Source organism: Acinonyx jubatus, chromosome X (assembly GCF_027475565.1).
Source record: "Acinonyx jubatus isolate Ajub_Pintada_27869175 chromosome X, VMU_Ajub_asm_v1.0, whole genome shotgun sequence".
NCBI classification, from domain to species: Eukaryota; Metazoa; Chordata; class Mammalia; order Carnivora; family Felidae; genus Acinonyx; species Acinonyx jubatus.
In genome coordinates, this window is record NC_069389.1 from 88521975 (window position 1) to 88594063 (window position 72089).

Genomic DNA, 72089 nt, shown 5'->3' on the forward strand with positions numbered 1-72089 from the left:
GATGAATTAACTCATATAGAGTGCTTGGAAGCATGCCTGACACAGCATTCAGTAAGTGTCACTCATCATTACAGTATCATATAGAAGCACTTTAAGGCCCTACCCCTAGTGACATTTACAAACAGATACTTGTGATGTTGCCTCCAGATGCTTGGTTTGCATGATTTGAGTAAGTCAAGCATTTGCTTGGAGTTGGAAGGACTACCCTCTGCAAACTAGACTGCAATGGAAATTCACGCAAAATAAGCTGGAGTCTACAATTTTCCTGGCTGGATATATGAATAGATAATGGCTTTTAAAATGCATTTGACATCGTGCAAAGTAAAGCCATTCTTAGTTATCAGAACACATGCAGATTGCTTGGGATAATGGTTCCGTGGAAAACCAGTGCGATGATATTGCATCATTTTCTTTTGTAGGAGTCTCTTTCTCTCCACTTCTAGGTTTAGCCTATTAGAAACAGCTAGGGGAGACAGTCAGAGCTGTACTTGTACATCCATGCTGTGCCTGTCTCCGTGCCCTCGCACACAGTATGATCCCTGATGGCATCTGGTTCTAGCGAGGTTGCATTGGATTGCTTGCTGGTAAAGTATTCTGCCTGCTTTCCAGTCCTCTTGAAGCTTGAGATCAGGGAAATCATTTCTGAAATTGCTGCAGTCAGGAGCAGACTGGGAATCGGGGCATCCAATCCCAAAACAATAGCCTGAAAAGGAAACAGCGAAATTTCTCTGAGAACCAGAAGACCAGAGGGCTTAAAAGGGCCCTCTAGAGGCCATCTGTATCCTAATTCACCCCTCGGCTTCTAGGAAGGCCTATAGGAAAATCATGTGGAAAAAACTGGTGTGTGGCCCCCACTCCTGCACTCTCTGATACTTCGTCTCCTTCTCAACTGAGGGGAGATGGACTTTGGGATACTGGGGCCTTTAAATGGAGTTTAAGGGATAAAGCCCTAGCTAGGAAATCTTTCCTTCTCAAATCCCTCAATTCCCCAGCATGGAAAGCCCAAGAAACAAAAGAGCAAGGGAGAAAAAGGCCAAATAGCAACAGATCCCTTGTGCCGGCCAAGTGTTGCTTAGCAAAGCAACCTGGGTATTGGATGTGGGTACAGCCTTATGGAAGCAGTAGAATGAATAAGTCAAAGGCAGGGAAGACCAGCAGGAGCCTTATAATCTAACCTTACAGGAAGGCTCTGATGCTCTTACAAATATTTGAGACGTTCTAATGAAATGATTCCCTCTGTTTGCTGCTGACAATAATTCAAAATAACTTAATGCAGCACAAGGCTAGTAGGTACTGGTGAGAGTCTAATGTGAGCCCTGAGAAGAATTGCATTCGTTTCTTTTAAAACCTAGGATTGTGCTCTCAATCTCCTTGTTCTCTTCTCCCAAATCCTGTTTTCTATTTGGCCCCTGTTGCATTCATCACCACCAAAAAGCTCTTGCATTCCCCATGTTTTCAAATTAGGCTTCCATTCTCCCTGCTCATCGTTAAGATTCGTGGTCTTTCTAGTACAGATACAACTAAATACAAGGTAGAAAGAAATCTGATTGAATGTATTCAGTCTAAGAGATGATTGAAAGCTCTTGAATGATCTCAGGACTGCATTTAAAAAGAAGATCAGGTTCATCCAAATTAATTTCTGATCCTGGAAACATTGAAATTAAGTGTTTTGATGATTTTTTCTAAAGGGAAGAGAAAGGGGCTTCTTGTCGGACCACACACGACTTTGCCCACACTGCTTTCACTATATTCTAATTGTAAATGCATCCATAACAGGGAATGTGGTCACAACCTCCAAAAGCTCACCGACTCAGAGCATAAGGACTTGGGGGCACCTGGGTGACTCAGTTGGTTGAGTGTCAGACTTTCGATTTCAGCTCAGGTCATGATCTCATGGTTCGTAAGATCAAGCCCGGTGTCGAGTTCCACACTGACGGCACAGAGCCTGCTTGGGAATTCTCTCCCTCTCTCTCTGCCCCTCCCCTATTCATGCTCCTTCTCCCTCTCTCTCTTAAAATAAATAAACAAACTTTAAAAAATCAAATCAAATCAATTTTTTTTTCAACGTTTATTTATTTTTGGGACAGAGAGAGACAGAGCATGAACGGGGGAGGGGCAGAGAGAGAGGGAGACACAGAATCGGAAACAGGCTCCAGGCTCTGAGCCATCAGCCCAGAGCCCAACGCGGGGCTCGAACTCACGGACCGTGAGATCGTGACCTGGCTGAAGTCGGACGCTTAACCGACTGTGCCACCCAGGCACCCTCAAATCAATTTTTAAAAAAAGAAGCACAAGGCCTTGACGCATTAGCTTTTAAATGAAAGTGAGAATCAGAGCTTTGGACGTTGTTTATTGAGTCTCTGTAAAACTTCCCAGATGGTGTCTCCCTGGAGGAAGCCTCCTTTCTCTGTTTTACATCTACACAGCAGTCTGACCAAGACTAATGATTGCTCTGTCTTGGAGTGTCCTTGCTGAGAGGGCAGTAGGTAAGAGATGAAGGAGAAGATAGGCATCAAGATGGAGTTTAGAATTTCAGACGCTCTAATGGGGAAAGAGAGAGCCCTTGGTGTATGTCAGCCTTAGCCAACTGGGTTGATGATGTGTTTCTTGCCCTTTCAATTTGACAGTTGGTGGAATTCAGTATGGGACTGAAACACAATTGTGAAACAGGCATGCATTGTTCCACAGGCCAACTCACTAGAGACAACAAGGGAGACATTCTGCGGTGAGATTCCACCTGACTGGCCTGTGACTGATTTGCAGATGCATGGCTGCGCTCGAGCTTTGGAAACACACTCTACCCTAAGCTTTTTCCCTTGGAGTTTCCATCTAATCGTCAGGACCACCCTCCTCCCCCCGCACAAAGACACATTATGCAGTTTGCAGCTGTGGTAACTGTACCTGTGGTGAAGTAACACCATCGCTCTGAATGACGGAACAGCCAAACAAGACCCAAGAGAAAGGGAAAGCTAATGAGCTGAAAGATTGCAAAACTTTCAAAGCAGGCTGCCTGGAAACGTTGAAAAGGTCTTTAATGCTGATGGATTTAGCTGCTTAATACCTTTAAGAGAAACAGTGATGGGTGCCTGGGTGGCTCAGTCTGTTGAGTGTCCAATTCAGTTTCTGCTTAGGTCATGATCTTGCAGTTTGTGGGACTGAGCCCCACCTCAGGCTCTACACTGATAACATGGTGGTCTCTCGGGATCCTCTCTCTGCCCCTTCTCTCTCTCTTTCTCTCAAAATAAATAAAAAACATTAAAAATCGTTTAAAAGAAACAAGCAGTGATATTTAATGTTTATTAAGAATTGCTATTTTTATCTCGTCATTGACACTTTGATCTTTAACCTGTCCAAAACACCTTTCCAAGTGGCTCTTTTTTTTAATTTTTTTTCAATATTTATTTATTTTGAGAGAGAGGCAGACAGACAGAGTGTGAGTGGGGGAGAGTCAGAGAGAGAGGGAGACACAGAATCTGAAGCAGGATCCAGGCTCCGAGCTGTCAGCATAGAGCCCAACGCGGGGCTCAAACTCCTGAACCGTGAGATCGTGACCTGAGCCAAAGTCGGACGCTTAACCAACTGAGCCACCCAGGCACCCTTTCAAGTGGTTTTCAATCATGATTGTGAATCAGAACTACTAACAAAATGTTTTTGTTTTTTTTTTAATCTAGATGACCTAGTCCCACCCCATAGCTACTAAACAAGAGTCCTTGGAAACAGGGCTTAAGGATTCACATTCAAAAGAAAGTTTTCCATGTGATTTTTGGGGCATGGCCAAAGTTGCAGATCACTGCCTCAGCACCAGATGGATTAATTTTATCTTTGCAACAACTCTTTGAGGTAACAAGGGCTCGTGAAAGTTTAATGATTGGCCAAGACGACAGAGCTAGAAATGCACTAAGCAAAGATTCAAAGCCAGGCCCATGGCTCAAAAGGACATCCATATCTTTCCATTCTATCACACTAATGAGCCATGCATAATGTTTCTCAGTACTCTGAAATTGACCTCTTTTCAACCAGATGCCCTGACCTTTAGAGTAGAGTAGCTACATTCTCTAGTAGTTCCTAGCCCTTTCTTGGTTTCTAATTCTATCATATCTACTTTTTTAAATCTAACCATCATTTTCCTGGAAACTGAGCAATTCTGTATTCTCCTTATATTTATTATATTTATATTTATATTACATTATTGCTCTCAAGCCTCCATCATATCCTCTCCTTCTTTGGTGGTATGGAGAGGTTGTTCTTAATGGTTTCTAAAATCATTGAGTCCTTCTGGGTATTGGCTTTCCTGGCCCTGTTATTGCAGGATCATGCCACTCATTTATATTTGTGTTTGAACCAGTGTCCATTCATTCATCTTTTGTCAATGTATTTTGTAAATATTTGCACATGTATGGGTTATATGTACATGTGTATATAGGTCCTTCAATGTTATGAATCATAAGATACTTTTTTTCTGGAAAGAATTTTAGAAATCTTATTTGTTCCAATGGTTTTCAAATTTTTCTAACCACAGAACTCTTTCTCCGAGCAAACTTCCATTCAGAATCCCAGTGTATAAAACAAATATCAGTAGAACCTGGTAGAGCAAGAAAGGATTCATCTCTTCGGACCTTGAAGCAACTGCACAGCACAATTTGAAAAACACAGTTCTTGTCCACTCCCCCAATTTCCTGATGAAGAAATTAAGGTCCAGAGAAGTAAATCAGCATTCCCAAGGTCACATAGCATGCAATAAATCAAGATTAAAAATCAAATTTCCTAATTTGATGTCCAATGTCCTTTCTAAGACACTTGATATGGTAAAGATGGAAACCAGAACCATGTGGATAATGTCCTGGAGAACACTCCAGGTATAGGTTAGAGGAATCATATTTAGAGTTAATACACCTGGGGACACCTGAGTGGCTCAGTCAGTTAAGCATCTGACTCTTGATTTCCGCTCAGGTCATAATTTCATGGCTTGTGAGTTCGAGCCCCGTGTCGGGCTCCGTGCTGACAGTGTGGAGCCTGCTTGGGATTCTCTCTCTCTCCCTCTCTCTCTGCCCCTCCCTGCTTTCTCTGTCTCTCTCTCTGCCCCCCCCCCACTTTCTATAAATAAATAAATAAATAAATAAATAAATAAATAAATACTTTTAAAAAACAGTTAATATAGCTTGAACTCTTATTATTGCCAAGCACTTTTACTGCCATCCTCGGACTGTTTTAGAGAGCCTTCGTCTGAATTACAGGACCCTGACTGCTTCATTTACATGTCTCTGAATGTCTTTTGAACGCATCCACCATCTTTTTCTCTCCATTCCCATGACTAGTGTCTTAATTCAGGCCCACATTGTCCCTCTTTTAAAAAAAAAAATGGCAGCTTTATCGGGATATAATTCACAGGCCATAAAATTCACCTACTTAAACGTTACACAACACAGTGGTTTCTAGTATATTCATAGGAGTCATCCAACCATCCCCACAATGTAATTTTAGAACATTTTTATTACTCCCCAAAGAAACCCCGTACCCATTAGCAGTCACTCCCCATTCTCCCCTTCCTGAAGCCCTGGCTACCACGAATCTGCTTTCTCTCTCTATGAATTTACCTATTCTGGACATTTCATATGAATGGAATCATACAATATGTGGTCTTTTATAGCTGACTTTTTTTTTTTTTTTACTCAGCATGAGTTTTTTGAAGCTCATCCATGTTGCAGCATGAATTAGTGCTTCATTCTTTTTTATGACTGACATCTATTTCATTACATGGATATACTACAATTTGTTTATCCATTCTTCAGTTGGTAGACCTCTTATCTCTTGTTCTAATGACTGAAACAGCCTCTAACCTGTATTCTTATCTCCATTCTTCCCTCCATTCTTCCCATTGCTATCAGAAACATTTTGTAGAAGTATCTATTTGCCATTACTACCTCAGTGGTTCCCCATTTTTTTTAAGCTTATTTATTTTGAGCGGGGGAGGGGCAGGGAGAGGAGAGGAAGAATCCCAAGCAGGATCCCCACTATCAGTGTGGCGCCCAGTAAGGGGCTCAAACCCCACAAACCGTGAGATCATGACCTGAGCTCAAGTCAAGAGTGGGATGCTTAACTGACTGAGCCACCCAGGTGCCCCAGGGGTTCACCCTTCTGAGCAGGAAATCACAAACCTAACTGCCTCTGGAGGCGAGACAGGTCGTGCAAAAATGCGACGTTATGAGACGCAAGACAATTTTGAGTGGTAAGTTCAGTGGTCAGTCACGAGTGAAGCCTTGCTTAAAGCCATTCAAATTTGAATTTAAAAAAACACTCTGCTCATATAACAAATAATCAGGCTCCTTTTCTCCATGCCTCGTCTGCAGAACAAAGGCCAAACCACTCAAGAAGGCTCTTTATCATTACTGGACCCTAGTTTTATTTCCCTGTTCCTATCCTGCTTCTCTTCCTCCTCCCTTCCATTCCCTCCTACTCCATGCTCTAGGAAGGAAATGTTATAGGAAGGGCCCACATTAACCCTTCACAATTTGAGGACTTTCTGCCTTGTTGTTCCCTCTGCCTTGAATGCCCTTCTTTTATTTCTCTTCCTAGAGAGTTGATTCCCCATCCTTTAAGATCCTGCTTGGGGTGCCTGGGTGGCTCAGTCGGTTGAGCATCTGACTTCGACTCAGGTCATGATCTCGCGGTCTGTGAGTTTGAGCCCCGAGTCAGGCTCTGTGTTGACGGCTCAGCACCTGGAGCCTGCTTCGGATTCTGTGTCTCCCTCTCTCTCTGCCCCTCCCCCTCTCATGCTCTGGCTCTCTCTCTCTGTCAAAAATAAATAAACATAATAAAAACATTTAAGATCCTGCTTGAATTAAACATCACCTATTCTAGCACCCTTCGTAGTATACATCTACTGTCATGCCTACCTCACTGCAATGAAACATCCTTTGTACATGTCTATCTCCCCTCCACACTGTGAACTTCTCCAAGGCAAACATGTTGTTCTAGTCAATGTGGTATTTTTAGAACCCCATCAAAATGCTATCGAAACTCTCGCAGTAGGTTGTTGGTTTTCTTATCCCACAGAGCGTGTGTTTCCAGCTACCAATGTTCTCCAGCTAGTTATTGTCTGGGTATAGATAATCCTCTGTGCCCAGTAGTCCACAAAGAGGAGACTCCTACTACCCTATTTGGCCAAGAACAAGGGAAATGCTACCTTCCCTGCCTTTCCCTGGAGCAACCACTCAATGGACCTCAAGGAAGGCTTAAGCAGGCTCTGGGAAGGCTCTGGGTCCAAAGCCATCTGAAGTGTCTCACACCTCATAGAGGACGAACCTCTTTGTCAAGGCTTGGGAAGTGGAGTAGGATGTTCCCAACCACGTGATCCCTGGGTCTCTGGAGAGTTGTCTACATGAACTTAACTCATTCTCCAGCTTGCCCCTTTCCATGTCCTTTCCCACAGTCCCCAGCCCTTTCTCTCATCTTTGTCCCAGCCTCTCCCAACTCACCTAACCTCTTTTCTCAGTCACTTCTCCCAACAGCAATAATCAAGCCTCAAGACCCATCAACCTTCCCTCTGACTTGCAAATTGTGCAGCCTCAGAGGAAGCACTGGATGTCAATTACTTTTTCTTCTTTTCTCAGTTCCTGCTGGGCTGCAGGACCAGAGGTGAGTATTGGTCACAAAGGAGATAGGGTACACTGCTGATTTTCTACTCAAGTCTGTGGGCTTGTTCACCCTCCAAGATGTGTGTGATTAAACACTTCTTAGTTATGAGAAATTCACTGTCCTCTTTAACATAACTAAGACTCTTATTTCTTATGAACTAGTACTTTTGTCTTATGCTAAGAAAACATTTGCTATTTTCCCTTCTTTTTTCCCTTCCTTCTTTCCCTTCTTTTTTTCCCTTCCTTCCTTCCTTCCTTCCTTCCTTCCTTCCTCTCTCTCTCTCTCTCTCTCTCTCTCTCTCTCCCTCTGCAGAAGCAGTGGAAGGGGGAGGGCAAGAAGATAGTTAAACATAGCTTGTTACATATTTTATTTGTCCAAAGCAAAGGTCTCAAGAAGGATAATTTCCATTAGTGAAATACAATTGCACACACTTTTATTAAATGTCTTCTATGTGTCAAGCAATGTCCTGATTGTGATTTGTTTCAATGAGCCAGTATTATAAAATTCCTCCAGACCTGGCCAAATCCAGGAACCTAGGACTTGATGCCAAACCCCAGGATTTGCTCTAGTGGATAAGTTTTCATACAAGGTCAATTGCATTTAACACAGCCAAAAGGGTTGGTTATTTTGGTAGCAACCTAGAAGTACTGCTCCCAGTGTTCTCTGCACCAGTGTTCATTCAATAAACAAGTATGGATTTATCACCTACTATGTTCCAGACACCGTATTAATAGTCACGGATACCATGATGAAAAAGATGTCTCTGTCTCATAGAGAAGGCAAATACATATACTACTAAATGCATTACAGTGTGTTGAGCGATATCATCAAAGTACGAACAAAGTGATTTAGTGCAGAGGTTTGCAAACTGCCCACCACCTGTTTTTGTGAATAAAGTTTTATTGGCACACAGATACACCATTCATTTACTTATTGTCTATGGCTGCTTTGTGCTACAATGGCAGAGTTGTGAAATATTGCCCACTCCTTCCTTAGAGAAACTAAGTCTGTTTGGAGTAAACTAAAAAGCCTCAAATTGTAAGATTCAATTGGAATTTAAGCTGGAACTTCTAGAATTAGTCTTCCATTTTTAGGTAGATAAGAGAGGAAAAAAATATTACAGACAGAAAAATCATAAGTGCAAAGAAGTTGAGCAGAGATATGGAGATATTAAAAAAAACATAGCCTTCACTAAAGACCATTGAATTTTGGGGACACGTGGGAGGCTCAGTCAGTTGAGCGTCTGACTCTTGGTTTTGGTTCGGGTCATGTTCTGGCAGTTCATGGGATCTAGCCCCCTGTCGAGTCCCGTGTCAGGCTCCACACTGATAGTTGACAGTGTGGCTCCTGCTTGGGATTCTCTCTCCTTCTCTCTCTGCTCCTGCCCCACTCGTGTGTGCGCACTCTCTCTCAAAATAAATAAACATTTTTAAAAAACATCGAATTCTACGGGGCGCCTGGGTGGCTCAGTTGGTTGGGCGACCGACTTCAGCTCAGGTCATGATCTCACAGTTTGTGAGGTCGAGCCCCACGTTGGGCTCTGTGCTGACAGCTCAGAGCCTGGAGCCTGCTTCAGATTCTGTGTCTGCCCCTCTCTCTGCCCCTCCCCTGCTCACGCTCTGTGTCTCTCTGTCTCTCAATAATAAATAAACGTTAAAAAAATTTTTTTAATAAAAAAAATCGAATTCTATATTTTCTTGTTTTGAATTCTATATTTTAAATGGGTGAATTATACAGTATGTGAATTATATATGAATAAGGTCTTTTTTTAAACGCATTACCTACCTGTGAACTGGTCCCATCTGTTTCAATGGAGCACTCCATCGAGCGGGACAGTTCCATGCGGTGCTTATAGTGACAAGAAGTTTAACCTCTCTGGTTCCCAGGCTCTATGGCAACCAAAATCACTACCACACATTTCCAAACATCCATAAGAAGGTAGTAACAGGCTCACTGAGAGCCATTAATAGTTCAGTGTGACTTGAGTATAGGGCGCATGGAAAGAGCAGCAGGAAGTGGCAGGCTAGGGAGTTTACATGTTAACCAGCAGTCGGTCCTCCTCTCCATCTATAGCTCAGGGACTAAGATCTCTCATTTGGAAAAAGCCAATCTCTCCCTCTAAAGAAGGCCTTTCTGTAATATCCCAAGATCAGCCTGAGACAGAAAGTCCAGAAAAATCAGATGGCTTCCATGATTCCATCTCCTGACATTGCCTCTTCAGCAGAACGCTGGCCATCCTACCAAACCGTGGTCAATTGAAGTGAACAAATCAGCTATAATCGCAGACACAGCTGAAATATGCAGCCCCATATTGAACAAACTGGGTCATTAGGCACGCATTACCAACTGGGAACCTTCCCCTTAAAGCTGCTATTAACATGCTGATAAGACATTTTAAACACTCAATAAATAAAAGGCACCTTAAGAATGGTGTAAATGTATTCATATGTTCCAAAGCCCCACAAAGTGACCATGATTTATTTTCATCGTTCCTTTTAAGCCTTGCAACTCCTTTCTTTTCCACACTTATTCAACACTCATTTGAGAGCAGGCACGAAGAGGCGTTCTCAGGAGGAAATGGGTTAACCGTACTCAAATAATAAGCATTTCAACATGCAAAGGGTATTGGGAGGTAGAAATTAAAGATCTCTCTTCTCCCTGACTCTTCAGGTCAGCCAACTCTAAGCAGCAGTAATGTTTCCTGGACCTTGATGAGAAGGGAATATGTGGATTTTGAACAAAATGACAGCCACGCTGATACATTGGTTAGGTTAGGTGTCCAAGAGCACTCGAGGGCAGAGTTCATTTTCCCAGTATATTGGTGAGGGAGGACTACGGGGGTTTGTAACTGCTTCGACTTTAAAGACCCTTTCCTGAATATGTTGCAGATTAGACTCCAATCAGCCTACCTTCACTTTGTGCCTCCATCTCATTCACAAATTAAAACAACATTTTATGGGGTCCAGTTTACTCAAAATTGTTGTAATTATTGCTTCATTGATTGCAAACCAGGAACCACCCACTTCTCTTAAATACAGACAGCTGGGCCATCTGTTCCCTATGAATCATGTAAACAGAGAAGACTTGAGAGAAGGATTTAAACACTTTCCAACATGGTTCTGCCTTATTTCAAAACTGCAATCAACTGTCCAGAGACTTAACAGATGCAATGCTTAGGATCTGACCTGCCAACTTGATCCTCTTGTGTAACATAGAAAGTTCTGGTTAGAAAACGAGGTCAAAGCCTCCAACCTAGTCACATTTTTTGTCTTGTTCATTTATTTATTTTATTTTATTTTATTATTTTATTGTATTTTTTGCTGTATCACATCTCTGTACTTTTATTTTTTTATTTTATTTATTTATTGTTTTAATATAATTTATTGTCAAGTTGGCTAACATACAGTGTGTAAAGCATGCTCTTGGTTTTGGGGGTAGATTCCCATGGTTCATCGCTTACACACAACACCCAGTGCTCATCTGTTCATTTAATTAAGGTTTTATTTTATTATCTAGGAAAATACATAAACGTGAAATAAAAATTCAAGCAGTACAGAATAGTACAAATGAAAAATAAAATGTTCCTTTTTTGCCCCTTGCTCCCAGGCAAATCCCTTCAGACCTTTGACTTTTCTGTGTTTGGTACTTTTGATGTTAATTCCATCATTCTGGTTCCTGATTTACCAACTTTAATCTGTATCTACTGAGCTTGGCTTCCTCATCTTCTCTTTTAATGCAGGCAGGAGCCTACTCATTAATCCTACCTCTCTTTCTCTCTCCCTTGAAATTTCTGTTATAGTCTTTAGTTTTAGCTTTTATACAAGTGAACTTTAAAATTTAAATAATACACTAAAGCCTTGACTTCTTAATCCAGCCACTTGGGTTTTATTTTATTATATTTTAATGCAGTGAAACTTAATCTCTTCCTTTTGATGGTTTACATTGTTTGTCTTGTTGAAGAAATCCTTCCCTGCCACAAGGTCATGAAAATATTCTCCTATATTTTATCCTAAAGTTTTGTCTTTTACACTTAAATCCCTAAACCATCTGGAATTGATTGTTCTATATAGTGTGAAGTAGAGATCCAATTTCATTTTTTTCCATATGGATAATTACGTGTTTCAGCACCATTTATTAAATAGTCCAAGCTTGCCTCACTATTTTGTAGTGCTATTTCTGTTATATATTCAGGTGTTATGTAACACTTTCAGTGTAAGTGTTGGTCCGTCTGGGATCTCTATTCTGTTTTGTTGATCAATTTGTCTGAATTGACCTGCATGCCTTGGTCACCAAGCTTTCTGAGCATTGGTTTCCTCATCTTGAAATAGAAGATAACAATATTTTGCCTTAACTACCTCAGAAAGCTGTTGGGAAATCAAATGGAATATGCATGTAGACACTTTGACAAATGGGAAGTGTTATTCAAATTATGGAATAAAAACACACTGGCATCAAAGTGACTATCGGTATCATTTAATTAAACCCTTTATATTTATAGAGGAGGAAAGTGAGATTTATAGCAGACAATCCATCTGCCCACATAGAAGGTATCTTTATTATGCTCCTAGAGTATGCTTCTTGAGGCTTCAGCATAATGCAAAGGGCATTGTACTTCATCCTCCTATAAAATCAAGTCAAGGACTTAATCTGCTAGGACTGACTGTTGGACATTGTTCATGTTTTTCCCAAATGTGATGTAATTTCTGAAGTTTGACATATTACTTCCGTAGGAGTCTGTGCCTTATGGCCAATTTCAAGGTTGAATGGCACAAATGCAATTTTGCATAGGCCACCTCTGATTTAACACCAGAGATTGATACACATCACAACCACTTAAAGAATGGCATTTATCCAGTTGGTGCCAGTCACGCAGCTATTATGTGTTAAAATAAAAGGCACAGTTAGGTGATTTGTATTGCTGCTTTATGCAAAACAAGAACATCTATTTATAGAAACTGGCCCATTGGCAAATTGGCGGACACACCTGAACAAGAAGACAAAAGTTTGATCTAAACATTAAATGGCAATAAATATAATTAAGACTTTCATTTTCATTACGTTTGAAAAAAGCACGTCTTGGTCAAAGATTGAACTTGGGCAGATAGTCTATAAACAGTATATAACTATTATCATATGATAAAGTGGGATTATAAAAGCATTATTTTTCATTTGTACTGTGAAATATGCTTTTCACACAAAATAGAATATTGTATATTCTGTTTTATATATTAAATATACCTACAGTTTAAAATTAATAATAAAAAATAAAACAACCAATGAATCAACCAAGAAATTCTTGGGTCAACCAAGAAATCAAAGAGAAAATTTAAAAATATGGGGACAAATGAAAATGAAAACACACTGGTCCAAAATCTTTGGGATGCAGCAAAAGCTGTTTTAAGAGGGAAGGTTATAGCAATACAAGCCTACCTCAAGGAACAAGAAAATTTTCAGACAAACAACTTAACCTTACACTTAAGAGAGCTAAAAAAAGAAGAACAAACAAATCCAAAGCCAGTTGAAGGAAGGAAATAAGGAATATTAGAGCAGAAATAAGTGAAATGGAGACTAAAAAACAATAGAACAGATCAATAAAACCAGCTTCTGACTCTTGGAAAAGATAAACAAAATCGATAAACCTTTAGCCAGACTCAAAGAGAGATAACTCCAATAAATAAAATCAGAAATGAAGGAGGAAAAATAACCACTAACACCACAGAAATACAAAGGATTATAAGAGAATGTTATGAAAAATTATATGCCAACAACTTGGACAACCTAGAAGAAATGGCTAAATTCCTAGAAACATATAACCATCTAAAACTTAATCAGAAAGAGAAAATTTGAACCGACCAAATACTAGCAATGAAATTGAATCAGTAATAAAAAATAAACTTCCAACAAACAATAGTGCAGGACCAGATGGCTTCACAGGTGAATTCTACCAAATTAAAGAATAGTGAATACCTATTCTTCCCAAACAAATTTCAAAAAAATAGAAGAGGAATGAAAACTTCCAAATTCATTCTATGAGGCCAGCATCACCATATACCAAAACCAAAGACAGTACAAAAAAAGAGAACTACAGGCCAATATCTCTGATGAACATAGATGCAAAAATCCTCAACAAAATATTAGCAACCCAAATCCAACAATTCACTAAAAAATCACTCACCACCATCAAGTGGGATTTATTTCAACGATGGGAAGGTGGTTCAATATTGATATTGCAAATCAATCAGCATGATGTATCTCATTAACAAGAGGAAGAATGAAAACCATATGACCATCTTGATGGATACAGAAAAAGCATGTGACAAAGTACAACACCCATTCATGATAAAAATTCTGAAAGTAGATTTGGAGGGAACATATCTCAACATAATAAAGACCATATATAAAAAACCCACAGCTAACACCATACTCAATGGTGAAAATCTGATAGCTTTCCCTCTAAGATCTGGAACAAGGCGAGGATGTCTACTCTCACCACTTTTATTCAGCACAGTATTGGAAGTCTTAGCCCCAGCAGTCAGACAAGAAAAGAAATGAAAGGCATCCAAATTGGTAAAGAAGTAAAATTTTCACTATCATCAGATGACATGATACCACATATAGAAAACCCTAAAGAATACACCAAAAAACTACTAAAACTGATAAATGAATTCAGTAAAGTCACAGGATACAAAATTAATATACAGAAATCTGTTCCATTTCTATACCCTAATAATGAAGTAGCAGAAAGAGAAATTAAGAAAACAATTCTATTTACCATTGCCCCCAAAAATAAAATACCTAGGAATAAACTTAACCAAGGAGGTAAATAAATTAACACATTTAAAAAATAAAACAACTACTCCTGTATCTATGACTTACATTAAAATACAGTACATTTCCAATACCTTAGTAGCTCTTAGTGTATGTTCTATAGCACCTCCCCACACCCAGGGGTGATCCCAATCCTGGATCTTATACTATTTCCTTGATTTTGTTTATAACTTTGCCACCTAATGTATGATCCCTTAGAAATGCATTGCTTAATTTTTGTTTTAAAACTTACATAAGGGGCACCTGGGTGGCTCAGTCAGTTAAGCATCAGACTCTTGATTTCAGCTCAGGTCATGATCTCATGGTTGGTGGCATAGAACTCCGTGTCAGGCTCTGTGCTGACAGCGTGGAACCTGCCTGCAATTTTCTCTCTCTCTCTCTCTCTTTCTCTCTCTGCCCCTCCTCCCCACCTCAAAATAAATAAATAAACATTTTTTAAAAAAATGTTTTTAATTACATAAAAAGGAATCATACTGTTTGTATTCTTCCCTCATTTTTTGTTCTCGTTGACTGAGCCTTAGATACATTTGTAACTTATACAAATTCAACTGTATAATAGGAACAGGAAAGAGGAAAAAAGAAAGAGCAGAAATAGTACAAGAATGATTACTTACATAATGTTAGCAATTCTGTCCCCCATCTAGAGTTGTCAAATAAAATATAGGACACCAGGTTACATTTGAATTTCAGATAAAAAACAAGAAAATTGGTTGTATATCTATTGCCTAGGACATACTCATACTAAAAAAAATTAGTTTATCTAATATTCAAATTTAACTTGGCCTCGTGTTTCATTTTATTTGCTAAATCTGACAACCTCTCCCGTCTCATTCAATGACCCTGTATCTAGAGTGAATGGGTCATTAAAAAAAAAGTGACTCTGATTTCTTTAAGCCTTTTCGAATATCGTGTGACTTTTATAGTGTGACAATTTCACAATGTTATGTGTAAATCCAGTGCTCAACCATGGGAATAGTAATGTGCTCCAGGGCTGGAGGTAAAACTGGCTTGCTGGAAGATACGTTGTTCTTGAACATGGCACCTTTCCGGGTCATTTTTGAAGGTAATTTTGATGATACACAATTTTACAGAAAGTACACACAGCCTCCAATAACAGAGATTCAACTATGGCATTTAAAAAAAAAAAGAAATTACTTACTCACATGAACGTAGTCTAGACATAGGCAGTGCAGAGATGATATGAAGGACTCAAGTGTCATCAGGGACTCAGACTCCTATCTTTCTGCTCCACCATTCTTACTGCTGACTTCTATCCTTAAGGTTACTTCATGGTTCAAAATGGCTACTAAAGCTCCAGCCATCAAGTACAAATTCCAGTCAGGAAATATGAGAAGTAGAGGGCAGTATGGGCATGCACCAGAATTCTGTCCAATCTTAAATAGCTTTCCTGCAAGTTCCTCCTAATAAGGTCCACACTGATCTCATTAACAACCCCCCCCCCCGCCCCACCTGAACTGGAAGCTGAGAAATCTAGTTTTGGGTAAGCACATTACCATCCAGGGAAATCTCTTTAACTAAGGAAGAAAGGGAAAATGGATATTGGGTAGGCAATTAGTAGTCTTTTTCACCATTTTTTGCCCATATACTGAATTAAGAACCTACCCCTGAATAAGATAGGACTCCACTGTAACTATTTTCAGAGGAAATTGCCTAAACTCTTACTCATTGCTGTTTTGGTGATAATCATTCCAATTATATTAGCACGTTTGAAAAACAATGTATAGGGGCACCTCACTGGCTCAGTTCATAGAGCCTGTGACTCCTGATCTCAGAGTTGTAAGTTCGAACCCCACATTGGGTGTAGAGATTACTTTAAAATAAAATCTTTGTGGGGGCACCTGCGTGGCTCAGTTGGTTAAGCGACCAACTTCTGCTCAGGCCATGATCTCACAGTCTGTCAGTTCGAGCCCCGCATCGGGCTCTGTGCTGACAGCTCAGAGCCTGGAACCTGCTTCGGATTCTGTGTCTCCCCGTCTCTCTGCCCCTCCCTCACTCACACTCTGTCTCTGTCTGTCTCTGTCTCGAGAATAAATACCCATTAAAAACAATTTTAAATAAAATCTTTTTTAAAAAAAGAAAACAATGTATAAATCTTTCTATAAATTTGCCATAAACTTTAATCCAAACTACTACCACGCTGCCATAAATAAGTAGCCCCTTCATTTAAATTCTCACTTCATAAACAACATCCCATACTTTGTAGCACTTAAGTATTAATGGTTGTACTAATAAAAGCAGTCAATCCTTCTAAAGGAACACTTCAGCTTTACTAACAAACCTAACACCAATTTTTATACCAATAATCCAGAATTTTTAAATTTTTTTTTAATGTTTATTTGTTTTTGAGAAAGAGAGAGAGAGAGCAGGGGAAGGGCAGAGAGAGAGGGAGACACAGAATCCGAAGCAGGCTCCGAGCTCCGAGCTGTCAACACAGAGCCTGACGTGGGGCTCAAACCCATGAACTGTGAGATCATGACCTGAGCTGAAGTCGGATGTTCAACCAACTGAGCCACCCAGGCACCCCTATACCAATAATCCACATTTAAAGGATCTTGCAAATAAGTCATGTACAAGGAAAATCATCATGTTTCCTAAACTCTCTGGAGGGTGATCAGACACACTATTGAACCATGGTTCTGATCTGACACACCAATTCCCTGAAATGTATCAGCACACCATCATATCCAGTTTGTGGGTTTCCAGAATCCTTGTTTCCCCCTCTGGCCCACCATTTGAAAGGGATAGGAGGGTGCAGTGTAAACAACAGGAAACAAATGAATTTTTCTTTTAAGAAGTACAGAAAAAGTCAGGTAAGGAACGAGTTTGAAATAATGAGATAAAATTTAATGCTAGAGCTATTTATATGGTCTATTTACTAACAATTTGATGCATCATCAAGAATTCATTTATGGCAAAACTCCACTATGCTCTATAGGATTCCTGCTGGCTCCCTAATCCTCAACTTTTCCATGTGTGAGAACCAGTTCTAGGAACAGAAGTTGTCTTAGCTCAGGCTGCTATAAGAAAACACAACTTTTTGGAGTGCCTGGGTGAGTCAGTTAAACGTCCGACTGGAGCCTGCTTCGGATTCTGCATCTCCCTCTCTCTCTGCCCCTCTTCTGCTCATGCTCTCTCTCTCTCTCTCTCTCTCTCTCTCTCAAAAGTAAATAAACATTAAAAAAATACAACTTTTCATTGTACTCTCATGTGGTGGAGAGCAGAGACAGGAAGAAAGCTCTCTCATGTTCTTACAAGGGGACTCAGCCCCTTCCTGAGGTCTCTATCCCCAAGACCTAATTAACTCTCGAAGGCCCCACCTCCTGATACCATTACACTGAGGGGTTAGGATTTCAACGTATGAATTTTGGGGGACACAAAAATGCAGTCCATAATGGATGGGCTGTGAGCTCCCCCATCATATTCTCCCCCATTAGCCTCCAAAGTAAAATCCAGGAATAGAGTGATGAATGTCACTGCATTTCGTCACTTGGCTCCCATCTCCAGACTTAGACTTACTAGCCTCCATAGATAGCTACACACCATAGATGGCTGCACTCAGACTACATAGCTATACAGCTTACTGGGTGGCTTAGCTGGTTAAGCATCCGACTCTTGATTTCAGCTCAGGTCATGAGCCCAGGGAGATAGGATCAAGCCCCACATCGGGCTCCATGATGAGTGTGGAGCCTGCTTAATACTCTGTTTCTGTCCCTCACCCCCACCCCACGCACGTGCTGTCTCTCTCTCTGGCTGTCTGTTAAAAAAAAAAAAAAAAGAGGAAAGAAACCAAAAAAATGTTGTTTGCTTTCATGTGTTTGTGCCTTTGATCACAGGATTTCCTCAGCTTGGAATATCCTTTTCTGCATCTTCTTTATCAAATCTCAACTCATTTTTCAAGGCCAAGGTCAAGGGATAACTCTTCTGTGAAGCCATCCCTAATCTCCTTAGGCAGAACTAATTTAACCTTCCTCCATCCTCGCAGGTCCCTTTGCTTAGCGCTGGTAAATCTGCCTAACATGCACTTTATTCTGCCTTGTATTAAGCACATTGACATGTTTGTCTCTTCCACTAGATTGTGAGCAACTTATGATCTGGGAACAGATGTTAATTCCTCTTTGCTCGTGACACGGAATCCCTTGGTCCTCGTGGCTCTCCATTCAAAGTGGTCGTCATCCCATGGTATTATTTGGGGAAAAGATAAACAGTCTTTTGTTTATTCACCACCAACGAAGCATGCATTGAAATGGAGTCACAAAGTTCTCCCAAGACACAGCGCACTATGAGCCGGTATTTAACAAAGGACCGTCTCGCGCTGCATGCAAAGGAGTGTTTGTATTGCAGCGCATATTTTGGAAAGTCTCCACTGTGCTCTTTGGAAAACACGAGCCAATCACCACTGAAATCTATGCCTGTGTCTATTACCTATTCCTCGGCATCTGTTCTTGCTGTCTCCATGGGAAAGAGGTTTTCTTTAAGGCACAAACCAGAACTTCCCTTATCTTATCAGCCAGCTTCACAATCAATTGGTGTCTAACCGCAATCCCAGAGGGAAGTTAGAGGAGTAGCCGCATATTTCCAACACCCAGATATTGGTTGGGAGGGGCCCTGTGCTGATCTGGCTCTTATTCTGGTCCAGTGGGACACTCGAGGGAGGAACAGTCTACCCGCTCATCAGTTGGGTTTTCTTCGTTCATTATTGCAGACACATTCATGCAAATACCAAACCTCTAAAGGAAGCACTTTGAATCACAATTCAGTCGACAGCCTGGGCTCCGTTTGAACTCTGGGAACACACATTTCAAAATGAATATCAGGGTTTTTGCCACTGCAGTCCTTCTGGCTGGATAGAGCAAGAGCTTGGCAAGGGAGGTGCAGTAATAAGAAAAATGATCAGCAGCCTCTTTGCTTCTTCAGCCAGGCTACCAGACAAACCTGAATCCCCAAAGTGATTTGCACCCAGTGATGCTGCCTTCTGAGAGCAAAAAAACTCTGTAAATGTGGGTAGAGTAGAAACAGCAGGGATTAGTGGAATGCATAAGCTGAGATCATGGCTCGGCACCCAGAAAGCGTTCACCCAGCTGGGGGGTAATAGGAAGCCCCTTCCATTGATGCGCACTATTTTTGGATTTTTCCATGTATTCGTGGCTCATGTTTTTCTCACAATAACTATGGAATACTAAATTGGACCTATCGGGTTGATTCTCTAGAGGTGTGATTGCCTCCCCAAAGCCCCACAGCATTTACTCACCCTCAATCTGAAGTCCGAAATTTCCTTTAGTTCCGGCTTACAGCCCTGCTAAATTGCAAAGCCTTCAGGACAACTAAACTTGTAGGCAGCATTTTGAAAGGACCTGAAAGCAGGTTTTGATAAAGATGAAACATAATAAAGATACTAGGCCTTAGAAGGTGGCTGACATCAGAGGGTAGAGAATATAAGCACGGCCTACATCAGGGCTCTCGGATGAAAATAATACTTCATTGTTGAACACCAGCCATGTGTCAGGCACAGCTCTAAGCCCCTTTCACGGAATGTTTCACGTAATACTTGCACTAACCCTCTGAGGACATAAAACTATTATCCCCATTTTGCAGATGGAAATACTGAGGCACAAAGAGGTTAAGTAATGTTCTTTGTTTTTTGTTTTGTTTTGTTTTGGTTGGCTTGTTTGTTTTTAGAGAGAGAGCACCCGAGCAGGGGAGAGTGGCAAAGGGAGAGAGAAAATCTTAAGTGGGCTCAATATGGAGCCCAACATGGGGCTCGATCCCATGAACCCTGGGATCATGACCTGAGCCAAAATCAAGAGTCAGATACCCAACCAACTGAGCCGCCCACGCGCCCCAGAGGTTGTTTTACAAGGTAATTTACTGGCAGAGCCAGAATTTGGATATGGTAGAAGCTGACATTGGTAAATGTTGATGGTAACATGTGTGAGATATAGTGCTAAGCACTTCCCATGAATTATCTCATAACAAATCCTCCAAAAACCCTTGATAGCCAGTGCCATTATTAACCCCATTTGACAGATTAAGAAAGTGTGGTTCAGAGAGTTAAGTTATTTCACCATGGTCACATAGCAAATAACTGACAAATAAGCCAATATTCCAACGTAAGCACTTTGGTTCTGTGGCCTGCACTCTTTTTTTTTTTTTTTTAATGTTTATTGATTCTTAAGAGAGAGAGGCAGAGCATGAGCAGGGGAGGGGCAGACAGAGAGGGAGACACAGAATCTGAAGCAGGCTCCAGGCTCCGAGCTGTCGGCATGGAGTCCCACATGGGGCTCGAACTCACTAACTGCAAGATCATAACCTGAGCCGAAGTCAGATGCTTAATCCACTGAGCCACCCAGGTGCTCCCTGCGGGCCGCACTCTTGACAACTATCTTATACTGGTGTGCGGTGGCCACCTGACCACTTCCCACAGAGATGCCCTACGGCTTGGGATTTAGTGGCCAAGGCCTCTACCGGTCCTGCCTCTGTCAAATAAGTAGCTCGAAGGCAGCTTCTTAGGTTTTGGTTATTGCACAACAGTTTGGTGAATTCGTTGCTGTTTTCTTGAGGTATTCTGAAGCTGCGAATTCCTAAAGATCTGATCTAAGAACACTATAAAGAATAAATAACCCCAGAATGTCCCCTCCTAATCCGTTCCCTCTCCGTCTTCAGGTCTTACAGGAAGTACATTGGCAATTATCACAAGAAAACCAATCATTCAGCCAGCACTACCTAACAAATCGCCCTGAAACTATTTTAGAAGTGACAGATGAGGATAAGGTCCCGGAAGGCACATGTTCCTGCTGCCTTAATTGCTGCCTGACTAAAAACATGAGGCAAACAATATTGAGAATCTTATCTCTGACATGCACTACCTCAGACAGCAGAAGAAGCTGTACATGTACCTATCAAATAGGCCTACCGAAACCTTGTTTGCTCAATATTAAGAGATGTTAATATAACCCAGCATCTGTGAACAAGCCGAGAAGACATCTGTGGATGACTGAGACAAGTACTTCGTATCTTTATAACCCTTTTAATAGATTAAGTAGCTCAAGGTGCTTTTTTTAAAATTTTGTTTAATGTTTTTATTTAGTTTTGAGACAGAGGGAGACAGGGCATGAGCACGGAAGGAGCAGAGAGAGAGGGAGACACAGAATCTGAAGCAGGCTCCAGGCTCTGAGCTGTCAGCACAGACGAGGGGCTTGAACTCGCAGACCGCGAGATCATGACCTGAGCCGAAGTCGGAGGTTCAACCGACTGAGCCACCCAGGCGCCCCTCAAGGTGCTTTTATAAACACTGGAATTTAACCTTCTAATACCTCTAGGATATAAAAGGGTGAAGGTTTAGTCCTCCCTATTTGATAACAAGAGAGAGAGAAACAAAGATATTAAACAAAGCAGGTCTCCAGATTTGGATTTCACTGCTATGTTTTTATTTTTTTATTTTTTTCATGTTTATTTATAGTTTGAGAGAGAGAGACAGAGTGCGAGCCAGGGAGGGACGGAGAGAGACAGAGACCCGGAATCCAAAGCAGGCTCCAGGCTCTGAGCTGTCAGCACAGAGCCCAACACGGGGCTTGAACCCACGAACCGTGAGATCAGGACCTGAGTCAGAGTCGGACGCTTAACTGACGGAGCGACCGAGGCACCCCAGTAATTCACTGCTATGATTTCAAACAAGAGGTTCTACCCTGGCAGGACTCATTCTAGGCAAAAAATATGAGGGCAAAATTTGGTTTTTGAGTCCTTCTAGATTTTCCTTTATCCATTCAGCAATCTTCACGCCCTTTCTGTGATTCTCCCTTCCCCCTACTCAAAGAGCCTAATGCTAAAAGACTTTTATTATGGCTTCTAATATGGATTAGAACTATGCTCTGTGACCTGCTCTCCACATTGCCACTCAAGGAATTTCCCTTTTCTAAAGGGACTTCCTACAAAGTGCCATGTATGAAAGGAATCAGGTGACTTGACAGTCCCAGTTCTGGGACAGTATGTGACAAACAAAAGCACCAGTAGGTAAGAATAGATGTAGGGTGGGGTGAAAACTGTCCCAGCTGCACAGGACTGAAGTTTCCTGGGATGCAGGACGTTCAGTGCTAAACCCAGAAAAGTCCCAGATGGACTGAAAGTTGATGACATGAGGAGTACTGTAAGCAAATGACTCGCGGGGAGCAACCTTAAATGTTTATCGATAGGATAATGGTTGGGTAAATTACGGGATACTATTTTGTAGAATATTACCCAGCTATTAAAAAGAGTGAGGTAGGGGCACCTGGGTGGCTCTGTCAGTTCAGAGTCCAATTTCGGCTCAGGTCATGATCTCGCGGTTCGTGGGTTCGAGCCCCGCGTCGAGCTCTGTGCTGACAGCTCAGAGCCTGGAGCCTGCTTCAGATTTTGTGTCTCCCTCTCTCTCTGCCCCTCCCCTGCTTGTGCTCTCTGTCTCTCTCTCTCTCTCTCTCTCAAAAACATTGAAAAATTTTTTAAAAGAATGAGGTAAATCTGTATGTATTGAATAGAAAACATTTCTACAAGGAAGTGTTATATGAAAAATCAAAATACACAGTAATATGTGTAGTGTGGTCCCATTTTTGTGAAAATTTAAGAAAAAGACACCTAGGGGCACCTAGTGGTTCAGTCGAGTGACTGTCCGACTCTTGATTTCGGCTCAGGTCATGATCCCAGGATCGTCGGATCGAGCCCCGCGTCTCTCTCCCCCTCTGCCCCAATGCATGCTCTCTCTCTCTCAAATAAAAAATTTTAAATGTGGAAAAGAAAAAGACACCTAAAATAGAAAAGTGGTGTGACCAGCTTTGCCCATTAGACCCAATCCTTAAAATGAAAAGAAAATGGCTTGGCATTTTAAAAATTCACTTTTGTACTGGATCACACAAGAATGACCCATACATTTGGAGAGGTCATTAATAGTCATTATCACCTCAGGCCTAGGAATTTTGAAAAATGTATCCTAATACATGAAAGAAGAGAGCAATCTGGAATAATGTAGAATTACAGTGTCATACCAGAACACATGAGCATTCAAGGAGAAATGAATAGAAAAAAAGAATGATAGAATGAAACCCAAAAGGCATTATTTTCAATTTCTTTAAAGTGGCCTAAAAAGAGAAGCCGGATGTAATTTCTGGTGATGGAAGATCATGTTCAGCCAGTAAATAGAAATTTTATTTTATTTTATTTTATTTATTTTATTTTATTATTATTTTTTTAATTTTTTTGAGATAGCATGGGTGCACAATTGGGGAAGGGGTAGAGGCAGCGGGAGGGGGAGAGAGAGAGAGAGAGAGAGAGAGAGAGAGAGAGAGAGAGAATCTTAAGCAGGCTCCACACTCATCCCAGAGCTCAATGTGGGGCTCAATCCCATGACCCTGGGATCATGACCTGAGCCAATATCAAGAGTCAGAAGCATAACCCACTGAGCCACCCAGGCACCCCTAAAAGGAAAACTTTTATTTTATTTAAAAAAAAACTTTTTTTAATGTTTATTTATTTTTGATATAGAGTGTGAGCAGGGGAGGGGCAGAAAGAGAGCACAGAGCCTGACTCAGGGCTCTAACCCATGAACCACAAGATCATGACCTGAGCTGAAGTCAGATGCTTAACCGACTGAGGCACCCAAGTGCCCCTAAAAGGAAAACTTTCAAAAGAACAAGGTGAATGTGTAACTAATGACATGGAAGTCTGTCCATAGTGCATGGCCAAATGAAAACAAATTGCAGAACAATGTGTGTATAATCTTATTCCTTATATGTGTACATACACGTAGACACACATATTTGCACACATATTTCTGTCTAGAGATACAGAAACTAGAGTGTTAACAGGGTTAGTCCCATAAAGGTGAGGAGGAAGAGTGGACATGACTTTCACTTTACATATTTACAAATTGTTCCACGTTCTTTTTAAATTATAAGCATATATTGATGTCCTGTAAAGAAAGGGTTTTCATCCAAAGTAACCATTGTGACCGCAGAATGGAGACATTTTGGTTTATCTACACAAAAATATTTAGGCAGGGAGGCACCTGGGTGTCTCAGTCAGTCAAGTGTCCGACTCTTGATTTTGGCTCAGGTCATGATCTCACAATTTGTGAGATTGAGCCCCGCATCAGGCTCTGCACTGACAGATTCTGGGATTCTGTTTCTCTCTCTCTCCCCCCACTCTCAAAATAAATAAATAAACTTAAAAAAAATGTAGTAAAGGGCGCCTGGCTGGCTCAGTTGGTTTAAGTGTCTGACTTCAGCTCAGGTCATGATCTCATGGTTTGTGAGTTCCAGCCCCGCGTCAGGTTCCATGCTGACAGTTCAGAGCCTGGATCCTGCTTCGGATTCTGTGTCTTCCTCTCTCTCTCTTGCTCCCCCCGACCTTTCTCCCTCCCTCCCTCTCTCTCTCTCTTTCTCTCTGTCTCTCTCAAAAATAAAGATGAAAAAAAATGTAGTAAAAATGAATCAACATGGGTGAATCCCACAAACATAATATTGAGCAAAAAAAAAAAAGTTTCAGAAAAATATACCCAGATACCCAGTGTGAGTCTATGAATATAAAGATCCAAACCATGCATAAAATGCAAAAAACATTGTTTGGAGATACATAAAGAAGAGCAAGGGGATGACAAACACAAAATTCAGAACCTCAGTTAATTCTGGAGAGAAGGAAGGAGTACCCAAGGTACTTCAAAGATTTTGTTTATATCCTGTTTCTTAGGCTGAATAGTGGGTAGATGGATGCTCATTTTATTATTATTACTTAAACCCTATGCATATGTTATACATACTCTCCTATATATTGGATAGATTTCATACATATAAATTACAGTGTTTTTTAATAATTAAAAACTTAAGCAGAAGAAAAAAAGCAGTATCAATGTTATCCTGAAAAAAAATTACACACACACACACACACACACACACGCGCACGCACACACACACACACGCGCACGCACACACACGCACACAATTAGATTAACTCATTCACATTGAAGGGTTAGAAGCTGAGTGGAGCCATAAACGTCTGACCTGAGGGGCAAATGCAATTTAGCTGATGGTCTCTAGAGATTTGAAATCCTACCACCAAGGAATGAATGAATGGCATAGATTTGAGGCAGTACAAAGAAGAGGGGAGTAGTTTGGGGTGATTTGGAGACAAGGGGTATTCCTGATGTTCCCACATTACATCATAACATTTGGGGAACAGCTAATATCTTCTCCAAAAGAGTTCAGGGAGTCAATGGCTATACTATAAAATATATCTCCTGGGCTAGTACCGGGAAACCCCTCTAAAGTCTGATACACTGACTGCAGCCATGTCTATGAAGGGCTCCCAGGATGACCAGTAGAGTCTAATCACTTGGCTAAAATTTTCACTGACCTGAACCCAAATATTTGAATTGGTAACCCTAGAACAACATGATTTTTGACATGTTCATTCTTCATGGGACATTCTGCTGTGAGTACCTATCAATGAAATTGAACCAAAACAACTCTAATCGCCCCACCACATCCACTCTCCCCCACCCAGGAAAAGAAAATGGAAAAAAAAAGAAGGTCGTAATTTGCTCAGGCATCCTGGTTTTGTTGAAATGATTTTAATTCCTTTGTTTCTTAATTGATACTTTTTCCCCTAGTAATTAAAATATGGCCATAAATAAGGACGAAGCCTTTTATATTACTTGACAATGACGGGGTCAGGCTCTCAGTCTCATATGCATCAGGCTGAGATGGGAAACAGCAGCATGATGGGGGAAACCATCTGTCTTTATTAAGACTTGGCACCAAAGGAGGACAGAATAGAGAAGAGCTCATTTAGTAAATGGCAGTTCCCATTCCTGCAAAAGCGACAGAAAATTTACTGCACTGTCAGCAAGAAAAAAATAATCCACTCAAAGAGAGTTGTATTAGGGAGATTTAAAGAGAAAGAGCTTTTTTAGTGATATGAGAGAGGATAAAAATTTCTACCTAATACTACATAACTAAGCAGAAAAAAAAAATCTGCTCGAGCCATGGTTCACGTTGCCTCCTCTAAGACCCTTTCCTTCTAGACCTATTTCTATCTTTTCCATTATTTCAGGCCAGAAACAAGCTCCAGTTCTACCTGAAGCCTACCCTAATTTCGGTCTAAACTGATTTCATCTTCCCACTGCCGTATTTCCTAATGGGCATGATTTAGCGTGGTAATAATTCAGCATTTTTCTAGGTATTGTCATTCTGATTGTTTGATGTACTGGACTGCAAGTTTCTTACGGACACAGACTGTGTCCTAAATACTCTCAGAGCTCCTTTTAGCACCTGGCAGGGTGCTGGGCACAACATAATTTTTCAACAAATACTCGTTAATAGATTTTTCTCTTCTGATCTAAATCCCATTATCTGTGGCGGCCATCTTCACGAAACAAACACCTGAAAAAGAGAGCTTAATTTCTTAAATAACTAAAAGGTATTTCTCAGAGTAATACACAAACAGGGTCAAAACCTAATTAACAGAAGGGTGCCTGGTTGGCTCAGTCGGTTAAGCGTGTGACTCTTGGTTTCTGCTCAGGTCATGATCTCACGGTTCATGAGTTCGAGCCCTGCCTCGTGCTCTGTGCTGATAATGGGGAGTCTGCTTGGGATTCTCTCCCTGTGTCTCTCTCTTTCTGCTCCTTCCTCTGCTCATGCTCTCTCTCTCCCTCTTTCTCAAAATAAATAAACTTAAAAAAAAACTAATACTTGTTTTGTTGTTAGCACCTCTTCTTACCTCTACATAAAATGCCTCTCCCACTCGGTCTCATTTATATCATTCTCTCTTCCCTCCCCCATTCATTTAATATAATTATATAATCGCTTTGATTCTTCTATCAGTGACTTTGAATTTTACATATTCTGGATGTGGTGCTTTTACCACATGTGTCTTCAGTTCTTCTCCTTTTACCTCCCCAATTTTTTCATCCGTTACAGGCATACCTCGGACATCTTGTAGGTTCCGTTCCAGGCCATGGCAATAAAGCAAATATCAAAATAAAGCGAGTCACAATAAAGTAAGTTTGGCTTCCCCGTGCATATGAACGTTATGTTTAAGGTATACCATCTTCTATTAAGCGTGCAATAGCATTTTGCCTGGGAAAAATGTACATACCTTCATTAAAATAATACTTTGTTGGGGTGCCTGGGTGGCTCAGTCAGTTGGGCGTCCAACTTCGGCTCAGGTCATGATCTCACAGTCCGTGAGTTCGAGCCCCGCGTCGGGCTCTGTGCTGACGGCTCGGAGCCTGCAGCCCGCTTCGAATTCCGTGTCTCCCTCTCTCTGCCCCTCCCATGCTGATGCTCTGTCTCTCTGTCTCTCAAAAATGGATAAATGTTAAAAAAAATACTTTGTTGCTAAAAGAAATACTAAACATCATTGGAGGGTACAGGAAACCATCATCATTTTGCTGGTGGAGGGTCTTGCCTCGATATTCACGGCTGCTGACCGTTCAGGGTAGTGGCTGTTGAAGGTTGGGCTGCCCATGGCAATTTCTTAAAATAAGACAACAATGAGGTTTGCTGAATCCACTGACTCTCCCATTCACTTGAACACTTAAGGCCATTGTAGTGTTATTGATTGGCCTAATTTCAATATTGTTGTGTTTCAGGAAATAGGGAGGCCCAAGGAGAGAGAGAGAGAGAGAGAGAGAGAGAGAGAGAGAGAGAGAGACTGGGGAACAGCAAGTCAGTGGAACAGTCAGAACACACACAACATTTAAGTTCCTGGTCTTACATGCGCACTGTTCATGGCGGCCCAAACCAGTCATAATTGTAGCATCAGAGAGCGCTAATCACAGACCACCCTAACAAATATAATAATAATGAAAATGTCTAAAAGATTGTGAGAATTACAATGTAAATATATTTAATCCGCCTAACCAGATTTTCTCCAGCATATTGAAAAGTTGGGTGGTGGGGGCCCCTGGGTGGCTCAGTTAAGTCACTCCGTTAAGCATCCGACTTCAGCTCAGGTCATGATCTCATGGTCCATGTGTTCAAGTCCCATGTTGGGCTCTGTGCTGACAGCTCGGAGCCGGGAACCTGCTTCGGATTCTGCATCTTCCTCCCTCTCTGCCCCTCCCCTGCTCTCGCTTTGTCTCTCTCTCAAAAATAAACACTTAAAAAAAAAAAAGAAAAGAAAAGTTGGGTGGCATTCATATGATTTTGCTAAACAGGAGTTGTGTTCAAATTTGCACCTGTTTGCCCACGCTTTAGCAATCTTTGCTAAACCACTGTCCCACATCTGAAAGAGAAAAATAATTTAAATTGAATCGTGCGGGCACCTGGGTGGCTCACTTATTTAAATGTCTGACACTTGGTATTCGGCTCAGGTCATGATCTCACGATTTGGATCAAGCCCCAGGTCAGGCTCTATGCTGACAGCAAGGAGCCTGCTTGGGATTCTGTCTCTGCCTCTCCCCAGCTCTCATGTGTTCTTTCTCAAAAACAAAATAAACATTAAAAAATAAAAAATAAAAAAAATAAATTGAATTGTGCATATTTATTTGGATTACAGTCATTCCAATGATTGTCATCAATTAAATTTGTTTAACGTTATTGTGTTACTGAAATATAGTTATTATGTTACTGAAATATAGTTTTCTTTGGTACTAAAAAAATATAGCCAGAATTATCAAAATGTGACATAGAGACAAGTAGTGAGCAAATACTGTTGGAAAAATGGTGCTGATAGTATTGTTCATTGCAGGGTTGCCACAAGCCTTCAATCTGTAAAAACCGCAATATTTACGAAGCACAATAAAGCAAGGTATGCCTGTACATTTCTTTTGCATTCTTTCTATAATCATAATTAAGTCTTCTGCACTTCGTCTGTAGGTTAATCTGAACATTAAAATCAGTCATCAGTGTTTGCATTATCATGTCTATATACATAGCAATCACCTCAGGGCCAATTATTGGGTTATATTTCCTTTCTTATCCAGCGTTTTCATTTTTTTTCTGGAGCTTCTACTAGCTTTTTTCCCCACAAATATGTTATTTGCCCATATCACATTCTCAGTTTGGTTGTTGATTTCTTTTCAAAGTCTCCATCACAAGCAATGAATGGAAACTTTTTTCTGGAAACTTCCCTCCCACAGGCCTTCAACTACGGGTTCCACTGTGGGCCAGTTACTCTCTAGATTTACTTCACAGCTACCATCCTGGAACTTCATTGCTTCCTGGGTTGGATCCACTCTTTTCAAGAATTTATGTCTTCCTCTTTCTTGGTTTATTTCCTCTTTTTTGCTGGACTAAATCCTCAACTTCCTTTGAAAGTATTTGACGCAGATTAATTTCAGAAGACATCTGTATCTGAAAATGCTTTTATTCTATTCTCACACTTGACTGATAGTTTAACTGGTTATAGCAGGCTGTGGTGAAGAAAGTCATTTTCTTTTTTTAAAGATTTCATTTTTAAGTAATCTCAGCACCCAACGTGGGGCTCAAAGTCACAACCCCAAGATCAAGAGTCGCATGCTCTACCAACTGAGCCAGCCAGGTGCCCCCAAATTCATTTTCCTTTACAACTTAGAAGGCAATCGTCCAATATTGTCTCATCTGTGTGATTCCTGATAAAAGAAGACCAATGTCAATACCATTCTCATTTCTTTGTAGGTTACCTGTTTTCCTCTCTGGAAGCGTTGAGGATGTCTTCTATACTTTGTATTCTGAAACTCCACAAAAATACACTCTGAAAAATTCTCTTGTATTGTTTCTTTGATGATTCTATTATGTTCTCTCTTGAATTCCTATTAGTCAAATGCTGTATTTCCCAGGTTTACTGTCTATGGATAATTGTTTTTCTACCTCATTTTCCTTCTTTTATTCTTTTTTGTGTTACTTTATTTGATATTTCCTCAACTCTATCTTCCAACTCTTCCCTTGAATTTTATCTCAGAAATGATATTTTTACTTCAAGAGATCTTTCTTTCCTCTCTTTCCTCTTATTTGTTTTCTTTTATTTAATTTTTTAACATTTATTTATTTATTTTTGAGCAACAGAGAGGGACAGAGTGTGAGCAGGGGAGGGGCAGAGAGAGAGGGAGACACAGAATCCGAAGCAGGCTCCAGGCTCTGAGCTGTAAGCACAGAGCCCAGTGCGGGGCTCAAACTCACAAAACATGAGATCATGAGTTGAAGTCAGATCATGATCTGAGTTGAAGTCAGATGCTCAACCGACTGAGCCACCCAGGTGCCCCTCTTATTACTTATTTTCAAATATCCTATTCCTCTTATATAAATGCAATGTTTTCTTGAATCCTTCTGAGTATACTAGAGTGCTTTGCCTGTCTTTTCTTGTGTTCCTCTATCAGGGATCCTTTATTATTTTTTGTCTATTTGTTTATCATTCTCTCTCATGTTGAAAGTTTTCCTCAAAGATCTAGTGGTCATTGATTTTTTTTTAAGTTTATTTATTTATTTTGAGAGAGAGAGAGAAAACGCAAGTGGGAGAGGGGCAGGGAGAGAGAGAGAGGATCCCAAGCAGGCTCCATGCTGTCAGCACAGAGCCCAATGTGGGGCTCGATCCCACAAACCGTGAGATCATGACCTGAGCCGAAATCAAGAGTTGGAGGCTTAACCGACTGAGGCACCCAGGTGCCTCTGGTGGTCATTAATTTTTTTTGCTCACATGGACAAATGAGGCAATAAAAAAGTGATTGGGGCAGCGCCTGGGTGGCTCAGTCGGTTGAGCATCCAACTTCAGCTCAGGTCATGATCTCACAACTTGTGGGTTCAAGCCTGGCATCGGGCTCTGTGCTGACAGCTCAGAGCCTGGAGCCTGCTTCAGATTCTGTGTCCCCCTCTCTCTCTCTCTGTGCCTCCTCCACGTGTTCTCTCTCTCTCTCTCTCTCTCTCTCAAAAAAAATAATAAACATTAAAAAAAAATTTTAGTGATTGGGAGCTTCATATAATGAGTAGAGAGCTAGCTATTTTGTTGGGGGGATTCCTAAGGGCAAAAATATCGAAGACTTTTCTCTTGGACCTCTCAGTACCTTTAAAGGATAACACTCCAACTTTTTGGAGCTCATGAAGGATATAACCTGCCTACAGAGCATTCTGTCCACCAGATTGGGGAGGGTACGGGGAGAATCAATTCTATACAAAAATGAGTTAATTCATTCTCCCCGCTTCTGCCTCATATCTTATTCATTCTTTGTCAAACCCAGCCTTTATGCAGGGAAGAGTGACTTTCTCTTTCACTGTCTAGTCCCATTAAAATTTTTTTTAATGGTTATTATTTTTTTTTGAGAGAGAGAGAGAGAGAGAGAGAGAGAGAGAGAGAGAACACGCAGGGGAGGCACAGAGAGAGAGAGGGGGACACAGAATCTGAAGCAGGCTCCAGGCTCCGAGCTGTCAGCACAGAGCCTGATGCCGGGCTTGAACCCACAAGTTGTGAGATCATGACCTGAGCTGAAGTTGGACGCTGCAAGTATTCTAAGCTGTGGTTTCTTCCATACTGTTTCATCAGTTACCACTCTTTCAGCTGCTTTCCAGGATTCATCCATGAATGGCCTCCTTTCCCATCCTCTTTATCATCACGAATTTATATCTTTTGTATTCTTCTGCTACTTTGGGATGTACAGGCAATATATGCATGTAATCTTCTATGCAGAAGCTTTCTGGTTTGATGTAGTCTCACTTGTTTATTTCTGCTTTTATTTTATTGCTTGCACATTCTGTGTCATATCCAAAAAGTCTTTGCCAAGACCAATGTGATGGAGCTTTTTCCCTACGCTTTCTTGCAGGAGTTTTTAGGTCTTACATTTAAACGTTTAATCCGTTTCGAGTTAATTTTTGTGAATGGTGTATAAAAGGGGTCCAGTTTTATTCTTGGGCCTGTGAATATCGCTTTCGCAACAACATTTATTGAAGAGACTGTCTTTTCTCCATTGCATATTTCTTGGCTCCCTTGTCAAGTATTAGTTGACCATATACGCACAAATTTATTTCTAGGCTCTTGATTTATTTCTAGGCTTTGGTCTATGTGTCTGTTTTTATGCCAGTACCATACTGCTTTGATTACTATAGTTTTGTAATATAGTTTGAAATCAGGAAGAGTGATGCTATCCACCTTTGTTCTTCTTTCTCAAGACTGCTTGGCTATTCATGGTGTTTTGTGGTTGTATATGAATTTGAGGATATTTTTTCTATTGCTATACAAAATAAGACTTTCTATGCATAGACCAAAGGTGTCTGATAAAGTTTTTAGTGCAATCAGTTCATTAGGCACCTACCTGTCTTTTCCCCCAAGGCAGTGGTTCTTAATATAAGGAGCTTATTAAAAATACATAATCTCAGTTCTAAGCCCTGCAGGAGATCTGGGGTAGAGCCAACATTCTGTATTTTCAAAGAGCTTGCTAGGTAATAAAGCATGGCCCTGGTTAAGAACCACTGACCATGGAAAGGCCAGCAACAGCAAGGCTGAACCACTCTCATTGTCTTTTCTTCCTTGTTCAACCCCTATTATTACTGACTCTAGGGTTACGTGGGAGGCTTTAAGGTGAGTATTTTCAGAGAATACCTGCTGTATGGCTACCTCAATACATTTTTTTTAATGTTTATTCACTTTTTTGAGAGAGAGAGAGCATGCATGGGGGAGCGGCAGGGAGAGAGGGAGACAGAATCTGAAGCAGGCTCCAGGCTCTAAGCTGTCAGCACAGAGCCTGATGCAGGGCTCAAACCCAGGACTGCAAGATCATGACCTGAGCCGAAGTTGGATATTTAACTGACTGAGCCACCCAGGAGCCCCTATGGCTACCTCGATAAAAACCCACGAAGCAATTAATAAAACATTGACAGATTTAATCTGTGCTGAGTAAATTCACTTGTCCAAGGTCATCAGTGTGAGTGATGAAGATAGGAACAGTACTTGGGCCAATCATCATATGTAGTCCAAGCCAGACGGTACGATCCCTTTTAAATGTCTAAATATATAACAGGAAGGTAAGAAATTATATTATCGCAGTGCTAGTGCTTAGCTACCAGAAAAAAAATATTTCATCCCTGTAAGGATGAAATAAGCAAACTCTGAATTTGAGCAATGTGTACTAGGTTTTACTGGGTGGACAGGTTATTTTTAAAGGGGACTACTAGGGTTCTAATCAAGACAACCTGACATTATTGATCCCCTGTCTTTTTTTTTTTTTTTTAATCTTTCTTTATTTTTGAGAGAGACACAGAGACAGAGTGCGAGCAGGGGAGGAACAGAGCGAGGGAGACACAGAATCCGAGGCAGGCTCCAGGCTCCCAGCTGTCAGCACACAGCCTGACGCGGGTCTCGAACTCATGAACCGTGAGATCATGACCTGAGCCGAAGTTGGACACTGAACTGACTGAGCCACCCAGGCGCCCCTCACTGTCTTATTTTTAAGGCCTACAAGCCCTTTAGAACTTTGACATTGTCACCCCCACGGGAATCAGAAGTGAGCCAGACAGAGCTGCTGATGTGCAAATGCTAAGAAGGAGATCTTAGACATACCTTCAGTACCAGGGCAGGAGTATGAGACAGTGGCTAAGAGCACGGGTTTAGAGTCAGACACAGCTGGGCTAAGAGATTAGGCGCCTTCACTTACTGGTCATGTGACCTTGAGCCAACAGCCTTGGCAAGGTTCGTTTTTTCCCTTCTGTAGTTTCTAAAGCAAACCAAACTCTGTCAGGCTTTGGTGCCTCTTGTATAAGCTGCTCCCTCTGCTTTGAATACAACTCACCTCCTTTCACCCCAACTCCTACTCATCCTTCAGGCTCGAAATCAACACTGCTGCTCTCTGGAAGTCCTGATTCTCCAATCAGAGTTAGGCAACACTCTTCTGTGTCTCCTCCCCAAGTGCCCTAGACACATTTTCAATTAGAATAAATTTGCGGTGGTTGGTAGTTGGTAAAAATTTGCTCCTTCCACACATTAGGAACCAGCAAACTGGGCCCGTGTGCTACAACTGACCCATGACCTCTTCCTGTGTGGCGCTCAAGAATAGTTTTGGCATTTTTATAGAGTTGGTTAAAAAAAAAAAAAGAGGAATATGCCATAGAGATCTTGAGTGTCCCACAAAGTCTAAAATATTTACTATCTGCCTTTTTTTTAAGGTTTATTTATTTTTTTTTTGAGAGAGAGAGAGAGAGCATGCGCACAAGCACAAGTTGGGGAGGGGCAGAGAGAGAATCGCCAGCAGGCTCCCTGCTCTCAGCGCAAGAGCGCTAGGAAGGGCTTGATCTCAGGAACCATGAGATCATGACCTGAGCCCAAATCAAGAGCCAGATGCTTAACCAACTGAGCCACCCCACCATCTGGTTCACAGAAAAAGTTTGCTGATCCTTGCCATAGACTGTTAGCAATTTGAGGGTGACGACTAATTTTCATTTCATTGTATGTCCTACTGCTAACCCAATGCTTGGCACTTAGATGTTTGTTGAATAAAAGAATGAAGTAACTAGTCTAACCGATATTTTTTAAAGTATAATTTACAATATAATCAAAACACAGCTTGGGGCACCTACGTGGCTCAGTTAGTTGAGCGTCTGACTTTGGCTCAGGTCATGATCTCACGGTTCGTGAGTTCAAGTCCCACATCGGGCTCTCTGCTGTAAGCACAGTCTGCTTTGGATCCTCTCTCTGCCCCTCCCCTACTTGCACTCTCCCGAAAATAAACAAATATTTTTAAAAAGTTTAGAACCAAAACACCACTTTATTTTGTCTCCCAGTGTGCAAATAAGACATACTCCATTGGGGTAAATTTTTTCTGACCCTGGATGGAAATTTGGGCAGACCACATGACTTTTCCTTTTTTTTTTTTTTTTTTGGAGAATAAACACTCCTCAGAACACTTGAAGTCACAAAACACAAACTTGATTCAGCAATCAGGATGTATTCAGTCCAAGATATTAATCAAATTCTTCAGGCTTTACTCAGAGATAATGTCCCCCCTCATACTCCATGCTAAGGCCTATAGGTCATGGCCACCTGCTTTTAGAGAAGGAGGGGATGATAGGTTTACTTCTTTCTCTCCCCACTTACAACCTCCTATTTGGACCCTCACCAGGGCAGAGCAGGAATAGAGAAGAGAGTAAAGGGATTAGTCATTTCTTCCTTGGTAGAATGAATGGCTTCCTATTTTCTGGGTCTCTGGCTCTTTCTTCTTTGGGTTATTGAAAGTTTTTTTTTTGTTTTTTTTTTTTGAGGAGAGAGAGAGAGAGAGAGAGAGAGAGAAACACAAGCAAGGAAGTGTCAGAAAGAGAAGGACACAGAATCTGAAGCAGGCTCCAGGCTCTGAGCTGTCAGCACAGAGCCTGATGTGGGGGCTTGAACCCAGGAACTATGAGGTGATGACCTGAACAGAAGTTGGATGCTTAACCAACTGAGCCACCCAAGTGCCCCTATTTTGGGGGTTCTTTAAAGGTCCCCATCACTGAGAATCCCTCTCCTACAATTTGGGAGACCTGGGTTGATGCATTTCTATTCAGGTTGGTAGTTTACAACTCCTTCCTCAGTCTCTAAGAATCTAAAAGCTATTTTTAGATTAGTCCCTAAGAATCTCCAGCTATTTTTTGCTGGGGTCTCTCTATCCCTTTAGGTGGCTCTATTAGACAGGGTCCAGGATGAACCCACCTTGGCTTTCGCTCTTGCATAACCCCCATTTGGCTCCCAGGAAACATTCAAACATCCTCTGCCCTGACAAATTCTGGGAATGCCAGCCAATCCCAACGAAGTCAACCCTGTCCTCCTGCCAAGGGCCACATTAGCTTTCTCAGAATGGAGTACAGCCCCAATCCTCTGCCTCCACTGTCAGGAACAAATGTCAAGTTCTCTGAATGGTCTGGTGATACACCCTCTTGCTAGAGTTGAAATGAAGGAGGTAACATATCCCTTAATCCCAGCACGCCTGTGGAAGGTGGTATGGATTCTTAGCCTGGCATCAGAGACCTCTAAAGACAAGTACTCACGTTTTCTCTCCCACTCTCCTCCACAATCTGACTTCTTTTTATTTCTTGGAACCTGTTCTGGAGCATTTCCTTCATAAGTTCTGTATATGATAACCTGACTTTGGAATTTCCCATCCATTGTAGGGGCACCTGTTATGTCTTCCTGGAAACCTGAATTTTATTTATTTTATTATTACTTTTTTTTAATTTTCGAGAGAGCGTGTGAGCGGAGAAGAGGGGGCACAGCCAGAGAGAGAATCTTAAGCAGGCTCCATGCTAGCCCGACATGGGACTCGATCCCACCACCCTGGCATCATGACCTGTGCTGAAATCATGGGTCGGTCACTCAATCCACTGAGCCACCCAGGTGTTCCAGAAACTTGAATTTTATTTTTTTTTAATTTTTTTAAAATATTTTTTAACGTTTATTTATTTTTGAGACAGAGAGAGACAGAGCATGAACGGGGGAGGGGCAGAGAGAGAGAGGGAGACACAGAATCGGAAGCAGGCTCCAGGCTCTGAGCCATCAGCCCAGAGCCCCACGCGGGGCTCGAACTCGCGGACTGCGAGATCGTGACCTGAGCTGAAGTCGGACGCCTAACCGACTGAGCCACCCAGGCGCCCCAAGAAACTTGAATTTTAACATCACGTTATCTAGAGCTTATTTTGTTCTAATTAGGTAAGAAGAAAATGGACTGCCCCTGGTAAAATCTTATATTCAAATAGCCTTATTCTCTTTTGACATCTAAAACTTGAAATGGCAACATTTACATTTACTCAGCATCTACCATGTAGTACATGCTTTAGAGATATTTTCTCATATTATCCTCATGATGATAGTCTTTGCCACTTTTACAGATGAGAAAATCCAGTCTCAAAAAATTTACTTTCTCAAGGTAACGCAGAAAATACAGATCAGATCTGAGGCTGAAACCCATGTCTATCTGACTTCAAAATCGTGGTCCGTTTGTTAACACTATAACCTTCGATCTTGTCCACTGAACTACCCCAAATGGCAGAATAGGAGTGAACGTGTATCCCCGGGGAGCACCGGGCAGCCTGAAGAAGCCCCGCTGTAAGTGCAAAATGTCTCTGAAGTCTCATGCTTGACTAAAAACGCATACAAAATGTGCGTTTTATTCAACGTGTTGTCATATAAACCACATCAAAAATTATCACTCAAATGACCTATGCTCTCCCTGTCTGAATTTTCAAGGAAAATTAATCCTCTAGAAAGACGCATTGTGTTCATCCTGTAGTTTTGTGAATCGTGAGTGTACCACTGGAGTGTGAGTGACCCCAGCATCGTCCATAAGGTATTAGACTAGCCGGCAAAGCATTGAGGATTTGAAGGAGAGCCTGTACCCATTGTAACCGCTAGAATTTGGAAAATGAAAAGACAAGATGCAAGGCTTGTCAGGGAGAACTTGGGGAGAAAGGGGAAAGCACCGAAGTAATTTCTTAAAAATTGGCATAACACTATTATTATTATATACTATCATTATTATACTACTATTATTGTTATATACAATTATTAATTCCATAACAAAATTTGCTGATGACCATGAGTTATTGGATGAACAGTGCACTAATGATGTTATAATACTGGAAAAGTCAGGAGACCATTCAGCTGTTCTTAACCTGTAGGCCATGGAACATGGAAATTATATGCCGATTTTTGAGGGAAGGGAAGGTCCACAGCTTTTACTAGGTTCGCAACGGAATCCAAGACCCAGAGACAGTTAAGAACCACTGGTACAGGGAGAAGAGCAGAGAATTGGGGATCGCACTGCCTTGTTTCCAAATACTTGCTCCAAGCTTACTAAATTGCATGATATGCCTTCTCCCTGAGCCTCAGTTTCCTTATTTGTAAAATGAGGATAATAATACCCAAGTCATACGGTTGTTGTGAGGGTTAAATGAAATTCCCTACATTAATTGCTTGAACAGAGTAGGCACTCAAGAAATGTTAATCCCCTTGCTCCTGCCACAATATATATAACACAGTAGGGACATTTAAACTACAGGTGGATAAGGGGAGCCTGGGTGGCTCAGTCAGTTAAGCATCCGACTCTTGATCTCGGCTCAGGTGATCTCACACTTTGGGAGTTCAAGCCCCACTTTGGGCTTTGTGTTGACAGCATGGAACCTGCTTGGGATTCACTGTCTCCCTCTGCCTCCCTCTCTTTCAAAAATAAATAAACACTACAAATAAAATAGAGGCGCTTGAGTGGCTCAGTCGGTTAAGCGTCTGACTTCAGCTCAGGTCATGATCTTCCAGCTCAAGCGGGTTTGAGCCCCTCCTCCTCAGGCTCTGTGCTGACAGCTCAGAGCTTGAAACCTGCTCCGGATTCTGTGTCTCCCTCTCTTTCTGCCCCTCCCCCACTGGTTCTCTCTCTCTCTCCCTCTCTCTCTCTCTCTTTCTCTCTCAAAAATAAATGAACATTAAAAAAATGTTTTGGTTGATGAGAGAGGGGAAAGTGGGTGATGGGCACTGAGGATGGTACCTGTTGGGATGAACACTGGGTGTTGTATGGAAACTAATTTGACAATAAATTATATTTAATATAAATAAATAAATAAATAAATAAATAAATAAATTTTAAATCTCTGAAAAAAAATTTTAATAAAATAAATTACAGGTGGATGTACCATTTATAATGGAACATATACCCTGGATAAGTACACTTTCTTCAAAGATATTCTACCTAATGCTCAGACCTGGATTCCAAAACTGATGTTACATTTCCACACACACACACAAATTATTCAGTTGGTGCAAAAAAAAAAAAAAAAAAAACGTTTCCCAAATCTGGGCACACACATATGCATACATGCTATTCGTAAAGATGAAATTATTCAAATACCACGCTCCGTGCTGGCATGTTCGGTTTCAATTCTGAGCATTGATTACCATAAGACCTCGGCTGAAAAACCTCTTGAATCCAGCAAGAGATCTGACCCGCTTGGGTGGCCTATGAAGAAGCTTTTGGCAAGACAGGGAGGCTTCGCTATTCCTACAGCTTCATGAGGAAGCCTCGAAGGGGTTAAAGTGGAAGGCTTACACAAACTTTGCCTCTCCGCTTCTCCCTTATCTCCTCCCTCTCGGGCTCTGCTCTCCACTCGGCTAAGGCAGAGCAGAGCTGAATCACACTACCTTTCCCCGCATCCTCTAAACTGTTGCCTGCGAAAGAGGGACCGGGGACTGAACTGTTCAGACTGCTTCCATCCAAGGGTTCCGGACGGTATATACGCATCCAAGCAGACACTTCTCTTGGCTCTTTTGGAGTTTCAAAGGCGCAGGCATCCGACACTGCGGCTGTAAGTGGCAACTGGCGTTTCAAGTAACTAATCCAAGGTGCTTTCCTGTGTTGGCGCCGGCAAGGTCGGACTCTTTGGGAGGACGAGAGACAAGGCATACTTTGCGCGCACACTGTCCTGCTTCTCTGGCAAACTGAGGCTTTCGTTCTGTTTTCCAGATTTGCCAGAGATGTTCTTGAACAAGTTGCCTGGCGGTGCAAGCTTCAAAAGGGATACTTAAATGGCCAGCCCCATTTCGTCCCGTAAGCCAGGAAAGGTAAGAGAGATTTGGAAATCTTATGATGTTATTATTTGTTATTCATCGTGACATGAGCGGCATTATCTTATTTATGGGCAGGTGTGACAAGTAGGCACCGTCTGCAGCAGGAGAGACAGCAACTCTCACTTGAGAAAGCTTATTACCTAATAGCTCTAGCCGTTGAAGCTTTTGCTGCTCGAATTGTTTTTCCATAGGCTGATGTGAAACCAGATACTCTAAGAGCCTCTACCTCCCTTAGTTGTCTCTCCCCCACACGGGGCGGATAAATACAAACGAGACGGGTTAACCCCTGCAAGCCATTGCAATGGATAGTTTCGACTTTCTCTGGCCGAAGAAATACCAATCTGATTTGGGTGGTCCAGGCAGAACTTTGTTGCTCCTAATTCGAAACAAGCTTTGCCCAAGGGATCCCTTTCAGGATTGATGGATGGAAAACCCCACATTCCCTTCATGATCTGGGTGTGTTCATTATTTTACTTCTGTGAAGGTATATGTATTATGCTGATGTCGAACACTATTACCCAGTACTTGGCAGTTTGAGGTTCATCACCAAAACAGAACGAGTGTTGTTTTTTTTTTTTTTTTTTAACTACCGAGGGAGTTCTATTTACCAAGTTGATGACAACACATGCAGTGAGAAAACCAAAAGTGTATTTGCATCTCTTGTGGGTATTTTGATTTACATTAGAAGTGAAGGAAAGCAGATGTTCAGGCTAATGTTGGACATTGGACCGTTATTAAATTAATCCCTTTCCCTCTGCGGTTCCCCCAAATTCCCCTCCCCATTTCTTTTCTTCCTCCCTCCTTTCACAATGTTTTCCTGCTTCCCTATTTTTATCTCTACTTCTTTTTTTAAGTTTTTATTTATTTATTTATTTATTTATTTATTTATTTATTTGGGGGAGTTGGGCAGACAGGGAGGGAGGGAGAGAATCCTAAGCAGGCTCTGCACTGTCAGCACGGAGCCCGACGTGGGGCTCGAACCCACAAACAGTGAGATCGTGACCTGAGCGGAAACCAAGTCGGACGCTCAACCGACTGAGCCACCCAGTTGCCCCTGTCTCTACATCTTACTCATTCTTTCTTTCCTGTTATTCACACAACCCTCGTCTTCTTCCTCCTCACATTTCCTTCTTTCCTCCTCTCACTTTCTCTCAATCCCCCCTTCCTCCCCGCTGCCCCCCGAATTCCTTACCCTTTTCCTATCCCCCACTCTCCTCCTTATCCCTGCATAGCTTTCAACCACTCTTACAAAAAATAGAGACTAATTATTATTTTATAAGTTTCCCGGAAAGGATTGTGCGATACTCAAATTGTATAAGGGTCTTTCCATGAAAATTGGATCCTTCAGAATCAACAGAATTTCAATATCTTTTAAAATCGCGTGGGGCCTTTTCTTCCCAAATGGTGCAGGGCTTTTAGCAGAGCAATCACATTCTCCGTGCAACTCATTAGTGCGTTAGCAAAGAGAGCTCTGGCAATCCTGTTCAGAAAGGTTTTATGAGAAGTTGTCACAGATGCAGGACCAGAGTAACAAAGAGGATTCCTCAATACCTAACTTTTCCTTTACTCACTTCACAATCCTTAATGGGTTTCAGAAATTTAATCAATAGACCTCTCTGAATTCACCAGGGTGTTTGGTCTCCTGCAGACTATAGAGGTTTCAAGAATATGTGATTAGTTGGAGAGACAATGTATTATCAATTGTGACTGAAAAGCCTCTATAGACAAAATTAAACTTTCTAAAATTTCAGGCAGCAATCCCACCCCATGTAGTTTTCCTTTCAAATCATGTAACTGATCGTAACTCAAGAGCAAAGTTTCTGACAACATGATTATTTCTTAATTCCAGATTATAACTGGGAGTCTAGTTTCCTTTGCACAACGAGGTATGGGGAGTGGGGAAGAGGAATGAAAAGAAAAGCGAGTTTCGGACTCTTCCCCAAAGTATGTTAGCAATGCGAACAAAGAGAAGACTATGCTTCTCTTCCAGGTGTCAGTGCTAAGTGCATTTCCTCCTGTCCATGCATTTATTCACTAATTATCGAACAGCTACTGTGAGCAAGGTTAAGGGATAGAATGTTGAAAAAGATCCTCAAGGGGTTTATAAATTGTGATTTGGGGGGAAACACAGGAAATAGATATTTGTAACATGAGGCGAATGTAACCTCTCTGGGAGAGATACAAAGCATGTGGGAATTAGGATTTGGATGGGGAAATTAAGGTCAGTTTCATGAGCCGAACCATGGGGGATGGTAGCATTTGCCCAAACGGAGAAATGTGAAGATGAAAGGAACTGGTCAAATAAAAACATGGAGGCAGGGAAGTAGATGACAGTGAACATTACAGCTTAGTTGGAAAGGAGGGTACTGGAAGGATGTAGGTCAGCCAGGACCCGGGCATTGCCGGCCTTGAATGCCAAGCTAAGGAGAATGGAGGAAAGTCCCAAAGCAATTAGGATCCTCAAAGGCAATATGCGGGCTTCCAAAACTTTACTCCTTTTTCATTCTATTTGAGTAGGTGTGAATAAATCATATAGCTTGACACTTTTTTTACGAAGTTAAAAATAAAACTAAGCAACATATTGCTTAGGCATGGGGTGTGTGTGTGTGTGTGTGTGTGTGTGTGTAAATAAAAGCAAGGTAATGACTCACAAAATTCAGAGTATTGATTGTTTGGGAGGATGAGTAGGTAGCAGGATGAGATGGGGTGGAGCATAGGTAGATGTCCAAAGAAATTATTAGTTGTTCTCAATCTTGAAGTAGGTGAGTGTTTTTCACAGGTGTTTGTCCATCAGCTTATTAAGTAAGCAAATAAAAGAGGCCCTGGAGGCGCCTGAGTGGCTGAGTCGGTTAAGTATCTGACTCCAGCTCAGGTCATGATCTCTTGGTTCATGAGTTCGAGCCCTGCATCAGGCTTTCTGCTGTCAGCACAGAGCCTGCTTTGGATCCTCTGTCCCCGTCTCTCTCTGCCCCTCCCCTGCTGGTGCTCTCTCTCTGTCTCTCTCAAAATAAATAAACTTTTAAAATTTTTCAAAAAAATTGCACCCATGATGGCAATATGCCATAAACCAAGGAGTATGACTTATCCAAACCTGTACTTGAGTTACTCCAATGTCAAAGAGGCATCTCGCACTTGACTTGCACTAGCAGTGAGTGAGTTATCTTCCTTCCACTTCTCTCTTGGAGGGCAGGTGAAAAAGTAATGCCTCTGTCTGGGCTGCCCGGGACTGTCAGAGTCCTGAACCTGAAGTGCTCTCTCGAATTTGTAGAGTGGTGTTTCTCAACCCCGGCTGCGTATCAAAATCACCTGTAGAGCTTTAAGCATTACAGATGTTCATGCCCCCACGCCGACCTACTGAATCAGAGCTTCTGGAGGGAGGACCCAGGTATATACATTTTCAAAAAGCTTTTTATAAGCGATCCTGAGGGCAGCAGGAACTAGAAACCATTCCTTGCAGAGTGTGCTTGGAAAGTGGTTAGCTTGTCACAAAGGACAGATTTCAGGGTCCTATCGATACCCAGAGATTCCGATCTAAAAAGCAAGGGAAAGGACCTGGAAGTCTGCATTTGTAGTAAGCATCTCCAGGTGAGTCTGATGAAGGGACTTCCTGGGACCACACTGAGAAACATTGCCCCAAAGGTTCCAAAACACTAGGGACTCTGGCTGATTACTCTGTGTACTCGTTTCCTAGGGCTGCCATAAACAAACTACCACAAACTAGGTGGCTTCAAACAACAGCAGTGTATTCTCTTAGGTCTGGAGGCTAGAAGTCTGAAACCAGGGCATCAGCAGGGCCACGTTCTCTCTGCAATCTGTAGGGTAAAGTCTTTCCTTGGCTCTTCTAGTTTCTGGGCTTTGCTGGCAATCCCTGGCAATCCTTGGCTTGGAGATGCAGCACTCCAATCTCTGTTTCTGTCTTCCCTTCTTTTCTTTTCTTTTTTTTTTTTAGTGTTAATTTATTTTTGAGAGAGAGAGAGAGAGAGAGAGAGAGAGCAGGGGAGTGGCAGAGAGAGAGGGAGACACAGAATCCAAAGTAGCCTCCAGGCTCTGAGCCATCAGCACAGAGCCGACATGAGGCTTGAATTCATGAACCTCAAGATCATGACCTGAGCCGAAGTCAGACGTTTAACCGACTGACCCACCCAGGCGCCCCTCTCTCTTCCCTTCTGATAAGGACACCAGTCATATCAGATTAGGGCTAACTTAATGACCTCATTTTAACTGAAGCGCATCTACAAAGACCCTGTGTCCAAATGAGGTCACATTCACAGGTACCAGGTGGTAGGACATCAACATATCTTTGGAGGAGACACAGTTCACCCCATAACACTGTTTTAAATAGTTTTTTTTCTTTTTTCTTTAAAAAATGTTTTTAACATTTACTTATTTCTGAGAGAGAGAGAGAGAAGACACAGAATCCAAAGCAGGCTCCAGGATCCAAGCTGTCAGGACAGAGTCCGACGCGGGGCTTGAACTCACACACCATGAGATCATGACCTGAGCCAAAGTTGAATGCTTAACCAATTGATCCACCCAGGTGTCCCTTAAATATATATATATTTTTAAGTAGGTCCCCAGGGGCGCCTGGGTGGTTCAGTTGATTAAGCATCCGAATTCAGCTCAGGTCATGATCTCACAGTTCTTGAGTTCGAGCCCTGTGTCAGACTCTGTGCTGACAGCTGGGAGCCTGGAGCCTGCTTCAGATCTGTCTCTCCCTCTCTCTTTGCCCCTCCCCTGCTCACTTACACTCTGTCTCTGTCTCTGTCTCTGTCTCTCTCTCTCAAAAATAAATACACGTTAAAAATTTAAAAATAAATAAATAAATAAATAAATAAATAAATAAATAAATAAAGTAGGGCCCAAACCACCAATGAGACTGATTAGCTATGTTCTTTGGCTTGGATATCTGGAGAAAAAGACCTACACTTAGTTACCTTTCAAAGCTCAGTGTACACAGAAATCACTTGAAAAGCTTGGGCCCAGGATTCATATTCCTGGGTCTTGATCCAAGATACCAGAATTCAGGATAAAGGATATGTACTGTGATTGTCTTTTCTACTTATTAGTGGATCAGAAATCAAAAGAAACGTACCTTTATGTTGCGCAAACGTGTGTCCTCGACCACTGCTCCAAAGACAGTAGAAGGATACCCTGTCTCTTTGCTCATGTTTCTTGTGAGCCAGGTGGCTCTGCATGGGCGGTAGGGCAGTGGGTAGGCAGACTGAGAGTCACCCAGATTCCAGAAAGTATAGTAACGTGGACTAGTAAATATAAAGTTTAAGTGCTTCCAGGCTGGGGGCAAAATTCAAGACTATTGGAAGGGTAATGTGATTGTTGGAGCTGTTTGTATTTACTCTTCTTCGGTATGTTGACAAGAGACAGAACTAGGCTACACTGTCAGCTCTCTGTTACCAGCACGCAAAGAAGTTTGATGGGTGATGGAGGTTTATTTTGTTTATTTTAGTCACCCAGACTCAGAATTCATGTTCACAACGGCAAGCCAAATCATTTTTGGAAGACTTTGACAGTAAATAGTTGACCCCATTTACACACTGGAATGTTTTCGCCAAGAAAGACAAGGTTCTGTCTTTGCCAATAATCGAAGATACAGTTATTTGCTCGGGAGCAGACACGCCCTCTCGATCCCTTCAGATCTACAAATACTGAAAAAATAGTATATCCTCCGTCCACGGACCTAAAGGAGAGAGAAAGTCCATAAAAACAAAACTGGGGGAGGCCTACATTCCTAAAAATTCCATGATTTGTTAAAGCGACCCACGGCACTGGGACCTAGAGTTTGAAAAAATGAATCCGTAGATTTAGGTCTTCGTTATTTTATTTTATTTTTTTAAGTAGGCTTTGTGCCCAACTCGGGGCTTGAACTCACGACCCAGAGATCAAGAGTCGCACGTTTTACCAACTGAGCCAGCCAGGTGCCCCTAGGCCCCTTTTATTTTAATGCTCTCATCCTGGCTACACTTGACAGCCATTTGTGAGCGTTTAAAAAATACCAGTGTTTGGGGCATCCGGGTGGCTCAGCTGGTTAAGTGTCACACTCTTGATCTCGGCTCGGGTCATGATCTCACGGTTTGCGGGTTTGAGCCACATCGGGCTCTGTGCTGGCAGGGCAGAGCCTGCTTGGGATTCTCTCTCTCTCTCTGCCCCTCCCCCCCTTGCGCTGTCTCTGTCTCTTTCAAAATAAATAAATAAACTTAACAAAACATACCAGTGTTTGGACCCCACCTCAGACCGATAAAATCTGACTCTCTAGAGTGCTTTCCAGGCCCCTACTGTGGAGATTATGGTTTAGAAAGTCGATGTTGGGGCCCTTGGTCTATACTTTATTATCTCAGGTAACTCTTATGATCAATTAGTTTGGAAAACACTCTCCTAAGCTAGCCTAGTTATTAGTTGCTGTTCAGTGATCCGAATTTTTCTTTTCTTTAATAGCCATGTACCACATAGAAAGAAGCATTCAAATTGAAAACTCAGAATATCCTTTTAAAACGAATTTGCCGTTTCGCAAACGTTTTGCAATATATCCGTTAATTTGTCTTTCAAAAGAAATTGCCATCTGTTTCTCTTAGATACCTGAATCTTTTATTTCTGTTTTTGATTTTCAGGAATATAAATCTGTTGAAGAATCTTAAGAGTCAAATCTTCTGAGCCTAGACATACTGCTGTCACCATCTCTTGAGACCTCCTCCTTCTGAGAATTCCCAGGTCTGACCACACTTTCCCTCCAGCCTACAGTGAGGGACGTCAACACACATCCTCTAGACTTCCAGCCCTCGAGCTGTGGCAGCTGGGGCAGGAATCTTACAAGCTCCATCCTTAGGGGAGATTCAGAAAGACAAGAAGGGTGAAAAGTCAGATATGCTGAGTCTGAAACATACAAAAGCCTTTAGAACGGCTCCTCACAGAAGAACCCAAATAAATCCACATAATTAGTGCGCATATTTAGATGAGCTATACATAAAACAGAAAGCCTTTCTCCCTCTATCAAAACAGAGTAAAAAGTCTGATTTAATACTCAGAGATTCTTGTCCCCATGCCAGTATTATAAAGCAGTTTCGCCGCATTTGTTTCAATCTGTGTAAGAGTAGGACTGTGGAAAATAAAAGACTTATTTGTATATTATTTTTTTTAATGATTAAGAATTTCCGATGAAACCTGTGTAAGAGAGGGGTGCTGTGCTGGAGGACAGAGCGTGGCAATTGCCAAATTAGAACATCACCATTTTCTTGCCTGTGCGCTAGTGACGGGGTCCGGGTCGTGATTGCTTTGCATGAGATTGTTAGAACACCTCCAGGATACGCAGAGACAGTCTATGTGGCTGTGGAATGCCTCGAGGGCAATAGAAAGCAAATAGAAGCAGGTACCGACTGAAGTCTTGAGTGATGACGGAGGTGCATTTCAAGTACCATGGAAATCTCACTGGCCGCGCCCATTTCCCCACCCTGGCAACAGAGGTTGATAACACTTCCGATAAGTATTCCAACCTCTACATGTATGTGGGCTTATTCCTGAGCCTCCTAGCCATTCTCCTCATCCTGCTCTTCACCATGCTCCTTCGGCTCAAACATGTCATCTCACCCATCACTTCCGAGAGCACCGAAAGCGTTCCTCAATTCACAGATGTAGAGATGCAGAGTCGGATCCCCACTCCTTAAAGCCGGGATGGACATGAGCTTTAGTGGATCTCAGTGAACCCTTCTATGGTGATGTCCAGGAAAGTTTCTTTTGTTGCATGTGGCTTCCCATGGAGGGAATCAACAAGTTGTTTATTTATTTAACAAGTTGTTCATGTATTTTGTGTGTGTGTGTGTGTGTGTGTGTGTGTTCTTCTTGATCTTGATTCTGTTTGTGGGCTAAGAGGCTTAAGACTCACTCTTTGCCAGAAATAAAGGAAATGGCAGCTGGTTGGGAGGGCGGGTTTCCATAGTAACCAAAGAGAGCTTGGGCCGTGAGCAAACCTCAGACCACAGAAATTTATATGCAGCTATTGTAAAATTCACAGGATCCCTGGAAGCTCCAAGAACAAGAAAAATCAGCTCTCGAAGGGGCTGATTGTTCAAAGAGGGTCCCCCCCCCAGTAAAGGACAAGTTTTAATTTAGCACTTACCCTAAAGAGTCGCCTCTGCTGACATGAAGGTAAATCATGTCAGAGGTTAATGGAAAGGACCACGAACCCTTTCCCAAAGGAGCCGTGATTTTATCATCTAAGGTCAAAGGGTTTGTCCCAAATGAAAGAAGAAATTTAAAGAAACTGTCTCAGTTTAAAGAGTAAGTGCGCAGAAAGTAGTTTCTAGTCAGCAAATTCACCTAGAGAGGGGAAATGTGCATTTTATATCTGTGTTATTACTATTACTGGACTCTTAAAAACTCAGATAATGGCAGATGTATTACAAAAATCCAGAATGATGAGCTTCTCCCAAACCAAGGGAAGATTGAGTCAAAATGTGCTCATGACAATGAATCTTGCATTATACGTGCAAATTCTTTACCTTTTTCTCCCTCCCCATCACGCTCCTGAAGAGTTGCACACAAACATGAGCTTTGTTTAAAGATGGCCTTGGCAAAAAAGACTCAGCTATCCTTTAAAGCAGGAAGGAAATAATCTTGGTATTCTGTCATTGCATGATTGTGGCTTTGGACAAACCATTCAAGCTTCTGGGTGCCAGCTTTTTCTTTCTGAAAAATGATCAGAGAGCTATTTAGTTATCACTGGACTCCTTTTAGATCTGAGGGTAAGAAAAAGACAAGGGAGGAAAGGAGTAAACACCACCCGCCTACAAATCCTTATTAAGATCAATGTCCTCAACTGTCACATTTGTCTTTCCCAGAAAATGTTTCCCTTCCTGATCCCTGCCAAAAGATGACATGGTTCGCTTATTACCTATGAGAGAAATATATTTTTAAAAATCCCATTCTCATAAGTAGCCTGGTATGCCAGGAGTGAGGGAAGAATTTGATTTTTGGCAAAATGAACGTTCCAAAAGGGAACCCGGAGGAGGTGAGTACTGTTCACAAATCACAAATTAGAAGGCCGGTCATATACTTGCCACCCAAAAGCTAATACACGTGTGTTAAATTCTACCTGCTTAAAAACAAACAAAAGTCTACCTGCTTCAAAAAAAAATCGGTTCGCACGTGCACCTAAAAGATGGTCACCAAATTTCACAGGGTGCTGCCTCGGGAACTGCAGTGGTGGGAAGAGAAATGGTATGGATGTTAGGTTAACGCCACCTCTACTAGGCATGCAGCTGTCACTAATCTGTTACCAATTTAGATTGGCCCCTTTACTCTGATCTAAATCTAGCCTGGTGGTGAAATTCCCAAGTGCTTTCCACTTTTATACACAGTCATTTGCCAATACTCCTCTCTCCAAGGGGCTGCAAGGTGTGGAATCCCCACACGCAGAGCTAAACTTAGCGGCAAAGGCTGACTCTGGCGCACCTGATACAACAGCGGATCGTAAGAGACAGCAGGTGCATTCGGCACCATTCAGAAGAGATGAGCAGGTAGGCTCAGACTCAGGGCGTACACTTCCCTCTGGGCCTTTTATTTTCCAAAACGCATGGTGACTTTTATGTTATTGCGTCTGGTGGTTCGAGTTGTGTCTTTATTCAACACCCGGACTCCATGTCCTCCGTAAGGTTTTAGTTCTTTGGCAGCCTTACACGCGCGCACTTCATCGAAGGCTGGCAGCGTACCCCACAACTTCTTAAGGACACACATATCCCCTCGCTCCAGGCACCCCCTTTTGTGCTCATAGTATTTGAATGCACTTTACAGTTAAGAAGTCCGTGGCTGGATACATGAAAGAACCGATTATGCTTTCGACAGCGATGAATAGCGAGATTACCCAGTGCCTTGTTGCCAGATTTGATGAACAGACAGACTACGCATCTATTCCTGCCCACCTGACCTCCCCAGCCCGCATGTCCAGAGTTTAACACCTCTTCTTTAGTCACTGGCTTGGAGCAAGAGTCCTGGTTTATGATTAGGTGACTCACCTGGAAAACAAGCACCCTCTTTCATCACAACTACCCCATGGGATCCAGATCTTTACTGAGCATTAACCAAAGCACACAGCACAGTTGCACTAAAATAGCAGCATGACCCCCCCTCCCCCCGCCACAAGTTCCAGTGATGACACAAATGGAGATGCATTTAAGCAGACGTGTTGTTGTGGTGACTCACATGGTATTTAATCTTTAGGAAAATAAACTGAAGGTTTTCATCGTAGCAAACTGACTATAAAGAAAAGAATTTTTCCACTTCTATTAAATTATATTCTCTCCCTCAGTATATTAATTAACGTATATTACTGCTCAAAGAGTCAGCTAGAGCACTCCATGGGCATCATTTGAATTTATCCATCTATCCACAATGCTGACTTGGCAATTCCTTCCCCCTTCCCCACTCTCCAAAAACTGCACAGTAGCCTAAATGTATATAAGCAGGTTATTTCTATGTAGATGTACTCTGTTCTAAGATGAAAGACTGATGCTTCATTTATTATTTATTTATTTATTATTTATTATTATTACTTATTATTATGCTGACCCATATGAAATTGCCGTTTCCATATGTCAAAAAGTGTTCGGATATCAGCCATTTCATGTAACTCAACCTAATAAAAAGACTCACGACATGAATTTTCTAAATGGTAACCTCTCCTAATATGTTTAAAAATAATTGGGGCGCCTGGGTGGCTCAGTCGGTTAAGCATCCGACTTCGGCTCAGGTCATGATCTCGCGGCCCGTGAGTTCGAGCCCCGAGTCAGGCTCTGTGCTGACAGCTCAGAGCCTGGAGCCTGTTTCAGATTCTGTGTCTCCCTCTCTCTCTGACCCTCCCCCGTTCATGCTGTCTCTCCCTGTCTCAAAAATAAATAAACGTTAAAAAATATTTTTTTAATAAAAATAAAAATAATTCAATTTCTGGGGTGCCTGGCTCAGCTGGTTAAGCGTCCAACTTTTGATCTCAACTCAGGTCATGATTTCACGGTGGTAAGATTGAGCCCCGTGTAGGGCTCTACGCTCAGCGTGCTTAAGATTCTCTCTTCCTCTCTCTCTGCCCCTCCCCGTCTCGTGCTCTTTCTCTCTCTCTCTCTCTCTCTCCCTCTCTCTCTCTCAAAAAATTAAATCAATTTCTAAAAATGTACTTTGCATACATTTCAGAATCGTGGGTTGTATCAAACAAGGCATGTTGTAAAAGGCTTCTGTATTATGTATTAGGCAGGGAATCTTAAGGTTAATCAAGTAAAGATGGCCTCATCAAGCCTTATCTTTCCATCCATGCCAAATCTGAAGCTTTGGACTCACAACTGAGTTTCACTGCTGCAGACCCCACCGAACTTACTAAGTAGGTGAAAAGGAGTCCACCTAATGCAATTAAATGGTTATATTTAGTAATACATTTTACTCACCTGCATTTTTGCCGAAGGAACAACTTTTTTTAAACAAAATGAAGACTTGTGTGAAAGAAAAAAAATGGGTTTCTTCTGTTTGAAGCTGTCAATATTTGAAAGAGATTCATATTGTATAAAAACAGAAGTATAATATTTCAATGACTATTTAGCATGTCATTTTTGATCCCTGGAGAATAAACTGGTTTGCTGATAACAAGTATCTATTATCTGAAGAATGTAAAAGCACATTAGTCTCTTCATCCCATTATAAATGGTAACAACTGCCAATGTGTGGGATTCATAACTTTGAGGTGTCATTGTTTCTTCCGATTCCCCCATTTCCCAGCCTTTATTTTCTTCCGACTTGCAAACCGGTTGATGCGTTTGTTTCTGTAGTAGTCAGATGTGCAAAATGGACAATGGGATTTCAGCCGCCGGTGCAGGTGACCTGGGGTAAGTGTGCCATAAGGCATCTAAAGTGTCAGTATCTTTCAACATGTCCTGCGCCTCGTAGGGCATTTTTTTAACCTATCTTTCCTTTTGTGCTTTCTTTATTTGAGCCTCACAGCGACCCTGTGAGTAAATGAGTGGAGGTATTGTAGTCTGTTGTACGTGGGCACAGAGGTGACGGAGGCATTCGTGATTACACACAGGCCGAGTCAAGACTACCCTGCCGGTCTTTGGACGCCTGGTTTAGTACTCATCCCGCCGTGCTTTGCTTCCGAGCCCTGAATAGCTGTTTCAAAGCTATCCATTCTCCAATATTCCCAGTTCTGCCAGCAACAGTTGAGCTCTATAGATGATCAACTCCCTGTACCCAAATTCAAAACAAATTAAGCAGAATTCTTCATCTCTTCAATTTTAGCGCCACGGCGGGGCATATTCAAAGACTGTAGGAAAGTTTACACAAAGGCAGTTTTAATTGACATGAATGAAGGGAGGATGCAGAAATACGGATGAACTATCACCCGCCATGCAAATCCCAATCCTCTGATGGTTTGACTGAATGTTCCCAGTCCATGCCAGACCCTCATATGCGTGATTATCTCTCCCCTCACCCCTAGAAACGAGGACACTTCCTCTTAGGTAAAAATCGTGTACTTTGTACGAATTGTATAGTGTTCTAAGTGTACACAGCAGTTCTTTTTGTGCTCTGTAATAAATTCAATGACATTAAAAGGGAGAAAACTACTGGCTAACGAAGCTTCTGCCGGCCACAGAGAACAAATTGCTATGCCCGCAGGAAAAGGAGACAAAACTATGGAACACGTATACAGTAGGAAAAGGAAGTGCACATATTAAACGCAGGTGAGATTTTGAAAAATAGCTTGAGCAGTTCCAGGTATTGCAATTCATTTTCACATCAAGTATTTATTGATTACATCATACATAAACATGGAAGAGAATGAAAGAGACCGCACCATACACTGGGCTAGGTTCTGTGGGGATCTACAGTTTGCAGTCAAGAAGCTCACAATCTGGCAAAGATGGTAAGTACCTAAATTCGTCCATTCATTCACCCATTCAACATTCAACATGCATTCAGCACCTACTGCGTGTACAGAGAACACAAGGCACAGTCTATGCCTTGGTGAAGGTAATAGCCTACTGGGATAGACATCAGCAATCGGTTAATTACGAGAATACTGCACTACAAAGCAGAAGTACAGGGTGCTTGGGTACACACAGAGTAGCCGAGATGCCGCCTTGCCAGGCCTAGAGTGTCAAGGAAGACTTTACTGAGGAGATAACAACCTAAGCTAAAATCCAGCAGATGTGTACAAGGAGAGACTAGGGCAAGCGTTCCACAGAGAGAGCAGCGTGTGCCAAGATTCTGAAATCAAATAAACCTGTCACACTTGAAGAAGCGTCGCGAGTGAGGAGAAGTCTCCTGAAGGCCGGAAAGGTTTGCAGGGAAAAGCACATGCAGGGCCTTGTGGACAATGCTATAGGTTTTTTCCTTTATTTTCAGCATGGAGAAGAAGAGACGTCTGGCGGCATCGTGGAGGAGAGACTAAAGAGTGACAAAAGTGGATGCAGGGAGACCGCATGAGAGGCTGTGGCAGTGGTTCAGGAGAAGGGTGGTAATCCCTTAGACTTGCCATCAAGTGGTGGTAGGTAGGGATAAACAGAAGTGAATAGCTTTGAGATATATTTAGAAGATAAAATCAGCATTACTTGGAGAAGAATTGCATAAGCGGTAACTGGGGTAATTAAGAAGGAAGAGTCTAGAATGACCTACTGGTTTGTGGTTTGATCAGGATCTTGTGCCTTCATTCACTGACATACAGAACACTGGAGGATAATCGTATCAAGGGAGATATGAATTTGGTTTAGGACATGTTTAGCTTGATGTACCTTTGAGACATCTATACGCAATATTCAATAAGCAGTTGAATATATGGGTCTGGAGCTCACATGAGGGATTAGGGCTGAAGACAGAAATTTCAGAGGTGTTAATGGATGAGATTTCCCAGGGAGGGGTTGTAGAATAGACCAAAGAAAGAATGACAATAATGTAACCAAGAATATGCCCAAATATGCTCCTCCCTGCTTTGGGATGATTAACTACTTGTCAGGCAGGTTGGGAAAGAAGATTAGGTTTAAGGGTTTTCAAACTTAGATTTCCCAGAGACACTGGGGAGCAGAAGAAGTAGAGAGAGGGTCAGAGCCAAGGTCCTTTGGGGAGAGGGAAGATTTCAGCCTGAGGGGACCAAAGTCAAGCACTAAGTACAAAGGTTAGGAGCAGGACCATCGATAAGAAGGAAATAGAGCCAAGAGTCAGAAGCCAGAAACCAATGGAGCAGTGTAGGTACAGGTATAGAATGGTACAAAGAGTAGTGGAAAAGGGTGGGTTGTCAAATACAAGTATAGGATCGTGTTGGTCATGGTCCTGGCAGGAAGCCAGGAAGCAGGAAGCAGGAAGCAGACAGCATTCTCAAATAAAGAAACTTTAAAGGAGGGACTATCTATACAGGGGAGGGTAGGATCAAGGGCCAACAACAGATGGCAGAGCACCCAAGGACTGACAGAAGCAGAAAGCCACTCCTAGGCTTACGGGGGGAAGGGGAGGTCATCGCGATTGGAATCTGGCATGCCATGTAGCCACGAGGAAGAAGCTATCAACCTATGACCCTAGATATAAAGAGGCAAAGCCAGTAGGGGGCTGGAGAATTAAATATCCCACTTTCTCCTTCCCCTCCATTCTGCTGGTACAGACTGAATCTACCTGGGAGCCAGAGGGCAAGCAAGTCCAGGTGATGCAGTTTATAGAGACCAGCCTCCCAAGCAAAGAGCAAAGAGGAGAAGCCCTGTCCCAATGGATGTGGAGAAGACAGGGAATATCCAGCACAGAAGTAAAGAGGCATGTTGGGATGCCTTAAAGATCTGACTGGGGGGTTACTGAATAGGACTGTACCAAAAAGAGATAAAACACGCTACAGATTTTCAAAGGGGTTGTGTCATTCACTCCAATCAGAAAAGCCAAAGCCGTTCTAGCTTTCAAATGGAGAGAATTTCATACAAGGACTTGATAACACATGTGATGGGTGAAAAATGGGGAGAGCATAACAACTACGGATTAGCAGAAGCAGAAAGCTACCACCAGTCCTAGGGTTGAAGAAACAATGGGAAGAAGAGATACCACCAGAGCCCAGAAGCTGGGACCCTCTTTGGTCCCTAGAATTCTGGCACCTTATCAGAAAGGGCTCTTTGGCAGGAGCTACAGCCATGCAGGAGAAAGATTTTGAGCCATTTTTGGAAACGCATGTTGTGGTTGATTAATGTCTTTTAAGGTGAAAAGGATAATGGAAGCATGCGTGCCACACATCTTTCATTGTGGACATATGTATATTTCCTTATACCATGGCTGTGTAGCATGGATATACAAAGCGTTACCGTAAGAGCTGCTGGGAGCAGAATTCTTCTTGTGAAGAAAACTATCTTTATCTGGCAAAACACTTATAATAGGCCATCTTAATTGTGGAAAGACAACCCTCAGAGTATAGCGGGTTTGGGCTAGAAGCAAGAATTAGATGGGTAAACTGTGACGTAAGAAATGAACGTGTATTTGCGCGGTTGTTGGGCATGAAACAGACATGACAGGTAAAAAATACAAAGTCGGGGCACCTGGGTGGCTCAGTCGGTGAAGCATCCTACTCTTGGTTTTGGCGCAGGTCATGATCTTGCGGTTCGTGAGCCCCGTGTCAGGCTCTGTGCTGACAGCGTGGAGCCTGCTTGGGATTCTCTCTCCTTCTCTCTCTCTCTGCCCCTCCCATGCTCATGCTCGCACTCGTTCTCTCAAAATAAATAAATAAACTTAAAAAAAAAAAAGTAGACAGGGGACTTAGCAACATGGCAGGAGGCTAGAAGCCAAGCAAGAGAGATAACCAATGAAGATTCTTCCCTTAGAAGAACTCTAAGGGAACCATTGCTGTTAATGGTTAATGTTCAATTTTAAGGCTTTTGCTCTGATGCCCTAAAATGTAACCCTCCTCCATGCCTCCAAACCTTCGTTAAAGTCTGCAACCCATGCTGCCTGGAAATATCCATACTTTGGTATGTGAAGGGACCATAGTGGTGTCTTACATGGTGCCATGGTACAGAAAATGGACTACAAGCACAGAAGGCAAAAACAAAGAACAAAAAAGGTGAATTTGGTAAAAGCAGAAACTTGGATACAAAGGTTAATAAGAGAAATAGAAGACTTTTTTTTTTACCCCAAACCTTAGATACTAAAACTCATTAGATGCCAGGAGACAAGCTAATTACACATATAAATCAAGTCCTTCAAAATTTAATATTTCAGATTACTAGACTGTCCAATACTTAAGGTTCACCAGTCTAATAAATATGTAGGCAATGCTGAAATCTGGTAGCTAATTTTAACATATTTATACTCCAGAGTTCTGACTTGTGAGTAGAGAATGTTCTGGAGAATAAGAGACATTGATTTCAAACCTTTGAAGAATCGTCCCATTGAAGTCATAGAGACCTAATGTGTGTTGTTTGAAAGGGCAGAACTAGGACTCACAAATAGACTTTAAAGGGAGTGTAGTTTAAAAAAGTAAAATACAAAAATAAAGGCAGTAGGGTTCACAGGCAAAGAATATTAGCTTATTGTGTTCCTATAAATGGAGATTCCCCAAAATACAGCAGGGTACTGGTGTGTGTGTATGTGTGTGAGTGTGTGTGTGTGTGTGTGTGTGTGTGTGTGTTTTGTAGAGAAGGATATTAATTGAAAGAGTTCAAGAAGGCTGATGACCATATCAGAGATAATGATAACAATCACTAACATATTTTGAAGACTTATTCTATGTTAAGCTATATGCTTAATATTCTACATGCATTCTTATTTAAACAACAAAACCCACAAAGTAGATATCATTATTATCTTCATTTTACCCATAAGAATAGTGAAGCTTACAAAGGATAAATAACTTGCCCCAGGTCACACAGCTAATAAATAACACAGAACTGAGATTCTAACCCAATGTCAACTGACCCCAGAAGCCACCTGCTACCATTATGCTCTACTGCCTACCTAATGCTACAGACACAATTCATATATTGGCTAGGAAGACGGCCTGAGGGGCTTCTAATTGTGAGATTCTATATGTGTGCATGTATATAAATAGGTATATACAATATATGAGCTCAGCATGTATGCGCGTGTGTGTACATCTTTACATGGAACACTAGGGAAAGACACTCTTTAATCCATGGAAGAGAAGTGTAAAAGACGGCCCTCTCAAAAGAAAAAATCAACATAAATCAACATCGATACAGGGAAGAGGCTTGTAAAATTTTGGTTGACGAGACATGGGAAGTGACCAGGTCCCGTGAAGCTGACCAAGGTTGAGCTAGATAGCCTGGGAACCATGACTGGAATGTAAAGAAACTTGAACTACTTCAGTTGTTACGTAACTGGACCATCTGTGATGTTGAATCACAAAAAGAAAGATCTACATGGCATTTAGCGAAAAAGGACACAAAGAATTAATCGGTCATTGTTTACAACCCAGCACTAGCCATACTATTCTCAACTTGGTATTCACTATTATAATGTATGATTTCATTTGCTTCACTACATATGTATGTATCCATATGATATGAATGTTGTTTTGCAATGCCTGCTTTTAAACTTAATATAAATATATCATAGGGGAGCCTGGGTGGCTCAGTCGGTTAGGCATCAGACTCTCACAGTTCGTGGGATCGAGCCCCGTGCTGACAGCGCAGAGCCTGCTTGGGATTTTCTCTTTCCCTGTCTCGTGGCCCTCCCCTGCTCATGCTCTTTCTGTATCTCAAAAATAAATAAATAAACTTTAAATATATATGTGTGTGTGTCTGTGTGTGTCTGTGTGTGTCTGTGTGTGTCATAATGTACATATCCTTCTGCAACGTATGATGATGATGATGTTTATTAGGTTTGTGATATTATTAATTTTCACTATTGTATTCCATTGTATAAACATACAGTAGTTCCCCCTTATCCACAGTTTTGCTTTCTGCAGTTTCAGTTACCCATGGCCAACTGCGGTCCAGAAGCAGGGGATCCTTTTTTTGATGTATCATCAGAAGTCTAACACTACATCGCAATGCCTATATCATTCACCTCACTTCATCTCATCACATAGGCATTTTATCATCCCGCATTATCACAAGAGGAAGGATGAATACAGTCCAATAATATATTTTGAGAGAGAGACAGAGAGAGACCACATTCACATAGCTTTTATCACAGTGTTACAATTGTTCTATTTCATTATTATTGTTGTTTATCTCTTACTATGCCTAATTTATACATTAAACTGTGTCATAGGTATGCATGTACAGGAAAAGACATAGTACATATAAGGTTCAGTACTATGCATGGATTCAGGCATCCACTGGGGGTCTTGGTATGTATCCCCCATGGATAAGGGGAAACTACTGTACCACAATTGCTTTCTCCACTTTCCTTGACGAGTGTTTTGTGGGATATTAAAAGAGTTACACCAGCTTTTTGGGGGTTAGCATTTTCCAGGTATATTTTTCACTTCCTTTTACTTAAAGTATGTGTGTCCTAATTTTAGGTATGTATCTTATAAGTGCAATATTAGCTACATTTAGCTTTCTTATTGCACTTAAGAGCTGTGTGTTTTAATTGGTGTGTTTAGCTCGTTTATATTTACTAAGATGACCAAGACTATCACTATCATCTTATTACTTCTCTTGGTTTTTATTTGCTTCCCCCCCCTCCTTTCCTACATCTCATTCAGTTGTTTAATCATTTAATTCCCTTTTGTTCCCTCTACTGATTTGAAAATCAGGGTTTCTATTTCTATTTTTTTTTTTTTTGGTGATTAACCTTAAAATATTAAGGTATTTTATGATACTTACTATAAAGGGTAAAGTTCATCAGCATGTCTAGTCTCCTCTTTCAAAATGCAATGACTGAACAGAAGTTTTTTTTTTAAGTTTACTTATTTATTTTGAGAGGGAGATAGAGTGCAGGAGGGACAGAGAGAAGGAAAGAGAATCCCAAGCAGGCTCCACACTCAGCACAGAGCCGGACACGGGCTGCATCCCACAACCCTGGGATCTTGACCTGAGCCGAAATCAGAAGTCAGATGTTCAACCGACTGAGCCACCCAGGCACCCCAGAAATTGATATTTAAAAACAGTATGAAATTCTTAGGGCTACATATAACCAATGATGTGAAAGCCCTGCACATGAACATTGCTGAAAGAAATTACAGAAAGCCAAAATAAATAGAGGTTTCCTGTTCGTGATTTGGAGAACTCGATATTGTTAAGATGTCAACTCCCCAAAATTGATTTATAAATTCAAAACATTTCCAATCAAAATCCCAGTAGGCTCTTTTTTTATTTTTGGAATTGAGAATGTTCTAAAGTTCATGTTGTTGGAGAGGAAGAATTCTTCCTCTACCCTCAATGTTTTTCAGCTGGACTAAGAATTCAATTGACAGGGGCGCCTGGGTGGCTTGGTCAGGTGAGTGTCTGACTTGATTTTGGCTCAAGTCATGATCTCATGATCTCTCATGGGACTGAATCCCATGTCAGGCTCTGCACTGACAGTACGGAGTCTGCTCAGGATTCTCTCTCTCTTTCCCTCTTTCTCTGCCTCTCTCCCAGCCCTGCTCTCTCTCTCTCAAAATAAATAAATAAACTTTAAAAAATAAATTGATGAGACAGGTTAACAGGAGAAAAAAATCAAAGTTTTATTACATATGCACAGAGGTCTAATAATGAAAATGGAACCCAAAGAAATGACTAAGACGGGCAGCTTGTGTACATGTTAGATAAAGAGATGATAGATTTGTGAGGAATTTACAGGATAATGAAAACAGGTGTTTGGGAGTTTTAATTATTAAGGAATTCTGAGCAGAATTTGGGCTGAGTAGTAGATTAGTAAAAAGTAACAACGCTTATTTCTATAACTTTCTCAACTTTAAAGTCCCAATCTCGGGGTGCCTGGGTGGCTCAGTCGGTTAAGCGTCCGACTTCGGCTTGGGTCATGATCCCGCGGTTTGTGAGTTCGAGCCCCGTGTGGGGCTCTGTGTTGACAGCTCGGAGCCTGGAACCTGCTTCAGATTCGGTGTCTCCCTCTCTCTCTGCCCCTCCCCTGCTCACTCTCTGTCTCCCAAAAATAAATAAATGTGAAAAAAAATTTTAAAAAAAGGTCCCTATCTCTGGTGATAAGGATGTCTTTTTCATCTTAGTACAAGGAGGGTATTTTTCATATGGGTGATCTGTTTCCTGTTGTCAGGGAGACAGAGAAGGGTCTGAGCTGACTGCTACTAGCTCATTCCCAAGTAGCTTTAATTCAAAGAAATCTGTATGCCATTGTAGTGCATTTGGGGGTAGCCTGCCCTGGGCCCCTACAATGTGGAAACGCCAAAGACTTAGGATGGCCAAAATAATTCTGAAAACAATGAAGTTGGGGGCTAACATCTGATTCCAAGGCTTATTATAAAATTATGGTAATCAAGACAGTATGTTGTTGGCACAAAGGTAGATACAGAGAGGGATGGAACAGAACAGAGAGTCCAGACATAAACCAACACATATACAGACAACTAATTTTTGACAAATGCAAAGTCAAAGCAGTGGATAAAGAAAAGATTTTTGATAAATGATGCTGAATATCCATAGGTAAAAATAAAAATGACCTCTGATCATGGAGGTTCATATTTTGCACCATATACAAAAATAACTCAAAATGGACCTTGTATCTAAATGTACAAACCTAAAACTCCTGATGGAAAATATAGGAGACAATCTCTGTGACCTTGGATTAGGCAAAGATTTCCCAGATTTGACAGCAAAAGCACAGTCCATAACTGAAGAAAATGAAAAATTGGATTTCATCTAAATTTAAAACTTTGGCTCTTCAAAAGACAATGGGCAGAGAATGAAAAACAAGCCACCACTTTCACTTTCATGATACACCTCAGATCACATTCTGCTCCCTCTACCTGGAAAGCCCCTTCCCCTCTGTACCCTTAATATACTGTCATTCACTCATTCAACTAGCTTGATTTAGCCCTAATATCAAAGTCTATCACTTTTCTTGATCCCCTCCCCCCCCAAGAACACAGTTAATTACTATTTCCTCTGTGTGACTCAGTGGATATGTTGCTTATATTCTTTTTTTGAATTTTTTAAAAGAGAGAGAGAGACAGAGACAGAGGGTCTCCGGGGTTAGGGGTAGGGGTGGGGGTAGGGGTAGGGTCAGTGTTAAAACCTCTGAAGTTAGGGGCAGGAGCAGACAGAGAGGGAGACCGAGAACCTGAAGCAGGCTCCAGGCTCTGAGCTGTCAGCACAGAGCCCGACGCGGGGCTTGAACTCGAGAACCGTGAGATCATGACCTGAGCCAAAGTCAGACGCTTAACCGACTCAACCACCCAGGCGCCCATAATTGCTTATATTCCTGCATTTAATCATTGCATTGCAATTTATTCATTTGCAGATATGTGAGCTCTTTGAGGGAAGACCTTCATCTTTACATCCTCAGTGACTAACACAGAACCTGGCACCTAGTAGGTGTTCAGTAATACGGGACGGCTGACTACCGGCTAAGTACCATACGCTGACTCTCATCCTCCATTTCCTCTGGTGCCTAGAACTGAATTTGCTCAGGGGGCAGAGCTAACTCCACAACCTGGCTCACCTACCCTGTTCCATGCAGATGCAGTTCATCCCACTCACCCCCAACTGGATCCTGAAATATATGAAAGATTTACAAGTACTGTGAACGTTTTAGTTGTCATTGCGGGGAGCGTAAGCTACTTCAACAGTTGCGAGGTTGCTTTTTGTAAACAAGTTGTTCACTTCCACAGCCTAAATATGATAGTAACGCTGTTCCTTACCACACCTTTCCTCACTATTCACAGGCTGAATTCTGATTTAGTCGAGCTGAAATTAGTGGGATTTTGCTTTACATGAAGAAAATAGGGATAATCATAATAATTTTGGAATTAAACAAACGCTTCCTTCTAGCATATGTCCTTAGTATCACTTTATAATTGTTTTCATTTGCAAGTAGGCATTTAGGTTTGAATGCCTCCATTTATTTTTAATCAGACTTTTTCATTTTGCTTGATCATTAATTAAATGGTAGGTGGGCTAGTGCTATCACAAAGGTTGTGATGGAAATAGAGGTGATGTCATAAATCCAGTCTTGTAGCGCAAATTTGAAGGCAGAAAAAAATGAAGATGTAGATAATAAAGGAAAACTTGCTTCCATTCAAATACATGTGATCATTAGGGAAAGAACCATATGAAATTCTTAAAAAGCAAAGTTTAAATATCCTGATGACTATTTCCTCAGAATTTAATGGGAGGAAACTTTTTCGTGCCAGCTGTGCTCATTTATATTGGATTCATGTATATGATCAATCCAAACAAGGTAGTTACACAGCAATGACTAATGTGATAATGAGATTCTGAAACAGGGGCAATTGAATATGCATCACTTGCTTTTCATATGTAAATCCCATCACTAACAGAGCATTACTGTTCCCTTGTATTTCCATATAACACTGTGGTTAATAGGAGTATCATGATAGAATGAGGGGAGTAAAGGTCCTTATGTTGCATTTGCAAATTTACAGGAAGCAGCAAACTCTAGGTTTAAATTATAGCAGATCTTTCCTACCTGGGTGCCTAAGAAATAGCTTAGGATGAGAATGCGATTAACAGATCGCTATCTCATCTACAATTCAGTCATAATCCTCTGGCGGGTATTGACTTCTCTCCTTTTCTCCAGGAGCAAAATGTGCAAATTAATTTTTTTTAACTCTAGATTCAAATAGAATGTAAATATCTGTATTCATTCAGATCCAGTGATGGCATCTAGATAATTTGCCTAGAATGACATCAATAAGCAGGTCAATTTATCCCCTGAAGGAAAATGTAGATTTGCTAAGTGTTCTGCATTTCTTTTACTCAAGTAACAAGGAGCGGGAGGGGGGAAGGAATGGAACAGAGGCACCCCAATTAGAATATCTGCCTGGTGGCCTAGCGTCAAAATCTCTTTTTTTTAATTTATTTATCAGAATCAGCCAGAAATATCCCCTGAAGTGTCTCCTGGATATATAATCGTCTAGGAAAGCAGAGTGAAAGGAAAAGTTAACTAGGTACCATTCTTACTCCTAAGTAGCATATGTCATCTGCATAAGGAGACAAGATTTAATGAAAGAGCCTAAGGCATTCACAAACATGTTTCTTCTTCTTAGTAATGGCACCACCAATTGCTCAAGTCAAAAACATTGGAGATGTTCTTGATTACTCTCTCCCACCCTACATCCAACCCGCCAATGAATCCCATTGGCTCCACCTTCCACCACTTTTCCATCCGTTATTCTGGTTCAGGCCACTATCCTCCCTAGAGGAGGAAAAATTTCTCCTCCATTGTCTTAGAGTCTCCAGCTGGGATAAGGAATTAAACTGACATCAGACAGATCAACAGGAGAAAAGCATACAAGGTTTCATTTTTTTTTTTTCACATGTACATGGAAGTCCTCATGAGGAAAATGAAGACCCAATGAAGCAGTTTGAGTTGAGCATTTAAATATATTGAGTTGGACAAAGAGTAGGAAATTATGAAAATGTGACAAGGCAAAGGGGCTTGGGTTAGGGTATTTAACTGGGTGGAGAACTAACTAGGAAGTTACAGGTTAGTTCAACAAGGTTTCTTTCGTTAGAAGACAAACTGTAACCAAGTAAATGTAAGGTTCCAATTGGCTTTATTACCGACTTGTATGGAACCACAAAAGACCCCCAGTAGAAAAAGTAATCTTCAGGGGCGCCTGGGTGACTCAGTCAGTTGAGCGTCTGACTTCGGCTCAGGTCATGATCTCACGGTTCATGGGTTCGAGCCCCGCGTCGGGCTCTGTGCTGACAGCTCAGAGCCTGGAGCCCGCTTCAGATCTGTGTCTCCTCTCTCTGCCCTCCCCTGACTGCTCATGCTCTGTCTGTGTCTCTCTCTCTCAAAAATAAATAAACCTTAAAACAACTTTAAAGAACCGAAAAGGAAAAAGCAATCTTCAGAAAGAAGAACAAAGCTGGAGTTATCACAATCCCAGATTGCAAGATATACTACAAAACTATAGTAATTAAAATACTGTGGTCCTGGCATGAAAATGGACATGCAGATCAACAGAACAGGATAAAGAGCCCAGAAATAAACCCACACCTATATGGTCAATGAATCTATGACAAAGGAGGCAAGAAAAAACAATGAGGAAAAGACAGTCTCTTCAATAAATGATGTTGGGAAAACCGGACAACTGCATGTAAAAGAATGAAAGTGGACCACTTTCTTACAACATCTAAAAAAATAAACTCAAAATGGATTAAAAACCTAAATGGGAGACCTGAACCCATTAAACACCTGGGAACTCAGGTGATTCATTCCACAACCCAAAAATATTCATGTAAAAACGATTACAATACTGTAATAGAATATAAAATAATAAAGAAAATACAAAATATAAAGAAAAACAAACAAATGAACCTGCACTTACCTTTGAAAACCTTTGTGGCTTGTGTGAGGGGGACAAGAGAGAGGAGGGTGATTGTGTAGGACGACTTTCACTATCACTAACGGAATCACTGCTGTCAATCGGCTTAATGGAATCTTTTTCTGCATGGGGGTCATTATATACACTTGCATGGATGTTGACTTCAGTACAGTATTAATAAACTCTTGTCATAGACTGTATTGAATGTAACTGGCAATAAGGCAGCAGAGGAAAGGGTCTATATCTGCAGGCAGCCTGACCTAGAATGAAGCGCAGCATGCCTAAGCTTCCTCTTGTATGGAAAAGCAAAGGACTGCCCATAGGTGCTTTGAAGTGACAAAAATACACTGGTGCCAGTTGTGGGCACCTTCCAACATTCTGAAAAATCACTGATTTCTGCCAAACACTGCAGCCTGAGACCGAGCATGTGAGCATGGAGATGATCACCCATCTGCAGCCAAAGAGAGAGAGAGAGAGAGAGAGAGGCGGAGAAAGAGAGAGAGAGAGAGAAGAACCATTGGCTCGGTTGTGATCATGTGACATTCGGCATCACGTACTACTCGTATTGCAAGACATCGCTTGTTTATCAAGTTAAAATTTATTAGAAATGTTTGCTCATATTGTGGAACACTCACAGAACAAGTTACTCACAATCCGAGGTTCTTCTGTACAGCATTTGAGGAGTCGGTGTTTATAACAAGAACTTTCATCAAATCATTTGCAAGTTCAACTTCCTTAGCTTGGTATTTCTCACAAGGTCTTTGGTTCTACAACCAGGAATTGCCCTTCCAAAGGTGTTTTTGGTAACTTAAGCTGCGCAGTTGGGGACTTTGATTTCATATTGTGGTTAGCTTTTCATATATCTCTCTCACTCACATACATTATTCATACATCTCTCTCTCACTCACATATATATCATTAGTTATTCATTTGTAGACATGAATCTGAAAGGACCAGTTTGGAACCTATGTCAATAGTCCATGTGAAACATATTGAGGACTCTGACCAACATAGTTGCTATAGAATGGAGGGAGAGAATGTTTAAAAAACATTAAGATACAATCCATAGCATTTTTTAATTAGCTAGATTTAAGAGTAATGGGGAAAAGCCAAGAATTGCACTGTTTCTAATTTTTAACAATGGTAGAATCATGTGTCATTCAAAAGACCAAGAGTACTTGGGTGTGCCTGGCTGGCTCAGTCCGTAGAGCATATGATTCTTCATCTAGAGGCTTTAAGTTCGAGCCCCACGATGGGTACAGAGATTACTTAAAAAAATAAAAACGCTGGGAAAAAAAGATCAAGAATATTTCTATTTTAATTTGGATATTTATTGAGAGTTACTATATATATGTAGGGCACATGGAAGGAAGAAGAATGTTGGGGTGGGGAAAGTTACATTAAATGGGAGATTCCTAGAAGACACTCAAGGGGATAGAATTAATGCGTAGTTGATAATGTGGATCTGAAATGCAAGGAAGATGTTGATATTGGAAAGAAAAAAAGATGTGAGAACCATTAGCATGGCTTTTATTACTGAAGCCATGAGACAACATATAAAGTGAGGGAAAAAATAACTAAATAAAAATGGTTGGAGAGGTAGGAAAAGAACAAGGAAAAAAGTGATGTCACAAAAGTTGGAAAAGTAGAACACTTTTAAAAAGGAGAAATTGGTTAGCAAGGACAAATATTGCCTAGAGGTCATCTAGGACTTGCATTTGGCAGATTAGGACATCCTTGGTAGTTTTAGAAGACATAGTTTAGTAGCATAGCGGAGGGCAGAATAAATTATGTAGTCCCCATAATTAATCGATTTCAAAGGAAGCCTAATAGATTTCATTGCTTTATGTTACTGGCTGGTAAGTGTTCCTATGAAAGATGAAGGGCATTTTGATTGGAACCGTTCAAGCAGACTCTCTTTAATGGAATGGATGGTCTTTGAAAATGTATTTATTCAGCTTTGCGCTAACCAGAATCTTGGCCGTAGAATGCATGCAATAAATGTTTGTTAAATTGAAGATAACACTCACTCACTTCCATCTCCCTCTCCCTTTCTCCCTCTCATGTCTCTCTGTTATATGTGTGTGTATACTTTTTATTTTGAATAAAATATATTTTCTATTTTACTATATATACCTTTATTTTAAAATAATTATAGATTCATAGCAGATTGCAAGAGAAGCGCACAGGGGAAGTTCCATGTATCCTTTCCCCAGGCTCCTTCAATGCTAACATCTTATACCACTATAATACATGATCAAAACCAAAAAAAAAAAAAATTGACTTTGGCACAATCCATTGAGCTTATTCAAATTTCAACAGTTACACATGCACTAATTTGTATATGTGGCAGGGTAGCGTTGGTAGGGAAGCTCTGTGAAATATTATCACATGTGCAGTCTTGTGTAACCAGCACCACAACGGAGATATTCAACTGTATCATCACTACAAGACTCCCTCACGTTACCCCTTTATAGCCCCACATGTCCCCCTCCTCCCCATCCCTAACACCTGGCAACCACTGATAAGTTCTCTACCTCTATAATGATGTTATTTCATGAATGTGAAATAAATGCAATTATGCACTGTCTATCTTTTGGGGACTGGCTTTTTTCCATGCAGCATAATTTTGTTCAGGTTCATCCAAACTGTGTGCTTCAATAACCCAATTTACTAAATTGCTGAGCAGTATTCCATGGTAGGTATATACCACATTTTGTTTGACTATTCACCCTTGGAAGGACATTTGGGCTGTTTCAAGTTTTTGGCTCTTATAAATAAAGCTGTTATGAGCATTCACATAAAGGTTTTTTTATGAACAGGTCTTCATTTCTCTGGGATAAATGCCCAGGAGTGTAATTACTAGGTTGTAAGTTGCATGTTTAGTTTTGTTAGAAACTGCCAAACCGTTTTCCCGAATGGCTGTACCATTTTCCCTTCCCACTGGCAATGTATATGAGATCCAATTTCTCTGAATTCTCACCAGCCTTTGTATTTTTTCATTTGGCCATACGGATAGGTGTGTAGTGATATTTCACTTTAGTTCTAATTTGTATTCTCTGATGGCTAATGTGAAACATCTTTTCCTGTGCTTATTTTCCACTTGTGTATCTTCTTCAGTGAAATGTCTCTTCCTATATTTTGCCCATATTTCAACTGTTGAGTTTCCAAAGTTCTTTATATATTCTAGATACTAGCTCTTTGTCAAATATGTGGTTTGCAAATATTTTCTTCCACTCTGTAGTTTATCTTTTCGTCCCTGTTAACAGGGTCTTTGGCAGAGCAAACGTTTTCGACTTTAATGGGCCAATGTATTCGTTGTTGTTTTTTTTTTTAACTTTATGGATCATGCTTTTGGTTTCAAGTCGAAAAACTCTTTGCCTAGTGCTGGCCCCTGGAGGTTTTCTACCGTGCTTTTTTCTAAAAGTTTTCTATTTTTACATTTTACATTTAAATCTGTAAGCCGGGGCGCCTGGGTGGCTCAACTGGTTAAGCATCCGACTTTGGCTTAGGTTATGATCTCACGGCTCGTGGGTTCGAGCCCCGCGTCGGGCTCTGTGCTGACGGCTCAGAACCTGGAACCTGCTTCAGATTCTGTGTCTCCCTCTCTGTCTGCCCCTCCCCTGCTTGCACTCTCTTTCTCTCTCTCTCTCAAAAATAAATAAACATTTGAAAATTAAAAAAAAATCTGTAATCCATTTTGACCTGATTTTTGTATGTGGTGTGAAATGTAGATGAAGAATCTTTTATTTGGTGATTTTGTTCATTTATCAAATATTAATTGGGTACACTTGCATGGATCCATTTCTGGGTTTTTATTTTGTCCCCTTGATTTATATGTCTATCCTCCTGCCAAAACCATACTATCTTAATTGCTGCCAATATTTTGTAAAACTTAACATTGGGGTAAGGGATTCCTCCCACTAATATACATATTTTTACTTTGCTCTTTTATGGTAATTGCTCTGTGGTATGAGTTACAAATTGTGTCTAACATGGGTTATCGATTTGCAAAGAATTAGAATACAATACAGTACATTTTAAACTATAACTGTTTAAGAAATAATTTAATATTGATCCTTGATGAACCAATATAATGGAAAGAGCATTGGACTAGGTAGGAACCAGGATACTTGGGTTTCATATGTAGTTTTGACACTGATAAGTTATATTACCTTAAGCATGTCTCTCTTAACCTCTTAGTCTAAGTTCCCTTATCTGTAAAATGTGTAGGAAGTAGATTGTCCCTAAGATCCTTTCCAGAAAAATGAAAAGTTCCTGAGTTGACTTAGTCTATATAAATTTTATACACCGCATAACTGCAGGAGGTACCATTTACACTGTATTCTGTGTCAGGGGTTGGAAATCTACATCCTGAGGACCAAATACAGATTATAGCCAATTTTATAAATAAAGTTTCATTGGAACACTGCCCTGCTCATTCATTTACATATTGCTTGTGGCTGCTTTATCCCCTTCGGTTCCAGAGTTGACTAGTTGCAATAGGGGGCCTATAGTCAGGAAAGCCAAAAATATTTACTTTACAAAAAATTTTGCCAACTCTTACTTCATATGAATGCTGCTTCCTGAAATTGTGTGACTATGGTTAACCTAATAATTTAAATGTCTCTCCATGAGGGACAAAGTGCTGATTTGACAAGAATTAAACTCCTCTTTTGTTGTATGAATTGATCACTACAGTTAGAAAATAACCAGGGCAGAGAACATTCCTAATTTTCGCGCCGTCATTATCATATTAATATATGGTAACTAAGCCCTTTCAGATCGTTGCAGAAGTTTAGCCTAGAAGAAACAGGCCTGGATATATTAATTTAGATAATTTCTTTTCATTCAAGTGATTTTCAGTTGAAAAAATATCTGGGCACCAATGAGCATCACGAGATGTAATATGTGCTGTGAGGTAAAAAATGAGTAAGGTAAGAACCTTGTCCTCAAGGAACTCACAACCTCGTTAAGGGGATAGGGGATAAACCAGAGAGAAAGCCAACATAATTAAGACACACTGTGATAAGATATATAAAAGGGCGTAGGTGGGGTTATAGGAAAATAAGGTCTATGTTTTCCTTCATTTCTTCGCTTCAGTGGCTTGCTTATGTGGTGACATTGTAGGGGAGATAAAAGTTTTCCTCGACCTGCTTAGGGTCTCTGGCTGGGTCTGAAAATTAAACTGACAGGGAAAGGTTAAGAGGACAAAAGGAAAGATGAACAGAAAAGCATTCAGGTTTTATTAATTTTTACATGTACACGGGAGTCTTTACAAGAGAATGAAGGCCCAAAGAAGTGACTGGAACAGGAAGCTTTTGTAATACCTCTTAGGCAAAAAAACAAATTTGTGAAGAGTTGACAAGACAAAGGGGTTTGGACTAGGGTAGTTCACGGTGAAGAAGTAACTAGGAAGATAAGGGTTAGTTAACAAGGTTTGTTTATATAGATTTCTCTGGTGCCAACTCTGGGCAGATTAGAATCTATCTCCAGTAAGAGGAGAATTTATTTCCTGCCTTTAGGCTGAAAAGGAGGAGCTTTTTCCTTGTTTACTGCTTCTTAATTGCCTTAACTTCAAAAATATTTTTTATGTCAAAGAGGCATATTTCAGGGTGACATATTCTGATTTCCTTCAACATTCTGTCATTCCCTGAGTGTTGTCACTTAGCTTGCACTAGAATGGCTTGTTTAAGGTATGCTTTGTATGAGTTAATAGTATTAATAATAGTTGAGTTAATAGTAATAATAATAGTTGTATATTACTTGTATTAATTAATTAATTGTACTAATTAATTCGTTGTATTAATAATAATTATCCATTCTTGACATTTTTGAATTCCAGAGTTTTTAGTTATACTACAATAGAACATCTAGAATGAATAGATAAAGACAATATGGTGTAGATGCACACACACACACACACACACACACACACACACACATACAGGAATACTATTCAGCCACAAAAAAGAAAGAAATCCTCCCCTTCAGGACAACATGGATGGACACTGAGGGCATTACGCTAAGTGAAATAAGTCAGAGAAAGACAAATCCTGCATGATCCCACTTCTACGTGAAATCTAAAAAAACAAAAACAAAAACAAAAACAAACCCATAGACGAACAATGTCAGATTTTGGGTTACCAGAAGTGGGGGTGGGGTGGGAGAATCAGACGGAGGTGGTCAAAAGGTACAGACTTCCACCTATAAGATAAATGTTGAGGAGAAAGTACTGGGGATGTAACGTACGACATGATGACTATAGTTAACACTGCGATATGGCCTATTTGTAAGTTGTCAAGAGAGTAAATACTAACAGTTTTCATCATAAGGAAAAACATTTTTTTTTGTAACTTTATGAAGTAATAGATGTTAACTAAACATACGGTGGTAATCATTTCACAACATATGTATGTCAAGTCACGATGCACACCTTAAACTTACATAGTGCTATACATCGATTATATATTCAACTGGAAAAATAAAAACGAAAGAAAGAAAAAAAAGTAGAATGTCTGACCAATACCTATGCATATATATGGTTTTTCTCCTTCCCTCAAATACTTCTGCTGATTTCTAAATTTCTTTGTTGTTGTTGTTGTTTATTTATTTATTTAGTAATCTCTACACCCTACCCGAGGCTCGAACTCACAACCCTGAGATGAAGAGTCATGTGCTTTTCTGACTGGGCCAGCCAGGTGCCCCTGATTTCTCTATTTCAATTAATGACCTCACCATTCTCCTAATCACAGGGGCTCAAACCCTTGGGGTTATATTTAATTCTTTAAAGCAGTATAGTTGAACAGTTAGGATTTTGTAGCCAGGCTGCCTGAGTTTAAATCCCAATTCTCTGACCTTCGTCTGACCTTAGATTTATAGTCTCAGTTTCTTCATCTCCAAACTACCTAACTTGCAGGGTTTCTGTGAGGAATAAATGAGTTAATAATATGCACAAACTACCTAGAATATGCCTGACACATAGTAAGCTCTAAATCCACGTTGTTTAGAAATACCGCCCCTCCTGCCTTCACTCCCTGTGTTTAGTTGTTGAGTCATGCTTATGCTTTCTCCGCCATGTTTCTCCAACCCAACCTCTCTGCTTCGTTCTCACAGTTAACATGCTCCTACTACTTTTTATCTGGAGAGTTCTCTCCCCCATTCAATTCATCCCACATTCCAAAGTCAGATGAATTAATCTTCCTAAAATGAAGCTCCAGGGGCACCTTGCTGGCTCAGTCAGTAGAGCGTGTGAAACTCTCGATCTTGGGGTTGTGCGTTCGAGCCCCATGTTAGGTGTACAGATTACTTAAAAATAAATAGGGGCATCTGGGTGGCTCAGTCGGTTAAGCATCAGACTTCGGCTCAGGTCATGATCTCACGGTTCATGGGTTGGAGCCCCGCGTCAGGTTCTGCGTTGACAGCTCAGAGCCTGGAGGCTCTTTCAGATGTTGTGTCTCCCTCTCTCTCTGCCCCTCCCCTACCCTCCCCTGATCGTGTTCTGTCTCTGTCTCTCTCTCAAAAATGAATAAACATTAAACAAATTTTTTAATAAAATAAAATAACGTTCTAATGACGTGAAACTGCCCTCCAAGCTGTAGACTATGGATCCCTGGGACCCTGTGAGGTGACTGCAAGTGATTCTGGAATCTAT

The 72089-nt window shown here is 41.2% G+C and overlaps 1 protein-coding gene across 2 annotated transcripts; it reads left to right on the plus strand.

Moving 5' to 3' along the window:
• The first annotated feature begins 39524 nt into the window (after positions 1 to 39524).
• Positions 39525 to 51586, plus strand: SERTM2 (serine rich and transmembrane domain containing 2). 2 transcript variants are annotated; one of them, XM_027054909.2, is made up of 3 exons: positions 39525 to 39789; positions 39884 to 39981; positions 46611 to 51586. In XM_027054909.2, the coding sequence occupies exon 3, from the start codon at positions 47388 to 47390 to the stop codon at positions 47658 to 47660; it is 273 nt and encodes a 90-aa protein (XP_026910710.1). In that variant the 5' UTR covers positions 39525 to 39789; positions 39884 to 39981; positions 46611 to 47387; the 3' UTR covers positions 47661 to 51586. The 2 variants fall into 2 exon arrangements, with proteins under 2 accessions (XP_026910710.1, XP_026910709.1); XM_027054908.2 differs by having other exon boundaries at positions 39525 to 39725.
• Positions 51587 to 72089: the final 20503 nt, after the last annotated feature.

What these genes read in the sequence shown, in the direction of transcription:
- SERTM2 (XM_027054909.2), top strand. Translation starts at nt 47,388, where the DNA reads ATGACGGAGGTGCATTTCAAGTACCATGGAAATCTCACTGGCCGCGCC.